Source organism: Pecten maximus, chromosome 16, assembly GCF_902652985.1.
Source record: "Pecten maximus chromosome 16, xPecMax1.1, whole genome shotgun sequence".
NCBI classification, from domain to species: domain Eukaryota; kingdom Metazoa; phylum Mollusca; class Bivalvia; order Pectinida; family Pectinidae; genus Pecten; species Pecten maximus.
This window is the reverse complement of record NC_047030.1, coordinates 6991489-7063577: the sequence shown is the minus strand read 5'-3', so window position 1 is coordinate 7063577 and position 72089 is coordinate 6991489. Positions and strand designations below refer to the sequence as shown.

General features: G+C 35.1%; 2 protein-coding genes and 2 long non-coding RNA genes across 6 annotated transcripts in view; 1 reads left to right on the top strand and 3 right to left on the bottom strand.

Annotated features, from left to right (window-relative positions):
* The window catches only part of LOC117344866, a 5409-nt gene extending 3770 nt beyond the window's left edge, over positions 1–1639 (bottom strand). Inside the window, exons 1-2 of the mRNA XM_033907718.1 lie at positions 1516–1639; positions 1322–1354 (exon numbers count right to left, since the gene is read on the bottom strand). The gene's annotated coding sequence lies outside the window, so the exon portion shown is untranslated. The remainder of the gene's footprint in view (positions 1–1321; positions 1355–1515) is intronic.
* Positions 1640–37788: 36149 nt separating this feature from the next.
* Positions 37789–49729, bottom strand: LOC117344862 (coiled-coil domain-containing protein 63-like). 2 transcript variants are annotated; one of them, XM_033907715.1, is made up of 11 exons: positions 49606–49729; positions 46060–46242; positions 44735–44865; positions 44424–44605; positions 44006–44187; positions 43010–43197; positions 42296–42510; positions 41986–42154; positions 40175–40338; positions 39277–39368; positions 37789–38443 (listed from the first exon to the last, which is right to left on the bottom strand). In XM_033907715.1, the coding sequence occupies exons 2-11, from the start codon at positions 46215–46217 to the stop codon at positions 38254–38256; spliced, it is 1671 nt and encodes a 556-aa protein (XP_033763606.1). In that variant the 5' UTR covers positions 46218–46242; positions 49606–49729; the 3' UTR covers positions 37789–38253. The 2 variants fall into 2 exon arrangements, with proteins under 2 accessions (XP_033763606.1, XP_033763607.1); XM_033907716.1 differs by having other exon boundaries at positions 46060–46238; positions 49606–49695.
* A 308-nt stretch (positions 49730–50037) lies between these two features.
* Positions 50038–58936, top strand: LOC117344864. 2 transcript variants are annotated; one of them, XR_004536272.1, is made up of 5 exons: positions 50038–50445; positions 52300–52303; positions 56136–56307; positions 56667–56798; positions 57519–58936. It is a non-coding gene; the product is annotated as an uncharacterized LOC117344864 (long non-coding RNA). The 2 variants fall into 2 exon arrangements; XR_004536271.1 differs by lacking the exon at positions 52300–52303 and having other exon boundaries at positions 50042–50445.
* LOC117344865 lies at positions 58934–61364 on the bottom strand. The gene is made up of 2 exons (XR_004536273.1): positions 60575–61364; positions 58934–59339 (listed from the first exon to the last, which is right to left on the bottom strand). It is a non-coding gene; the product is annotated as an uncharacterized LOC117344865 (long non-coding RNA).
* Between the last annotated feature and the right edge of the window lie 10725 nt (positions 61365–72089).

The window sequence follows — 72089 nt, the reverse complement described above, 5'->3', positions numbered from 1 at the left end:
ACCGCGTTGTAGTAAGTTATGATTTTGTGAAATACGATAATATTAATGATGAACTGCCAATTCACAAAAATATAAAGCAATATCTAGACATTTTAATGAATGCCATCTAGTGTTTTCCGATTAATTTGGATGTTCTATTAAGCTGACCGCTGTTCCAACAATATGTATAAGGTGATTGTTTCCATGTTACTTAAATGTCATGGTGCTCAAGTGTAAATATAAGGGTTTTTTTTCCTAGATGCATCGAGGTGTATTTACGTTGCTATGAGTACATATTTAACTTGTTGCGTTTTCGCGAAAAAAAAGCAATATGTACTTACCGCAAAAAATGAAAATAAATCCTTACTTGTATATACAAACTACAATTGATAAGCTTCGCAATACAAGTTTTCTGAAAACTTAAAACCTCACAAATCATTCAAAAGCTCAACTTATGAAAGAAGACACATCATTTAACGAAATGATAAGATATTCAATTTTTGAGACAATGTACGTTGGAATGGGGACTCATTCTATCTAGTGTTCTGTCGAACTCATAACGAGACGTGGCTCCAACCAGTAAATATCGATATGGATTGGTGTTGGTTTAATTTTGATACATAATGCCATATTCATGTTTTATGACATGTGATAATATAATCCGCAGATACAATGTACTACATTAAAGGAAACGTCCTACTGTTTAGAATATTTCCAGAACGTTTGTCATTAAAAGATATGTATGCATGTATTGTAAAGGAATTACTATATAATTAAAGATGGCTTTGTGTTCAATTATGCCAAATGATTCCAACCTGTATACCCGGGCAGTTTTCGTTTTCGCAGTTTTTCGGTGTTGTTCGTTTATGAAATAAAGTCGGACCTGGTGATTTTATATTGTTTTCAAACGAGCCTTCACAAAGACTTCCCAGGCCTGTATTAACATGTGTAGGTCCGTCAAGATATATGTTTGAAATATTACATTTAAAAACTGACGAACCGGTTTGTCCGCATAAACGAACAGGTCCCTGGTAACCACACACAGTTAGAAATTATATTGGAGTTGTCTCCCATTCCATCGCTCAGTCCATGGGAGTGATTGTTTTCCCTAATCTGTCATTGCATCGTGCTTTATTAAAAAAGATCTTAATGTCGAAAAACAATGTATTACATGTTTGTCGAGGTTGTTTCATGCCTAATCACCAGACATAATGTCCGAGATTATTTACTGGGTGTTTTGACAGATGTGGTGAGCACCTGTGGCCTTATCAAACACGAGTTATCCTCTTTAAAATTTATTCATTTAACATATTAAATTGATTCTAATATCAAAATAGCTTACCTGCAGGTAGTGCCGCTTGTGCAGTCTGCTGACCTTAAATATGAAATAGATACGTTTTCAGTCCAGGTCAAGTAGTAAAAACGAACATTAGTATTTAAATAATAACAGTTTTAATATCATAATGTTGACCAGTGATATAGACATTGTGTGCATTATATTTGATTGATAGGTATTTTTACCAATAAATGATTTACCTGTTCCTCCGTCCGTCGCAACAGTTGTTGTACTTGGTGTAGTCGTTATGGTTGTAGTTGTTGGAGTTGTGGTTGTAGTTGTCGGAGTTGTGGTTGTGGTTGTAGTTGTTGGTGTTGTGGTTGTAGTTGTTGGTGTTGTGGTTGTAGTTGTTGGTGTTGTGGTTGTAGTTGTCGGTGTTGTGGTTGTAGTTGTTGGTGTTGTGGTTGTAGTTGTTGGTGTTGTGGTTGTAGTTGTTGGTGTTGTGGTTGTAGTTGTTGGTGTTGTGGTTGTAGTTGTTGGTGTTGTGGTTGTAGTTGTTGGTGTTGTGGTTGTTGTTGTTGGTGTTGTTGTTGTAGTTGTTGGTGTTGTGGTTGTAGTTGTTGGTGTTGTGGTTGTAGTTGTTGGTGTTGTGGTTGTAGTTGTTGGTGTTGTGGTTGTAGTTGTCGGGGTGATTGTGGTGGTCGGCGTTGTTGTTGTCGTCGTTGTTGTTGTTGTTGTTGATGTCGTTGTACTTCCCATATCTGGAACAGAAAAACAAATTTATTTAAGAGATTAAAATCTATTTACGTGTATTTTTTTAATTAAAAATACGAAAGATTATATGGTTTGACAACAGTCAGATTTTCTTGTTATCGCTATTTTTTGAAAAGTTTGCCGTTTGTGCAGTATCACTAGACATACCTGAATTTATCAACAGAATGTTTTTAAACAGGTTAACTCAACTTATATATAACTACTCAGGGGAAGCTCTCGTCTGGTATCAAGCAGGCTTCATCAGCCCTAATGACAGGGGACCTGAATTTGTTAGAAAGGTTGGTTACAACCTCAATGATTGGCATGTGCAAGAAAGTTAAGATCCATTCAAGAACGGAATTATTGCCCTGATTTGAGCTATTCAAAAATATGTAACATGTTTCATCATTTAAGTGCTAAGTACCATCCTAAATACGTTTGATTGGACGGTCAAAAATACAATCCATTCCACTTACCGTACTGACAAATGTACCTCTTCACTTACCGTACTGACAGATGTACCGGACCACTTACCGTACTGACAGATGTACCGCTCCACATACCTTACTGACAGATGTACCGGACCACTTACCGTACTGACAGATGTACCGCTCCACTTACCGTACTGACAGATGTACCGGACCACTTACCGTACTGAAAGATGTACCGGACCACTTACCGTACTGACAGATGTATCTCTCCACTTACCGTACTGACAGATGTACCGCTCCACTTACCGTACTGACAGATGTACCTCTCCATTTACCGTACTGACAGATGTACCGGACCACTTACCGTACTGACAGATGTACCGGACCACTTACCGTACTGACAGATGTACCTCTCCACTTATCGTACTGACAGATGTACCGCTCCACTTACCGTACTGACAGATGTACCGCTCCACTTACCGTACTGACAGATGTACCGGACCACTTACCGTACTGACAGATATACCGCTCCACTTACCGTACTGACAAATGTACCGGACCACTTACCGTACTGACAGATGTACCGCTCCACTTACCGTACTGACAGATTTACCGCTATACTTACCGTACTGACAGATGTACCTCTCCACTTACCGTACTGACAGATGTACCTCTCCACTTACCGTACTGACAGATGTACCGGACCACTTACCGTACTGACAGATGTACCTCTCCATTTACCGTACTGACAGATGTACCGGTCCACTTACCGTACTGACAGATGTACCGCTCCATTTACCGTACTGACAGATGTACCGGACCACTTACCGTACTGACAGATGTACAGGTCCACTTACCGTACTGACAGATATACCGGGCCACTTACCGTACTGACAGATGTACCGCTCCACTTACCGTACTGACAGATGTACCGGTCCACTTACCGTACTGAGAGATGTACCGCTATACTTACCGTACTGACAGATGTACCGCTCCACTTACCGTACTGACAGATGTACCGGACCACTTACCGTACTGACAGATGTACCGGACCACTTACCGTACTGACAGATGTACCGGGCCACTTACTGTACTGACAGATGTACCGCTCCACTTACCGTACTGACAGATGTACCGGTCAACTTACCGTACTGACAGATGTACCGGACCACTTACCGTACTGACAGATGTACCGCTCCACTTACCGTACTGACAGATGTACCGCTTCACTTACCGTACTGACAGATGTACCGGACCGTACTGACAGATGTACCGCTATACTTACCGTACTGACAGATGTACCGGACCACTTACCGTACTGACAGATGTACCGCTCCACTTACCGTACTGACAGATTTACCGCTATACTTACCGTACTGACAGATATACCGCTATACTTACCGTACTGACAGATGTACCGGACCACTTACCGTACTGACAGATGTATCTCTCCACTTACCGTACTGACAGATGTACCGCTATACTTACCGTACTGACAGATGTACCGGCCCACTTACCGTACTGACAAATGTACCTCTCCACTTACCGCACTGACAGATATACCGCTATACTTACCGTACTGACAGATGTACCGTACCGTACTGACAGATGTACCGCTATACTTACCGTACTGACAGATGTACCGGCCCACTTACCGTACTGACAAATGTACCGCTCCACTTACCGTACTGACAGATGTACCGCTCCACTTACCGTACTGACAGATATACCGCTATACTTACCGTACTGACAGATATACCGCTCCACTTACCGTACTGACAGATGTACCGTACCGTACCTGACTGTACCGTACCGTACTGACAGATATACCGCTATACTTACCGTACTGACAGATATACCGGCTCCACTTACCGTACTGACAGATGTACCTCTCCACTTACCGTACTGACAGATATACCGCTATACTTACCGTACTGACAGATATACCGCTCCACTTACCGTACTGACAGATGTACCGCTCCACTTACCGTACTGACAGATATACCGCTCCACTTACCGTACTGACAGATGTACCGCTCCACTTACCGTACTGACAAATGTACCTCTCCACTTACCGTACTGACAGATGTACCGCTCCACTTACCGTACTGACAGATGTACCGGGCCACTTACCGTACTGACAAATGTACCTCTCCACTTACCGTACTGACAGATATACCGCTATACTTACCGTACTGACAGATGTACCGCTCCACTTACCGTACTGACAGATATACCGCTATACTTACCGTACTGACAGATATACCGCTCCACTTACCGTACTGACAGATGTACCGCTCCACTTACCGTACTGACAGATGTACCGCTCCACTTACCGTACTGACAGATGTATCTCTCCACTTACCGTACTGACAGATGTATCTCTCCACTTACCGTACTGACAGATGTACCGCTCCACTTACCGTACTGACAGATATACCGCTCCACTTACCGTACTGACAGATGTACCGCTCCACTTACCGTACTGACAGATGTATCTCTCCACTTACCGTACTGACAGATGTATCTCTCCACTTACTGTACTGACAGATATACCGGACCATTTACTGTACTGACAGATGTACCGCTCCACTTACCGTACTGACAGATGTACCGCTCCACTTACCGTACTGACAGATGTACCGGACCACTTACCGTACTGACAGATGTACCGGGCCACTTACCGTACTGACAGATGTACCGCTCCACTTACCGTACTGACAGATGTACCGGTCCACTTACCGTACTGACAAATGTACCGGACCACTTACCGTACTGACAGATATACCGGACCATTTACTGTACTGACAGATGTACCGCTCCACTTACCGTACTGACAGATGTACCGCTCCACTTACCGTACTGACAGATATACCGCTCCACTTACCGTACTGACAGATGTATCTCTCCACTTACCGTACTGACAGATGTACCGGACCACTTACCGTACTGACAGATATACCGCTCCACTTACCGTACTGACAGATGTACCGCTCCACTTACCGTACTGACAGATGTATCTCTCCACTTACCGTACTGACAGATGTACCGCTCCACTTACCGTACTGACAGATGTATCTCTCCACTTACCGTACTGACAGATGTACCGGGCCACTTACTGTACTGACAGATGTACCGCTCCACTTACCGTACTGACAGATATACCGCTCCACTTACCGTACTGACAGATGTACCTGTCAACTTACCGTACTGACAGATGTACCGGACCACTTACCGTACTGACAGATATACCGCTCCACTTACCGTACTGACAGATGTACCGCTCCACTTACCGTACTGACATATGTACCGGACCACTTACCGTACTGACAGATGTACCGCTATACTTACCGTACTGACAGATGTACCGGACCATTTACCGTACTGACAGATGTACCGCTCCACTTACCGTACTGACAGATTTACCGCTATACTTACCGTACTGACAGACGTACTGGTCCATTTACCGTACTGACAGATGTACCGGACCACTTACCGTACTGACAGATGTACCGGACCACTTACCGTACTGACAGATTTACCGCTTTACTTACCGTACTGACAGATGTACCGCTCTACTTACCGTACTGACAGATGTACCGCTCCACTTACCGTACTGACAGATGTACCGGACCACTTACCGTACTGACAGATATACCGCTCCACTTACCGTACTGACAGATGTACCGCTCCACTTACCGTACTGACAGATGTACCGGTCCATTTACCTTACTGACAGATGTACCGGACCACTTACCATACTGACAGATATACCGCTCCACTTACCGTACTGACAGATGTACCGGACCACTTACCGTACTGACAGATGTACCGGTCCATTTACCTTACTGACAGATGTACCGGACCACTTACCATACTGACAGATATACCGCTCCACTTACCGTACTGACAGATGTACCGGACCACTTACCGTACTGACAGATTTACCTCTATACTTACCGTACTGACAGATGTACCGCTCCACTTACCGTACTGACAGATATACCGCTCCACTTACCGTACTGACAGATGTACCGCTCCACTTACCGTACTGACAGATGTATCTCTCCACTTACCGTACTGACAGATGTATCTCTCCACTTACCGTACTGACAGATGTACCGGGCCACTTACTGTACTGACAGATGTACCGCTCCACTTACCGTACTGACAGATATACCGCTCCACTTACCGTACTGACAGATGTACCGGTCAACTTACCGTACTGACAGATGTACCGGACCACTTACCGTACTGACAGATATACCGCTCCACTTACCGTACTGACAGATGTACCGCTCCACTTACCGTACTGACATATGTACCGGACCACTTACCGTACTGACAGATGTACCGCTATACTTACCGTACTGACAGATGTACCGGACCATTTACCGTACTGACAGATGTACCGCTCCACTTACCGTACTGACAGATTTACCGCTATACTTACCGTACTGACAGACGTACCGGTCCATTTACCGTACTGACAGATGTACCGGACCACTTACCGTACTGACAGATGTACCGGACCACTTACCGTACTGACAGATTTACCGCTCTACTTACCGTACTGACAGATGTACCGCTCCACTTACCGTACTGACAGATGTACCGCTCCACTTACCGTACTGACAGATGTACCGGACCACTTACCGTACTGACAGATATACCGCTCCACTTACCGTACTGACAGATGTACCGCTCCACTTACCGTACTGACAGATGTACCGGACCACTTACCGTACTGACAGATTTACCGCTCCACTTACCGTACTGACAGATATACTGGACCACTTACCGTACTGACAGATGTACCGGACCACTTACCGTACTGACAGATTTACCGCTATACTTACCGTACTGACAGATTTACCGCTCCACTTACCGTACTGACAGATATACCGGTCCACTTACCGTACTGACAGATGTACCGCTATACTTACCGTACTGACAGATGTATCGGCCCACTTACCGTACTGACAGATGTACCGGTCCATTTACCGTTCTGACAGATGTACCGCTATACTTACCGTACTGACAGATGTACCGCTCCACTTACCGTACTGACAGATTTACCGCTATACCTACCGTACTGACATATGTACTGATATTTCACTTGAGCACTATTGCAATGTCCCTCTCGCCACTTTCCGTCATATGTCCGAATATAGGCACAATCTTCAGGACAGTGTTCATCAGTTCCGAAACAATATACAGGAAAACCCGAATCCCAGTTGTCGTAACCCCACGCATCACCTTTCAATAGACAACATAAAGTCATTGTCTTGTATGATTATAGCATTGTTTGTTATTAGGAACAAATACAGATAACAAACTTTACACTGTCTGTGTGACCAATCTTCATAAAAGTGAGACGGTATAGAAAAAAAATATCTTGAGTCATGCTAAAATGCCCCATTGGAGTTATGGTCATTAGCATCGAAAACATAGTTTCTCTTCCTTCTTGAATAAAAATTGATATCCGAAATTGGCTAAATGATGTGAAGGGAAGTAGGAGAGGGCGCCGGCATCTTGCTGTGAAAGACAATTTAGCGCGTGACAAATAATTAAGGTTTGTACAGAGATAACAGCGATAACATATATTAAATGTATACTTAAAACAGTACCTGTCACCCACTTCCACACTTGCTCCGAGTCTTTGTCGGTGAATCCTATCCACACCTGGTACGTGGTACTGGAGAATGACACCGTGCTCATAATGAAATCATTTGTCGCCTGGTCTAATACCACCGCGAGATGGCCGCCATTGCTTGAGGAACAGTCGGCAGTTGCAGCATCCCACGTGACTGCGGAGTCCACATACCGGTAACAGTGTCCACTGTATGGGTACATAGTACCCGACAAACCGGACGGACATCGATAGAGCTCGGACGAGAGGACAGGTGCTGAAAGATAAAACAAACAGTAACATATAATATTTGTTGTTTTAATGTTGTTGTTGTCGTTGTCGTTGTCGTTGTCGTTGTTGTTCTTGTTGTTGTTGCACCTTGGTTCAAGCTGAGTATGGAGTCAGCATGTTATTGTGAAGTAAAAGAGTGAGCTTTTATACATATTGAAATGTCGACAGGACAGATTAACAGCTATATGGTACAGAGTAATTGTAGAGAATCTTTGAGGTCCTGTGTTCAAACACATTTAAAGCAAACTAATTCTAACCAATCTTAGATATTACAAACGGATACAGTTGATGTCTAATGGAGAAAGCAAGGGTGGCAAGAGTATGGCAAACCAGTTACAAGGTGAAAGGAACAAAGTCGATCCTCAATGTCATAAAATAATATATTTCCGTATCAAATAGAAGACGCTTAATCTCTCGGAACACGTGGTCTTATTCCTGCTTTCAACGATCTCTATATAAATTTTTATTTCGTTCGTATTTCCCTCTCGTTTTATTTGATTTTTAGTTTAAATTATGGTTTCGTTTGCATGTCGCTTTTCTCTGGTGTTTTTCAAAGATATAAAACATGGGTACCATTTAATGTTCGATAAAGTTGGTTAAATTCTCTGGACAATTTCATGTAATTATCCCTCAGGCAAAAATAGACCAAAGTTCAAGCAAATCTTGAGACATGACACAAAATATATGTATCTTAAATGATATTGTGTATAGCTTGATGTTCTATATGAATAAACATTCATTGATATATAGCATACCAACAAAAGTGTCCATCGCGAAATTATCTAAAAAAACTATGAAATAACGTACCTACGAATATTTCATGTTATTCCTGATAAAGTTTTATAAGATACATGACGGTTTATTGAACTCAAGATAAGTTATCAGTAAGCAGTCACACTAGCAAACAAACAATATTTCATGTCATACAGTTTAAGGTTACGTTATCAAAATAAATAGTCCTGGGCGTGTTTCAACAATATTCCTTAGCTTTAAGAAAGTCATTAACCTATAGTATTTCATTGCAGAATTTAAAGTAGGCTTCTTACGAAGAGTTTCCCCTTACATTCTGTAATGTTTTCCCATGGAAAATTTTAAGTTAAGTCTTTTTCTTAATTTGCGGAATATTGACGAAACCAGACCCTGATTGAATAAAGGATATGAATTAAATGATGGATAATTTTTTTAAAAGTCATGCCTAGGTAGGGAGACACCAATGAAAGAACAAAAGACAAAATACAAATGAAACGAAACCGTTATTGCTTGTGTAATGATGGTACAAAATATACAGAAGATGGAAGCACCTTTCAGAACAAATTGAGAGTAAGGAACAGCAGAGCAAAAAGGAATTGTATCACACCATACAGCCGTCTCCCAGGAGTCATCAGTAACGACAAGGGCTCAAAGTGTTGATGACAGGAGGCGACAAGGAACAGAACTCGAATTAATTTTGAAAAATTAAAATCTGGATGGGGAGGTGCAAAACATCAATAATTCAATATGTTCAATATTGCATCTCTAAAGAACATTGTCAAAAGAACATTGGCAAAAGAACACTGGCTAAGAACACTGGCTAAAGAACACTGGCAAAGAACCGTGTCACTATTTCAGTGAATTAAAACGTGACAGACAGGCTATGGTAAACTGCTGTAAACCCGCCAGCAGTGTCTAACACCTGCAGTCTAAGCAATAAGTGTTTAGGTAACAGCATTAATCACTAGCGGAAAACTATACAAGTCTGTATTCTATCCTCATACCAAACAGAGCAGAAACCCTGACACCAATAGGCTGTATGACTCAAACGCTATATATAGTAAGGTAATCATTATGTCTTACATATTGTTTAAAAATACACCTGGTTATTTCAGTGCCATATGCTTAATGTACATGTATACGACGTATTCATCTACGGTTCTGGAAACTCCCTTGACAGTACCAAGCTACTTCCTGATCATATGACTCAACTTTAAGTATATGAACATTTCTCGAATGTGGGTAAAAAATGTACCAATAGTTTTATACAATAGACCTGTATTAGGTTGATTGTAGTATTAAACTGTGATTTTCCTCAAAATAAACTAATGTAATGTCACATGATGAGCGTTTTTGTTAAATTTTGTTCAGGTAATCTATAAACATGTTAAATGAAAATTCCAAGAACAAAATCGAACAATAATGTGACATGAGATTTTAAATAAAGCTGAATGATGTATCGACTCTGGTATGAAACACATAAACGAACAGTGTGGATCCAGATGCCGTGTGGAGGAAGGGTGTACAACGTAAAATGATAGATAGTAAATTCGAAAATACACTATTGAAGAATAATCCATTAAAATATGAAAACCTTATATTTGTATATTAAATCTGTCACTGGAGTGAACATTTGGAGACCTGTTACAAGACTATATGTTATATTGGTGTTCCGCGCGTTAGTATACACACTCGTGTACATTTATCAAGGCCATTCTATATAAACTTTTCATAGGCATGGTACACTGTACATTTAACCGAAACTTCAGGAATATATATACTGACCTAGATCTACGAGTTACAGAATATGAAATCGTGAGAAATGTTCACGAGTTACGATCGAGTGACAAGATGCAAAGTACAAGTAGTTTTTACATTATATGTACCGGGGACTATATAGATGTATGTACGTCCCTGTATGTATACATGGACTGTATAGTCCTTACCATAAAGAGCGTTAACTTACTTCACCTGCGTTAATTAAGGAACGAATGACGTTAATTAAGGAACGAACAACGTTAATTAAAGAACGAATGACGTTAATTAAGGAATGAACAACGTTAATTAAGGAACGAACAACGTTAATTAAGGAATGAACAACGTTAATTAAGGAATGAACAACGTTAATTTTAAGAACGAATGACGTTAATTAAGGAATGAACAACGTTAATTAAGGAACGAACAACGTTAATTAAGGAATGAACAACGTTAATTAAAGAACATATGACGTTAATTAAGGAATGAACAACGTTAATTAAGGAATGAACAACGTTAATTAAGGAACGAACAACGTTAATTAAGGAATGAACAACGTTAATTAAAGAACGAATGATGTTAATTAAGGAATCAACAACGTTAATTAAGGAACGAACAACGTTAATTAAGGAATGAACAACGTTAATTAAAGAACGAATGACGTTAATTAAGGAATGAACAACGTTAATTAAGGAATGAACAACGTTAATTAAGGAACGAACAACGTTAATTAATGAATGAACAACGTTAATTAAGGAACGAATGATGTTAATTAAGGAATGAACAACGTTAATTAAGGAATGAACAACGTTAATTAAAGAACGTATGACGTTAATTAAGGAATGAACAACGTTAATTAAGGAATGAACAACGTTAATTAAGGAACGAACAACGTTAATTAAGGAATGAACAACGTTAATTAAAGAACGAATGATGTTAATTAAGGAATGAACAACGTTAATTAAGGAACGAACAACGTTAATTAAGGAATGAACAACGTTAATTAAAGAACGAATGACGTTAATTAAGGAATGAACAACGTTAATTAAGGAACGAACAACGTTAATTAAGGAATGAACAACGTTAATTAAAGAACGAATGATGTTAATTAAGGAATGAACAACGTTAATTAAGGAACGAACAACGTTAATTAAGGAATGAACAACGTTAATTAAAGAACGAATGACGTTAATTAAGGAATGAACAACGTTAATTAAGGAATGAACAACGTTAATTAAAGAACGAATGACGTTAATTAAGGAATGAACAACGTTAATTAAGGAACGAACAACGTTAATTAAGGAATGAACAACGTTAATTAAAGAACATATGACGTTAATTAAGGAATGAACAACGTTAATTAAGGAATGAACAACGTTAATTAAAGAACGAATGACGTTAATTAAGGAATGAACAACGTTAATTAAGGAATGAACAACGTTAATTAAAGAACAAATGACGTTAATTAAGGAACGAATGACGTTAGTTATAGAACAAATGACGTTAATTAAGGAACAGACGACGTTAATCAAGTAACGAACAATATTAATTAAGGAACAAATGACGTTAATTAAGAAACGAACGACGTTAATCAAGGAACAGACGACACATCTGATAGTGTCGTGTACTCCCTGTATTGTATATGACTTGTGTCGCCGACATCAGTCGAGAAAAGGTCACCTACCCAATCACGTTTTCTCAGGGTACTCTGGTTTCCTCCCACATTAAGACCCTGCCACTAGCCCAACAAGTGTGACTTATATAAGCTGATATAGACTGTTTCATAATCATTGTAAAATGAATACAGTACGTACAAAATTACGATTAAAATATAAATAGTCCGTGGCATCGAAAGTCTTTTGTATGTAAAGGTACACGCGGGTGTTGTTGTATATGTGGTAATATGTATGTTTGAGTCTAAGTAATCTACCAATGTTAATAAATAAATTCATAGCGTCTAACACCTGCAGTCTAAGCAATAAGTGTTTAGGTAACAACATTAATCACTAGCGGAAAACTATACAAGTCTATATTCTATCCTCATACCCAACAGAGCAGAAACCCTGACACCAATAAGCTGTATGACTCAAACGCTATATATAGTAAAGTAATCAGTATGTCTTACATATTGCTTAAAAATACACCTGGTTATTTTAGTGCCATATGCATAAAGTACATGTATACGACGTATTCATCTACGGTTCTGGAAACTCCCTTGACAGTACCAAGCTACTTCCTGATCATACGACTCAACTTTAAGTATATGAACATTTCTCGAATGTGGGTAGAAAATGTACCAATAGTTTTATACAATAGACCTGTATTAGGTTGATTGTAGTATTAAACTGTGATTTTCCTCAAAATAAACTAATGTAATGTCACATGATGAGCGTTTTTGTTAAATTTTGTTCAGGTAATCTATAAACATGTTAAATGAAAATTCCAAGAACAAAATTGAACAATAATGTGACATGAGATTTTAAATAAAGCTGAATGATGTATCGACTCTGGTATGAAACACATAAACGAATAGTGTGGATCCAGATGCCGTGTGGAGGAAGGGTGTACAACGTAAAATGATAGATAGTAAATCAAGTAACGAACAATATTAATTAAGGAACAAATGACGTTAATTAAGAAACGAACGACGTTAATTAAGGAACAGACGACGTTAACTAAGTAACGAACAATATTAATTAAGGAACAAATGACGTTAATTAAGAAACGAACGACGTTAATCAAGGAACAGACGACACATTTGATAGTGTCGTGTACTCCCTGTCTTGTATATGACGTGTGTCGCCGACATCAGACGAGAAAAGGTCACCTACCCAATCACGTTTTCTCAGGGTACTCTGGTTTCCTCCCACATTAAGACCCTGCCACTAGCCCAACAAGTGTGACTTATATAAGCTGATATAGACTGTTTCATAATCATTGTAAAATGAATACAGTACGTACAAAATTACGATTAAAATATAAATAGTCCGTGGCATCGAAAGTGTTTTGTATGTAAAGGTACACGCGGGTGTTGTTGTATATGTGGTTATATGTATATTTGAGTCTAAGTAATCTACCAATGTTAATAAATAAATTCATATATTTGATTGTTAATATATACACATGGATGTACGATGTGTAGAAAGCAGGCCAAACTAAATTTCCCTCAAAACCCTATGGTTATTCAAGGAAATTTTCTTTTTTCGGTTTCTTTTTTATCATTTTGTTACAACTTATGTTTCTCTCTTGTGGTGAATTATGAAACTTATTTCTTGCGTATTTACATATTAGTTGTACTAGTAAACACATCTTACCGTGTTAATGAAATGCACCATTTTATATCACTTAAACCTCGCATTTTTCAAACTGGTTATTTTTGGACACGGGAGTATCCCTACTATGTGTATGATATAACATAATGCCCGTTGATTATTTTTTCCCACCGTGTCCGTACTGGTTTGTATCATGCGAGGTCAAGTCGTTTACCTTACAGTAAACAATTAGATGTACTCTGCGTCTTAGCGACCAATTTATTTTGTACATGTATACAAAATCAATGCTCTACCAATCATAGTGATTCTTTATATGCTTGTACACGACAAGCTTTCCAAAAACATACGTAATGATAAGATATTTGAGGATCATTTTGATACTGTACCTGCAATTGTAATCATGAAGTATAGCGTGTACTGTATATTACCGTCAGGCCTTTTTTTACCTACTATTACGTTGCGAATGGTACTATTACTTCATATACGTTGTTGAAAGCTTTTTACCTATAATGTATATTGCACATCTTTTTAGTCTCATAAATTTGCTTCTTCGCTGTGGAGATATTGAAAGTAACCCAGGTCCTGAAAATTCCTCCCTATGTTCTGATTTAACTATTCTTAACCAAGATTATTTATCATTAGTACATTACAACGTTCAGAGTTTATTACCAAAAACTGATTTAATTTTTAGTGAATTACACCAGTATGACATTTTATCATTTACTGAAACCTGGTTAACACCGAATACAGAAAAATGTATTTGTAAAATGACGGTCAGATAGAATTGGTGGAGGTATTGCTGTGTATGTCAATAAAGATATTACTGCGTTTCGACGCCCGGAATTTGAAGTAAATAATCTTGAATGTATTTGGGTTGAATTGCATATCAATAATAGGATAATCATGTTGGGAACATTTTATAGACCACCAAACTCTGAAAACGAAACTTGGAATTTAATTGACCACTCTTTTGATTTGGTAACAAATTGTAAATCTGATAGCATTTTAATTACAGGTGATTTTAATGAAAACACTTAGCCGTTAACCCTTGTCGAATTATTGATTTAATGTATAGATATAATCTTATCCAACTTGTTGATGAGCCTACTCATTTTACTGAACACTCATCGTCTCTTCTAGATATACTTTTGACAAATGATTTAAATGTTATTAAGAAAGTTGTTGTCGGCGAATCGTTTTTACCAGCTGATACTAGATACCACTGTCCCATCTACACATATTTAGATATTGACCGTAATACTTAGAATATTAACATCGAAAGACATATTTGGTTATATAAAAATGGTGATTATAAAAGGTTTTGTGATAGCTTGAATGATATTGACTGGAGTGGCCCACTTGAAAATTTAACCGTTGATGAATTCGCTATCTTTTTTAATTCAAAATTTTAGAAATAGCAAAAAAATGTATTCCTAATAAAACCGTTTTAATAAGACATATTGAGCCACCATGGATACATAATGAAGTAAGAAAACTAATAAGAGTTCGAAAAAGATTACATCGGAAAGCTAAAAAGACACAAACTCCATATCATTGGCAGCAATTTAAACATGCAAGAAATAAATGTATAGATGCTATAAGGAAAGCAAAAAGTGAACATGTCTTAAAGTTAACGGGTAAAATAAAAATTATGTCTACTTCGACACGAGACTGGTGGAAATTAATTAATACTTTTACAAAGTTTTCAACAAAACAATCTCGTATACCTACATTATTACATAACGATATAAAATATGGGGATGATAAACAAAAGGCAGACATTTTTAATAATTACTTTATAAGCCAGTCTACAATTGATGACTCCCATGTAACACTTCCGCGTAATATAGTTACTCCAGAAAATAAACTGGAAAACATTTTCATATCTGAACAAGATGTTAAGGATGCAATATGTATGTTAGATACTTCTAAAGCATCAGGTCCTGATAGTATCAGTCCTAAAATCATTAAAGAAGCAAAAACTAATTCAATAATTTCAATTCTTTCCAAGTTTTTTAATAAATCTATCGATTGTGGTATATATCTTTCTATATGGAAAGAAGCAAATGTCACGCCAGTCTTTAAGAAAGGCAATAAATGTATTGTATCAAATTACAGACCTATATCTTTGATAAGTATCGTAGGTAAACTAATGGAAAGGTGTATTTTTAAACATATTTATAATTTCTATAGAGATACAATTTTTTTTACAAAATGTCAGTCAGGATTTACACCAGGGGATTCTTCAAGTAACCAGTTATTAAGTATTACAGATGATATCGGGAGGGCTTTAGACACGGGTTCGGAAATTATAGCTGTATTTTGTGACATTAGTAAAGCTTTCGATAGAGTTTGGCATAGGGGTCTTATACACAAACTACAAAAATCGGGTATCTCTGGGAAACTATTGTCTTGGTGTAAAAACTATTTATCTGACAGATGTCAAAGAGTTGTACTTAATGGAATTTCTTCTGAAACTCAAAATATTACTGCAGGCGTACCTCAAGGCTCAATTTTAGGTCCTCTTTTCTTCCTTGTATATATAAACGATATAGTAAATGATATTAACTGTAAAATAAAATTGTTTGCAGATGATACTGCATTGTACATTTTAGTTGAAAATCCTACAGTTGCTATTAACACTATCAATAATGATTTATCCAGAATACATACATGGGCGAACAATTGGTTAGTAAAATTCAATCCAGACAAAACAGAATCGTTATTATTCAGCAAAAAAACTTCACAAAGAACTTATGACCCTATAACTATGAATGATATAAATGTAACTAGTGTAAAATCCCACAAACATTTAGGAGTATTGTTGTTTGATGATGGTACATGGAATAACCATATTGATTATATATTGAAGAAAGTTTCACCAAGATTGGCTGTATTAAGAAATTTAAAAAACATCCTCGATAGAAATTCTCTTGAAAAAATTTATCTCTCTTTTATAAGACCTATATTGGAGTATTCTGATTTTGTCTGGGATAATTTACCAAATTATTTAAGTCAAAACTTAGAAAACATACAGATAGAAGCTGCGAGAATAGTTACGGGTGCTACAAAATTATCAAGTGTAAGTTTATTATAAAAAGATGTTGGGTGGGAAAAGCTATCTAAAAGACGGGAAAATCATAAAATTTTACAGTTTCACAAAATGTATCATAAAAAAACTCCATCATATCTATCTGAATTAATCCCATGCCGGGTGTCAGAAAGCCAGACATAATACCAGAAATTCAAATAATTTACTTTCAATTAATTGTAGAACTCAGTATTATAAAGACTCTTTTTTATCCTCGTCAGTACATTTATGGAATCTATTACCTTTAGATATTCGCGAAAATCCTTCGGCCAATATAATTAAAGGTTTTTTTTACAAAAAGACAAAGTAATCATTCCTAAATATTTTAACATTGGAAGTAGACATCTTCAAATTTTACATACACGTTTAAGACTAAAATGTAGTAATCTAAATCAACATTTGTACATCAGAAATCTGGAAGATAGTCCATTATGTACCTGTGGATCAGTTGAAAGTACTCATCATTATTTACTCGCATGTGAAAAATACACCACGATCAGACAAAATACTTTATTACAGTTAGATATTATTCTTACTGAAAAAACACTTTTATGGGGTAATGATGTTTATACAAAGCAGAAAAACGAGGAAATATTTTTAGCAGTACAAAAATTTATTCATCTAAGTAAACGCTTTAGTTAATATTTATGTTTTGTATGGTATCGTATACATTTTTGTACTTCGTACTGTAGGGTAAATTTATATATCCATGGTCATACAATATAATGGTGTCATGAATCATCTATAATCAATTCTATTTAACACTTGTACTTTTACAAAATTATGTAAAATGTTACATTTGTACTTCGTACTAAAAGGTAACTCATTTATCTATAGTCTAACAATATAATGGCGTCATAAATCATGTCTGTCAATTCTATTCACCACATGTATATTTATATAACTATGTAAAATTTTATTTTGTTCTTAGTTATCAAAATTAAGGTGTCTTCGTTCCGAAGATGTATTTGCTTTTCTGTGTGATTGGGAAAGGAATTAATATAAGCTTTAAGCTTGTTTTCCCATCCCATTTGCAATTTTCTGTATATGTAATGTTATTGTGTCTTGTTGAATAAAATAATGTTTAAACTAAATAGTCCGTGTAAAAGAAAATCTTGAAAAAGACTTTAATTCTATTTTTATTAACCTTTTTATAAAGACCATCTGTCTATAGACGTCACTTTTCTCTGGTACATGAAGCACACCAAAATGACCGGGTCTGGCCATCAGTGATATTTTTTACAACATAGAACCTTATCACGGGCTGTATGAAATAATATAAAATCTTCACTAAAATCTGTTTAGTCATTTTGAAGTGAACAGTGTAAATCTTTACTTTAAGTAAATCAGTGCAAAAATGCATTTGGTTCGAGATTTCAGGCTGGCCAAATCTGTACCCTCACACATGAATAACTAGCTTTACAGGTAGTAGAAAACTTGATATTGAACCAAAGTTGAATTACTATTTATATTAATTTAATTTAGTTAGGTTGAATTTTCTGTCTCTCATGGTCAGTTTTGGGGTTAAACATAATTTTCTACATTTTTGTCATTATCTATGTGTTAACTATGGGTTTCATACGTTCTGAATACAGGAAAAGCATGTTTACTTTTTTTATTGCATTTGGAACTGTGACGTAGTTTATAGCACAGGGTGTTTCAAAACATCTGATACTTTATAAAGCCCGATAACTCATTTCATTTTAATCATAGGAAAATAACATATATACCACAGCAAAACAAAATTTCTAAATTGTATTCTCATATCTTACTGACCTTACTGAATAGGGTATTAAAACTTAACTATTGGTTAATAAAAGGTACCTTTTTATACCAGGTGTTACAAATGATGTCCATTTCGGTCAGCGACCAGGTCAATTCTACGTCTAAAATTCTTTATTATGAACATGTTTCAGTAGAAATAGCACGGATTTCTCCTCGGATAGCCTGCTTCAGGTCTACAGTGTTCTCAGGAAGTGGAGTATACACTTTATCCTTAAGATACCCCCTCACAAAAAGAAGTCTAAAGGGTTGAGGTCAGCTGAATGTGGCGGCCACTTTGTATGGGTCTTCAGCGATATAATCTTTCTTCCAAAAATTGAATCCAACCAATCAAAAACAGTTCCTGCTGTATGTGGTTTTGCGCCATCATATTGAAACCACACTGATCTAATGTTCTTTTAAGAAGCTGGAGGTAGCGATCAGAATTAACTGTCATGGCGTTGTCATTCGTGTCCTCATAGAAAAGTGCGCCAATAATTCCAGTTGAACTATATATGTATATAAATATTTTTACCGGTTAATATCCTACTGTATTTACATCTGTAAGACGTACCACTAATGTTACATTAACTGGCCAAACTACTGTTAACTGTTTACTCTGTTCCTTTGAGGGGATTTTATAAACTACTGTTAACTGTTTACTCTGTTCCTTTGAGGGGATTTTATAAAGAAGTTTGACTCATTATTGGGGATCTAATTATTGATTGATTTGATTTGAACATATTTTATTGTTTAGACACAGTGAGATTGGGTACAAGTTTTTAACAACTTATAAAATCTCTCTCCACAAATATATAATACAAAGATTGTGATAGCGACACAGTATACTTATTACGATGATTAAGAAAGAAAAGCAAAGAAGAATGACAGGAAGAAAGACAGACCTAGAGATCTAAGAGTAAGATGAATGTTACTACATTAGGATATACTACATATTAGGATTTATAAACGATGTACACAATATATATCTTTAAATAAACTTAATTAAAAATAATTAAAAATTAATGCATGGCACATTCTAACTACACATCCGATACACGTCACTTATCCATTGTCAAAAAAAAAAGTTTAAAACACATTCCTTTAATCCTCCATCGGGTCTCTCCTGCACCTTAATTATTGAATAATCAAGACACCCGCTTCTAATATAAATAACATACAGTTTTGTATATGACTTTACTATATGAACAATGTTGATATCAAATGTATATAAGATTAATTCTACCTAAGACGGATTCCATTCATTAAAAACTGATATCTTTATTGAAATTTAAAACAACATCGACATGTCTGCATTAAATATGCGAATCAAAGTTGAGCATGACATGTCTTTCTAGTAGGACTACATATATTCAGGTAATTGTTTACGTTTTTTAATCGAAATCAAAAGCGTTGTAACTATTCAATATATATATAAAGATATGAAAATTTATATATATATACAGTATCAATGCCTGTTATTGCTAATCTTACTTCATTATGGTCACTGTTCAATATATACATTGTATATATATCAAGTAATGAAGATTTATATAGAGTATTATTGTGTATATATATATAAATCTATGTATGCTCTATGGTTAAATTTCATTATGGTCATAAATACTGAAGATCTCACGAAGACAAATACCCGGCCCACGGTCAATAACAATTAAGTGTGGTACATATATATAAACTGTGGGTTGAGAAATCGTGTCAAGTTCATACGTATACTGTAATTGAGATGTTTCTATCCCACTTTAGTCACTGAAGAAATAATAAAATCCTACCTGGACACAGGGATCGGACACGCATACCTCGTTACCATAGAGACAGTATATTATTAAGGTTTATATATACCATACATACAGCTATTCGATCGTGTCTATACAAGGATGTGTGTGACTGACCCCTGTGGGTATTTGTTATCGTTTATTATTGAACACTTAAACCTGGAGTGTAATTACTGGATAAACATCCATGCCTAAACAGTGGACATAAACAATACATCTAGAACCCTAAAATGCTTTGTATATTATACCATATTGTTTACAGCACAAATAAAAGGACTTCAACGTTAGTTACAGAAAGAAAATCATCGCTAAACCTGTGGTAAAAATTAATGAATACAAAACACGAAAAAAAGGTAAAGAAAATCTGATGACGAAATCGAACTGAACTGACAAAATATTGGCATGAAATGACTTCACGTGTCAATCATAGCTTGTGATATTAATAACACTTTGTGTTCATGTTATCGTTATCCAAGTGATGAAAACTGAGCCTCATTTACATACATAACGCCCGGTACACTTTTATGCTATTTTAGTTGTAATTTATCACGACTTCAATCCTTTCCCAATATATACACATATGCACCATGACGTGTATCTGTGAGTTTGAATGACATTCTTAAAAGAAATAGCAATAACGAGCTGAATATCGAAGATTTCTGCCATACTGGTAAAACAAGACTGTCCACTATATTAGATATCAACAATGACGAACAATAGGCTTCTTATATACAGTAATTTTTACAACAGGTATAGATTATCTAAAATTCAGTTATAGACACATTTGAATATCTTTACAAAAAACGGCATGCATTGTGTTTGTGATAAGTCCATGTCGAGCTTCAAGGTATGAAACTTTCCAGTCACGATTACATTGCTCAGTAAGGTACATTGTATATATTATCATCAGCTGAAAATAGTGAGGAGTTTCCAGGCGATGAGCAAACTTGCCATTGGAATGTGAAATTACATGTGCACTATATGTATACGGATTCGTAAACCACACTTTTGATAGTAATAAACCAATTCAGAGATCTCCTTGGCGTTTAAATAAAAATTCATTTAAAGTAGAGTGATGATGAAAGTGGTGTTAAGCAAAAGTTTGATCGCCAGCTGATTGATATGTCTGGTAATAAAATCGGATTACCAAAGTACCGTTGTCATTAAAAAGGGGTATAATGTCAATATTGTCTTTATGTTCTTAGTATATATATGTTGCCCAACAAATCACAATTACCGCAAACATAGACTCTTGGTCACGTGTTAATTTTCGCATTATCAATATATCGAAGGTTTTAATTTTCGAGTTATCAATATATCGCAGGTGTTGAATTTCGGGTTATACTTCATAAAAGCAGAACAACATAAACAATTAAACATAGAGTGAAACAATCCGAGGCAAAAATATTGGGAATTTGTCATTTGTAAAAGCTAAACTTACGCATCTGTATATGTTTTCATAACATATAAATTATGACATTATGAAAACATATTGAAAAAAATATATATACCCTATTATGATGATATTATGTAAAAATCAATACCGCAGTGATTTTAACAATGGCAACTAAAACAAACTACTCACTAATTCCAGGGAATCTCTAATGCGATGCTCCAATCTCTATATGTAAATGAGCTGCGGAAAATATGTCATACACGCATGCGCTAACTGGTTTGCTTAGAAGAATTGGGGACTGGCGATTGAAAGCACGTATCAGAGTGTGAAGTCAATCAGACCAGAGACGTATATACCAGTATATACAAGTCTGATCAGACGTATTACTTGCAACCACGAAGACAAAGGAAGGGTTGGGTATAATCACAACATCCATGACTTATAGAGTCAACGTGAGTCTATTAGACAAAAATAACAGAAAGGGAAATGTGAAAGAATTGCCATTGAAACTTCTCGACATTTGATGAACAAACCCATGCTTTACTGTTGATCATCCGGGGTGTAATTCGGCGCGCAGGGTTGGTCCACGGTCTTATTTTATATTTTTATTTAATACTTTCCTTATGACTTGTTGAAGTAAGTGAGCATATTTGAAGGAATTCAAATGAAGATAAATCCATAGGGATCATCATCTTGGTAAAATCAATATCATTCCCGTTATAATTTATTTCCATTTTGATTTATTTCCGTTTTTCCATTTCCCTTATGTTTTATTTCCCTTTTTTTAATTATTTGTTATACACCGGTATAACAACTAATTATTAGTGTAAATGATGAACTTGGAATTTAGGTATTAAGTTTATATATATTTGAAATATCAGGAACTTATCACAATCACAATGCATGCTGTTTTTTGTAAAGATATACAAAATATTTCCGGTTAATACAGAACCTGTATGAGACAGACTATAATTGTCCTCCCTTTGATGTCTTTGCCTATTGTTCTCAATATGTAGGCGTTCGGGGAACACACCAAATATCACATCATTGAAAGTATTTCTAAATAGTTAATTTTAAACAATGAATAGAGAGAAAAAAGTGATATGATTAATATTAATGAAGTATTGCTGCAGACATATTTAATTGCCTATAGATATTTTTTTCTGAATGAAACATGTACTTTTACTGCACATAAAATAAGTGTCAGTTGTCATAGATTTTCAGTACTTGTCATAACCAAGGCATAACGATTAATTCGTAAAACATCAGGAAAATCAATCATAATGGGTATAAATCAAAATGGAAATAAAAATAGTTTTACCTTAAGGAAAAAGATCATGATGGAAATAAAAATCTGTTTCGCCTTAAGGGAAATAAAACATCATGGAAATAAAAATCTGTTTACCTATCAATATCCTATATGAATAAAGTTTCTAACATATATTAGGCAGACTTTCAGAGGAATATTTTTCCTGGTGTAATTTTATGTTTTAAAATCATGTCAAGGAGCTCGAGGTTACAAATAAATAAGGGATACTTTCATGATAACCAAAAACTATCCGAATACTTCAAGTTGTGGTTGTGGATATACAAATGTGGTATGAAATTAAAGCGGTTTGGTCCCAGGGAATGGTTCATTCCATTATACAATGGGGTGGATAGGAGGACAAAGTGTCTTTAGATTTACATTTTTGTATGTGGTAAGTTTCCTTAACTTAAAAATGAACAGAATTTCCCTTAAGGGACAAGTAGTTTGCTTTATGTCTGCACATATTGTTTTTTTCAATCAAGTGATTTTTTTTATCTTAAGGGAAATAAACATTTATTTTCATTATGTTTTATTTCATTTAGTGAATTCTTTTCACTTTGAAGATAATAAATTATTTACATGGTTTTTTTTCACTTGAATGAAATTTTTTTTTCACATAATGGGATTAAATGTTAAAACGGCTTGCCATAGATCGCCTTTTCTTTACAAGCCAATGTAACAAGCTATTGTGAACTTGTAGTAAACTAGTAATTTAGTTGTTCATGTTTATGCATTGATATCGGTATTTTAAGAACACGTTTTGTATGTACCTCCCTGTTAGTACTACATATCAACAAGGTGAAACACTTGAAAAATCTATCAACTGCATATGCATGTATATCATCCTTAAATACCAACGCATGTTATCCTTTCATCGTGTGACAATAATTTAAAGATGAGAAAATGAACCAAAGGCGGTCAAACTAGAGGACATTGCATCGACTATGGAACGGAATTCGAAGTAGACTATCTATCTTAGAGTGATTCGCAACAGGCTACCAGTAATTGGTGGGCAGTTATGTAAACAATGCTATCTATGCTTGTCAGATACAATATAAATGTCCTGTTTATAACCCTCTAAACCGAACCACTTAACGAAAAGAAAACTATTGTCATTGTCATTAGCATTAATTTATAAATGAAGTGGAGCAGGTCCTTTTTCTTGAACCCATATTCTAGGTTTAAATATGTACTATTTAGTACTTTAAAATGTAAGCATCTCATAGGAAATTGATCATCCCCATAGCATTACTTAAGTTTGAGTAACAAATTCAGTAATACTTAAGCTTAAGTGGTTTTATGAATACAACTTAAATAAACACTTGAATTTAAGGGGGGATACGACACGATCAGGAAATAATGAACCGATTGTTATGAAAATTGACACGAGCGCTCTTTGTAACACCACTTTCCTTTTTGTCATGCCGTTTTGCTCAAAAGTGTCTAAAGCACACAATAGAAGCATTGGTTTAACCAAATTTGACTTTATAATATGTATAAATATGTCAGCTTTATACTTCAACGTTATTGCCCAGCAACTAATATAAAAGTTCATCAACTTGTCCACTCTGGTGCTGGCCCCTACTTCAAAATTGGTCTTAGGCTACATTCACCGTCTCACTAAAACTATCACACATACCAATTCCTATTCTGTCCTATTCTATTAAAGTGTTTATACTACAGTTACTTTACTGTTAAACAAAATCTGTTGAGTGACCACCTGTCAGCAGGATTCAGATTTCAGATTATTTTATTCCCTTGTGTTGCAAGACACATTGGAGCGTAGACATATACATATACAATAATACAATAGTACAGATAGTGATGGACAATCATATCATTATATCAATCAAGAATATATGTATCTTGATATAGAAGAACACATAACATGGTATATCATTTAAAAATAGCACAATGCATTACATTTACTTAAATTCATATTAAATGATAATCACAGTGTTCATGCACTGATATTTTAACATTCATTACGTTGACCACAAAATTTTCAGGATTTTTTAAAAGAAATTCTTCATACAAATCCTCGATATAAGCCCCAGGATAAAATCTATATGAACGCTGACATATTTATTAAGTATAGATAATATTCATATACATTTATCATAAATGCATAATAAAGTAATATAGTATACAATATGTTTCATTGATAATACAAGCATGATAACTAGTACTATAGAAACGGTAAATAGTGCCAGTCCTTACTTTAATTATAGACATATACGATTTTACATATTAGCTTTATAAGGACCACTGATTTGTAGACAGGAAGTACACTGATATATACCTTTTATCCTATAATTATACAATCTCAACCATTCGACATGTCTTTTAAACTGATATAAAATTTAAATGAAAGTACGGCTCTGATATGTTTGTATCAACCTATCTTGAGGCAAAATTATATATAATTATTTCGACGCTTAAAACACAAAGATATATATTTGCCTAACTTGTTTATTTCTCCGATATTCCGGGTATTTAATAGAAGGATCAACTTAAAAACACTGGGACGTCTGTAATAATATGACTTAATGTGCTTTTGTCTTAAATCAGTATAACAGTTGCACCTTAGAGGAAAATGAAATTTATCCTCAATATCATTAGAATTGCATACTTCACATATCCTATGATCTCTAGGACGGTTTCTATACCGTCCTTGTTCAATATTTAAATTGTGTGAACTAAGTCTAATACGTGCTATATTCTTTTGGTAAGAACTACTAATAGGTTTAGTTAAATAAAATTGTAATGTAAAAGTATCGATAAGATGTCGGTATAGAAAACCCTTTGGAATTGCTTGTATGTTTGATAAAAGGAGGAGGGTTCACAGGTAGATCCCTGCCAACTCAATTAGGGCTGAGATCTAATTAGTATACAATTAAATAAATCTCTGATTAAGGCTAATCCAGTTTACCTGACAGACTGATCAGACACCAAAGCTTCTAACGTACAATTAGCCTCTATTGTAACTGAATGTCAAAGTAATTCAAATGTCTAATGATAAAATATAAATAACATCAATTCAGTTTAAGCAGAGACCTATATTAGTATATAGGTCTCTGGTTTAAGGTTAAAACATTTCTTCTAATTTGCTACACATGAAATATCACTAATTAACATAATGACCATTTTAGTAATATGATACATTGTATATGTAATCACTTTTACTAGGAAAGAAATAAAGACGGAGTTTGAATGATTGACCTCATTGATGGTGTTTTTTCGGCATAGCCGTCTAATTTTGTTTTGGCCCCGGATACGACACGACAGGTGGCGTTACTGGTCAAGATGAAGTATGTGATTAGTCAATGTAGCGGTCAATGCAAAATGCAGATATGCAGTTAAAAACGAAACAAAGTTAAGATTGAATGCAAGCTAAATAAGTGGATGTATCTTTTCAAATGACACATTAATAAAATCATATTCCTGATTCAAATGCAGTCTTATTATTACCAAAAATGATTCAAACTGATCTAATTTTGTTATCGGTGCGAAACGCATTAGTTCGCTGATTTATTTCACCAGTAGTATTACATTATAACCACCAGCATTAAAACTATGCCGTTTATCTTTTTTAAAGATATTTCTTGTTTATTATTATTTATTTTATTCATTTATTTATGTTTTTATTTATTGATAACTCACTCAGTGTTTATCTCATTTATAGGTGACGGCTATGATGACGCGTCTTCTCCTGCAGGCATTATGCGTGGCAGAACATAAAGACCGACTTGGATTTCTTCAGTAGATCAGGGTTTGATCTAAAGAGAAGTAACACTATGTGTGGTCATGCTTCAGTTAACATTTCTCAGTGAGCCGTTCTACATAAATCCTGAATTCACAAATTGACGTTAATTCAAACAACAATACCCCAACAAAGACATGCCATCTGGTTTGTAAAGCACAGCTATTATTTATTCGGCTAGCTAAAGGTCTCTGGCTATTTTCTTGTTCTGACGCCAACCAACACCCGCCATAAGTTTCTCGTCGTGTAATCCTCTAACGTTGTTGGAGTAAGCTATTACAATCTACATGTACAATTGTATACCCAACACTGACTTGGCCTTTTGACATGGAGGGAACCTGAAGTAGTATATCGGGGACACGATATATCAGTGTTACATACATCAGCGATCGTGATATTAATAACAATGAATGTGAATCTCTAGAGTACAGCACAAATAGTTTATATATAATGCTTTGTTTAGTTGTGGGAAAAAAATTAAACACTATCATAATACATGTACTATGTACAATAATCAACCATGAATAAAAAATATGATTATTTCAATCATAAAGATATTTCCACGGATACTTAAAATACTGGGTACACATGTTTGATTTGGTTTGGTTTATTTTGCTTAACGTCCTATTAACATCCAGGGTCATTTCTGGTACATGTACATAGATTCATGATCAGTATGAGTACAATGCGGTTCACGTACTAATGAACCACGATTTTGTATATGTGTATACAGGTAGACGTTTGCAGTACTCACCTGTGAATGTAAATGTCACTAGGGCGAACACAAGACGAGATGTTCCCCCCATCCTTGGGGCTACCGGACACTGCCCGGGGTTCCTTCCGTCACACTGATGAAAACTCGTTAAGTCGTTTCATGATAGTCCGCCACAGTTCGTGTTGACAGACATAGTGGAGTTTTCCCTCGATGTTTGTAAATATAATGAAAGTCACGTGGGATAGTTTAAAGACCCCATTCAATTTATGTATCGGTCTATTTATAAGTCTGTGTCACATAATACCATCACGAGGCCGCGAAAGTTTATTTATTCCGCATTCCTTTCTCGTCTTGATCACAGGTATTAAGGAACTAAATTATCTCGTTTGTGGAAAAAAAATTAATTAGCAATCTTTTGAAATAACTTTACCATATGAACTCTTTTAAAAGGCGTTTAAACATGTTAAAGTTTAATTACAAGTCTACTTCGTAGAACTCAATTTAAATTACGGTAGGTAAATGTAATATGTATAATGTGATCCTCGGTAGAAGTTGTTTAGGGTAACCATGTGCATGCCTAAACAAATATCTTAGTATTTCAACTTAATTCGTTGTATATTATATTAACTGATAAAACGGGGGCTAAATATAGACAAATTAAAACTAGACACACTTGTATGGAGATATTCGAAAATGTGCAAGAAGAACAGGTGCGTTCAATTTCTCTTTCAGATACATTCAAACTTCGTTATCGTAAAATCTGACAACGGGTAAATCCTGTTTATCTAGTTTCATTTTTACTTTGACTGTCCATATTATGATATACAGAGGCCTTTACTTTTTCTTAGTCTCCAAAATTCACATGCAGTTATTAACTAAGAGTTACTTCTCTATGGACATGAACATCTGCACTTTAATAATGTTGTTATAATTTGTGTCCAATGCTGTTTGCCTTGATTTACGGCAATGGAAATTTGTTTAAAGTCAAAATCCGACAGTAAAATTATATACATGTAGTACATTCGGCTGGAACTATTCGGAGCTATCATCTACTAGTATTACAACATTTACTACAATGTTTTCGAGCGATGTGTGTTACTGGTAGCTTTTATGACAACCACCATTGATGAATATCATGTTTTTTGCAATATTAATTTCGAGGTTTCTAGTGATAATCATTTACATGTTTTTATGTTTGTTTCACAAAAGATATTGCAATTTATGATATCTGGTAAAGCCAAGTTCTATAGGGAACAGTCTTTTTAGAGTCCACATAATGTTTATGAAATATCTTATTTTTTTTCCATTTGGTATTAAAACCGAGCATTGGGGGGGAATAATAACTCTCGATCGTAAATAATAGAATATAAAAGTAGCATTGTATGTCAAGGGAGACAATCGAGATCAACTAAAGTAACGCCCATTTTAGTCTACAACTCATAGAAGACGAGCTTTGTATATAATTACCACATTTCATTGCGGTTACTTTTGCAGGTAAAAGATAAGTTTGATAATGTTAGCGGTCGGTATGTATAATGATTTTGCATGCTGAATGAAATACCTGTCATAACCAATCTAATTAAAATCTAGATGGTCATTATCACTACGTTACATGAACGAAGTGAGAATGACCGTCTAGATTTTAATTAGATTGTGTCATAACATCAATAAGACTTTTAATGACGCAGACTTCACACGATTTTTATTGCTGCATGACGATCTTAAACCTCATTATTTATGGCAATTAGCTTTGCGTCATCCAAATTTTCTTTATAATATTGGATACATAATGAAATTGATTGTAACTGTTCGGGTAAGTAATGTTCAGCTTTTATGTCACCACTGTGGCCTTTTCTACACAGATTTTGTAACTCATGTTATTTTGCAGTGTTCTGTAACGGATAATATCCGTGATAATCTATGGTGTATTATAGCATCCATTTCAAGTATAGAACTAAGTACATATCTGCATTCACTACCTGATTATTCATTAATACATATTTTACTAGGTGGTCCAATGAACCATCAGGTGAATGAATCTGATCGTGAAGAATTTAGATTAGAGTCCATATATGCCATAAAACGAATGTTTGATCTGTACACATAATTAATACATGTAGTATCATATTTAAGCATTAAACTGTCTTTTTATGGATTATATGGTCTATATAGACCATATAATCCATAAAAAGACAGTTTAATGCTTATATTTACGTTTTCTATATTAGTTTCTTTTCGATTTCAACTTTAATTTTCATTATCATTTAAAATCTTACTTTTACCGACGTTTCCATTGTCAGAGGTCAACAAATTGAACAGCCTATTGTGATTCACGTGCTGATTGGCGAAAAAAAAAAAAAAAAAATAGTGCGTGGAAATAATTTAAAAAATACTGAAAACATCATCAGATATTTTAATAACAATATCAATAATATTGGTAGTCAGTATTTCAGAATATACGGATGAATTATTCAGTTTGTTAACGATTTCGGATTTAAAAAAAAAAAATTACCATCCGGAACAATTATGCGGATGGAAATTTCACCCGTCACCACGCGCACGCAAATATATATATATTTACATTTGGATGGCAAAGCCATGATATAAACAAACTAAACAAATTTGCAGTCTATGAGAGTATAACTGACACCCAAAGCGTGACACCATTCTATGCATAACTGACACCCAAATCGTGCATTCAGGTGTTATTCATACGCGACCGGATCCCCCGGAACTACTTGCAACCAATGTAAACAAATGGCATCTTATCATTGCTCATCATGCTATCGGATAGAGTAAGAGACCAGAAAACAAATTCTTAAAATGTAAAACGAAAATAAAGGTAAGAATGGTTAACAATCACGAAAATGGAATAAAACAAGATTTAATAAAAGATATTTGTTCCGGGGCCAGAGTGGAAAATCATTACACACCACATTGTTTGCGCGCCACCGCCACCCAGTGTTTGAATGACACAAATTTTGAAACCCGACACATCATGTTTATGTCAAATCATAAGAACGAGGCTTCTCTCCGGTCGTACAATAGAACAGCTTCTTCTTCACAAAAGAAAGCATCAAGTGGTGCATCATCGTGTCTAACGCATCCTAAACTTGAAACAGCCATGGTACCCGTCACAAGCAACGTTGTCGCTGAAGCTCGTCTAACTCCCTCGGCCACTGTCACTTCTCTCATTGGTCGTATCCCTGACACCGGTGCTGTTGTAGCTATTATAAACTGTAATGCTGTTTCCATGCAATCAAAGAACATGTTTACACCTGATATTTTTTGGCGAATTCCACTTTCTCCCACTGCACATTCAACTTTCATAGCTAAACTCTGTCAATGCTGTCAGCCGTTGCGTGCGCGTGGTGACGGGTGAAATTTCCATCCGCATAATTGTTCCGGATGGTAATTTTTTTTTTTTTAAATCCGAAATCGTTAACAAACTGAATAATTCATCCGTATATTCTGAAATACTGACTACCAATATTATTGATATTGTTATTAAAATATCTGATGATGTTTTCAGTATTTTTTAAATTATTTCCACGCACTATTTTTTTTTTTTTTTTTTTTGCCAATCAGCACGTGAATCACAATAGGCTGTTCAATTTGTTGACCTCTGACAATGGAAACGTCGGTAAAAGTAAGATTTTAAATGATAATGAAAATTAAAGTTGAAATCGAAAAGAAACTAATATAGAAAACGTAAATATAAGCATTAAACTGTCTTTTTATGGATTATATGGTCTATATAGATGCCAGAGCTTTGCAGACAATCATTTCATAATGCGCTAGCGCGCATTATGAAGATTGTCTGCAAAGCTCTGGCATCTATATAGACCATATAATCCATAAAAAGACAGTTTAATGCTTAAATATATATTTATGTACATGGAATATAAGACATATATATTACTCAACTTATATCTACGACTAGATTTTACATTATATTTGCAGAAACCTAAGAAACGTACCCGAAAATTGTCGTAAAACAGCATACATATCCCTAGTAAGATCAATCATGGAGTATGGAGCTACAATCTGGAACCCATACTTACAAGGGGATATCGACAAACTGGAGCGGATACAGAACAGAGCAGTCCGCTTCATCAAAAAAGACTACAAAAATAGAGAACCAGGATTCATTGCATCAATGAAACAACAACTAGAACTGGAAAACCTAGAAGACAGAAGACTAAGCTTGAGATTAATATTAATGTACAAGGTGGTTGAGGGGTTTGTGCCGTCGTTGCCACCAGCCGAATACACAAAACAGACAAGACCCACTCGCCAGATAAAACCGAGGCAGTTCAAAGACCATATCACAAAAAACGTTGTAGAAAAAAGAGTCTGTAACAACTCAAGAGGACTGGTCATTCCACCGAGTAAGACACCACAGTACCAGTTCTCCTTCTTCGTAGACACTACAATACACTGGAACCACCTACCAGACAAAGTCGTGCATGCGAAATCCGTGGAGGAATTCAAAACCGCCCTCCGGAACCAGCACCAATAAAACCCAAGGCGCTCTCTCTCTACCGTTGTATAAAAACCTATATAGGGCACTACAACGTATTCATACAGATACAGACAGAGACTTGGATTTCTTCAGTAGATCAGGGTTTGATCTAAAGAGAAGTAACACTATGTGTGGTCATGCTTCAGTTAACATTTCTCAGTGAGCCGTTCTACAGTACATCAGAGACCTATATACTAGTATATAGGTCTCTGAATACATACATTGTGAATTCACAAATTTACGTTAAAACCAAACAACAATACCCCTACAAAGACATACCATCTGGTTTGTAAAGCACAGCTATTATTTATTCGGCTAGCTAAAGGTCTCTGCATGGCTATTTTCTTGTTCTGACGCCGACCAACACCCGCCATAAGTTTCTCGTCGTGTAATCCTCTAACGTTGTTGGAGTAATATAAGCTATTATAATCTACATGTATACCCAACACTGACTTGGCCTTTTGACATGGAGGGAACCTGAAGTAGTTGACACCGATCGTGATATTAATAACAATGAATGTGAATCTCTAGAGTACAGCACAAATAGTTTATATATAATGCTTTGTTTAGTTGTGAAAAAAAATTAAACACTGTCCTAATACATGTACTATGTACAATCAACCATGAATAAAAAATAAGATTATTTCAATCATAAAGATATTTCCACAGATACTTAAAATACTGAATATAAAGAGAATAATAATAATAATAATAATGGTCATTTGTGGGTACATGTACATAGATTCATGATCAGTATGAGTACAATGCGGTTCACGTTCTAATGAACCACGATTTTGTATATGTGTATACAGGTAGACGTTTGCAGTACTCACCTGTGAATGTAAATATCACTAGGGCGAACACAAGACGAGCTGTTCCCCCCATCCTCGGGGCTATCCGGACACTGCCCGGGGTTCCTTCCGTCACACTGATGAAAACTCGTCAAGTCGTTTCATGATAGTCCGCCATAGTTCGTGTTGACAGACATAGTGGAGTTTTCCCTCGATGTTTGTAAATATAATGAAAGTCACGTGGGATAGTTTAAAGACCCCATTCAATTTATGTATCGGTCTATTTATAAGTCTGTGTCACATAATACCACCACGAGGCCACAAAAAGGACACAAATAAGGGTAACGTGTTACATTGATTTATTCCGCATTCCTTTCTCGTCTTGATCACAGGTATTAATGAACTAAATTATCTCGTTTGTGGAAAAAAAACTTCCTTAGCAATCTTTTGAAATAACTTTACCATATGAACTCTTTTAAAAGGCGTTTAAACATGTTAAAGTTTAATTACAAGTCTACTTCGTAGAACTCAATTTAAATTACGGTAGGTAAATGTAATATGTATAATGTGATCCTCAGTAGAAGTTTTTTGGGGTAACCATGTGCATGCCTAAACAAATATCTTAGTATTTCAACTTAATTCGTTGTATTTATATTAACTGATAAAACGGGGGCAAAATATAGACAAATTAAAACTAGACACACTTGTATGGAGATATTCGAAAATGTGCAAGAAGAACATACAGGTGCGTTCAATTTCTCTTTCAGATACATTCAAACTTCGTTATCGTAAAATCTGACAACGGGTAAATCCTGTTTATCCAGTTTCATTTTTACTTTGACTGTCCATATTCTGATATACAGAGGCCTTTATGTACTTTTTCTTAGTCTCCAAAATTCACATGCAGTTATTAACTAAGAGTTACTTCTCAGTGGACATGAACATCTGCACTTTAATAATGTTGTTATAATTTGTGTCCAATGCTGTTTGCCTTGATTTACGGCAATGAAAATTTGTTTAAGTCAAAATCCGAGAGTAAAATTATATAGTACATTCGGCTGGAACTACTCGGAGCTATCATCTACTAGTATTACAACATTTACTACAATGTTTCGAGCGATGTGTGTTATTGGTAGCTGACAACCACCATTGATGAATATCATGTTTTTTGCAATATTAATTTCGAGGTTTCTAGCAATAATCATTTACATGTTTTTTTATGTTTGTTTCACAAAAGATATTGCAATTTATGATATCTGGTAAAGCCAAAGTCTTTTTAGAGTTCACATAATGTTTATGAAATATCGTATACATTTTTTTTCATTTGATATTAAAGCCGAGTATTGGAAAAAAAATCATAACTCGATCGTAAATAATAGAATATAAAAGTAGCATTGTATGTCAAGGGAGACAATCGAGATCAACTTGAAATAATGTTCATGGATACTGTAAAAGTAACACCCATTTTAGTCTACAACTCATAGAAGACGAGCTATGTATATAATTACCACATGCATATAAACATTTCATTGTGGTTACTTTTGCAGGTAAAAAACAAGGTTGCTAACGTTAGCGGTCGGTATGTATAATGATTTTGCAAGTTGAATGAAATATCTGTTACAACAACAATGACTTTTACTTTTTGCATAACTTCAAATAAACTTGTGTATCCCATACCTTTGTTTGTAGTAATAACAGATCACGTGAGCCACAGGGGTATGTAGTGATATTATGTGGCAATAACTAGAAATAAGAAAATCCGTAAGAGCTTATTCCGCTTTGTATTATTTCTTTGCTTTATTCTTATTCGTATAATATCGTTGCTAGCCCCTGTGTAAGTGCCGATTCTTGTATCCTGTTTTAAGTACTTATTCAACTAAAAGTAGTGTTCTTACTAGACTTGATATAACTTTGACAAGTCACGGATGTAAGCGATATTTTGTTTTCAACTATTTATTTATTCATTTCATCTTATTTTATTTCTTATATTTTATTATAATTATTTTTTTGAGTTTTGATATTTTTTAATCTCGTGCTACACACAATTCATTTTTTGAAGATATAACTACATATAGACGGCGAGTAAATATGTTTGGTAAGTTTCGTTTTAGTAAATCTAAAATGTCTGTACGAGATAGTTTATGCGTCACTGTTACTACAACTTTTTATTGGTGTTACAGTAACTCAAAAATTACAAGGATGCATTTTAAATTAAAAAATCAGGTTAACTTTTTCACTTGTATTGTAAGAGGATCATCGATGACTAACACCATACTTCCACTTCGGGCCCATCGATTCTCAGTCAGGAAGGAAGAACACCCATGTACATCATGCAGATATGTAAGTACATTGTATATATATTTAAATCAAAATCATCCTTCCTGGTGGACTAGACTATAGGGACAGTATTTAACAATCTGTCCCCTTTCGCACCTTACAACTCTGCGCATGGATATTATTCTTTTTATTTGATGTAGATTCGGTTGACAACCTCCATGGTAAATTACAAAAAGTCCTCCTGTCTTTATATATGGAGTACTCTCAAAATTATTCTCCTTTCACTTTGATTTCGGACACTCTTTTTATTACTTTATCACTGTTGAAATAGGACAAATAATTCTCTACGTTGTTCAGGAGTAGTCTTGTTCCATCACCAACCCAAGTTACCCCCACCCCCACCACAATTTTACATCATTTCTTTCCCTTGGTCATGGACTAAGCCAAATCAAACAAAGTCAGAATCTGGTTCGATTTTCCCATTATCGTTTGGAAAATATAATGTACAGATATGAATAAAAAACCAAACACAATTTGTATGGAATTCATATTTATTAAATATATATTTTAAATATCGTGCAAATTTTCTAGAATTTTAAGAATCAATCCTTAGATATGTGTTGTTATTTTAAACAATTTCAAAAATGAATTCCAGATAGACCAATATCTAGGAATTATGGGTTATTTGTCCCTAGTATCTTCATCAAGTTCAGTTCCAATGGATCAGCAATTTTAATATACCAATTACCCTGCCAAACTATTCATATATAGATTGATGAATTTTTAAAGAAAATTTTTAGGTTATTTCAAAACTGTTACTTAAGCACTTCTTAGCAAACTTAATTTTCACAATAACCAATTTTACTGGGCATTAAATATCATGGAACTCTTGGACTTATTCAGTTCCCTATACAGATATCACAGATACGTTTGTTTCAATCACACTCATTCTCTCCCCTTCCTCACATATATTTACATAGGTCCTAACACAATAATACATGTATATCAGGATGTAGATAATTGTATAGAACCTGTACTAGATATAAACTACAATGGCAATAGTTTACAATCTAGTATATACGATGGCCGATATCGGACGGGCAAAACAGTGTTACTAGTAGTACGTTTTTGTCAACGAAAAATGTACGTACATATTGTGTGTCAAAAATATCTACTGCTATAGTAGTAGATAAATGTGTACACAAAAAGTGTACGTACAAATCCTGTGTCAAAAACCTGTTACTAGTAACACATTTTTGACACAAAATATGTACGTACATATTTTGTGTACAAATTTATCTACTACTTCTAAATATCAATTAACATTCCTTTTATTCTTGATTGATTAACATGCGGTCGTATGCTGATTTTGCCTGATAAGGTAATAAAAGCCAGAGCCAAAAGATCTGCTTGATTTTAAAGCCACATACTCCCAAATAACCTAAAACCTCTCCCGCTAAGTTCCATTGAATCATGTCCTATTCATAGGAAATACTCGGGTTTTGCCGATTACAGTCCCTTTGACGTTTCTTTTTGGCAGAATCGGTCTGTATTTTGACAGGCTTAAACATTCGGCGTTCCACCATTTTGTATAGACTGATAACACGCTCGTTGCATTATAGGACTATTTCGCTTAGAAACTTGGTCTGTCGGACCAAGTTATTATTTTTGGGAATAACCCATTTATTTTTATAAATACATATTTTCTTCCAGTTTTTAATTCGCGATAATTAGATATATACTAAGTCTGAAAACTGTTAAGATCTTGAAATGTTAACATTAAAGCATTTGGCTTTAAAGTATGACGTTAAGTAAAAACAGAATATCCAGCCAGCGGACGTAATGGAAGAATGGTATCACTCGAAACCGAACTATATCTGGTTTCCTCGTGCGAATGCGACAAAAGTTAATTATTTACTCGTATTTCTATCGGATGCAGTCAACATACTACCACAAGGCGATCAATCAAGATAGGAAAGAATGTTAATTGATATTTAGAAGTAGTAGATAAATTTGTACACAAAATATGTACGTACAAATTTTGTGTCAAAAATGTGTTACTAGTAACAGGTTTTTGACACAGGATTTGTACGTACACTTTTTGTGTACAAATTTATCTACTACTAGCAGTAGATATTTTTGACACACAATATGTACGTACATTTTTCGTTGACAAAAACGTACTACTAGTAACACTGTTTTGCCCGTCCGATATCGGCCATCGTAAGTATATATATATCTGTACAAATTTGCTAAGAAAACAAAATTGTTTTATTGGGAATTTTTACAAATTTCATGTCGTTTTCTATTTTGTCTCAAATTATTCCGTACAGGGATGTCTGTAAATATCTATTTCTAGATCAACAAAATTGTAGGACACAATAAAAAGATGTGACATGAACATACATGTATGCAAATCAAAAGGTCTTGATTAAAACTTCTTGATTGATTAAAATTTGAAGAGTTCCTATCCCTTTTTTCTCCAGAAAACGAAAGTCTGTGAACTATGTTGAAGTTTGGAGTAAAAAAAAACAACATGTTCACATTATAACAGTACTCATGCAATCATTTTAAAATTGTTAAGTGTCTGTTTCAACTGTAATCTCTTTGTCCAAAGCTAGCGTCTCGTATTTAAACACCACATAGCAGTTGTTCATTTAAATGAATATTCTCATCTGTTTTTCATCACATTTTCATTTCTTGTCTTTTTTATTCTTCGATGTTTTTTCTTTGGCGTTTGATAAGTCATATTTAAACTCTTGTTTCTTTGCAGCCGCCTCACGTTTCTTGACTGTATTCATAACACGGCGTTGTAATTCATTCCTGGTCATTGGCCTGGCCTCATCATCGCTTCCCTCACTGCCTTCACTGTCATATTCATCCCTGTGAAAAGTTAGGAAAAGTGAGTAAAATGTGATATAAAAAAGGGTCACAACATTTTCAAAACAGTTAAACTATATATATATGTTTTTATAAGTGTTGTAACATTGGAAATACACAAATACTGAAATCACTTTTTTGGTGGTAACCATACATGTGAATAAACCTCAAATTGACATTTTTTCATCTACACTAGCTGATCTAGGACAAAATATTAAAAAAAACGTGATTTATTTGGCTTGAGTCTTTTTTATTTGATACCATCCCGTGCACTTCAAACCTCAGTGTACATTTTTTAATGAAGGTGACACAGTCCCTCCAATATCGGTTGTGAATTCTGAGCTTGGTAGGTATAGTGTACAGTGTATGTTAAATCACTTGAATTACATTGTGCTGACATCATCAAATGGGTTATAGACAATAAAATCAAGAACTTAACATGGACCAAACATTTATTTTTTATCTGCTTTAATTTTCCTCTTAAAAGTGTGAAACAGTAGATAAAATTGCCATTAAATCACTGACAAAATTTGTCAACTATTACATGTATATTAAATAAGAATACGTTTGTGAAACAAGTAAACCTCCAATCCCTCTTTGATAGAATTGAAGTTTGATGCAAAATTTTGTCCAAAATTATGAAGGATAAAATGGAAAAAGTACAATTTCACTGCAGAGCATTGGTGCTATATTAATCACAACATTGTAAATAACAAACTTGTGACAGACAGATCAACGGATAGATGAATGAATTAGTGAACGTAATACTTTATGCGTTTAACAATTTCATGGCGGGAGTATAAAAATACAAATAAAAGTTAGTGCGGATAACTTACCCAACAGCTGGCGGTACGATAGGTAACTGGGGCTGGGGAGGATTGGGTCCCTCTCCTAGGAATCCTGCTGCTGTGGTCTTTTTGTCAAGGTCCTGAAAATGATTTATATTGAAATTTAATGGTTTTAGATGTGAAATATCTAAACTTTTTATATTGAAACATTTTCTGAAACTTTAAATTGCATATTTGAACATTCACAAAATATGATTAATTACATAATATTGCTGTTTAATTAGACAACAGTCTCATATGGTGGGACAGCTGATTAAAGGCATTGCAGAATCCAAAAGGTTCAAAAGTATAATTCTATATCAATTAAAATTCATACAATTCGAACTTGTGCAATTTTTAAATAAGACCAGGATGAATCATGTACAGTAAGTGAGTGTAAGGCATATCTGTAAGAGAGGTATCAGTTTCATAAATTCATTAGAAAGTATATATATATAGCTGGTGCATGATTGATAAGTGAGTATGGTATGACCCAATAAATACATGATAGCAACTAGAATCGGGTAGAGGAATATGCTTCTTTTGATCAAAGAATCCCTTCATGTGTTATAATATCATATAGAGGAATATTTAAAACGCTGTGAAAGCTTTCAACTTAAAAGCCTTTCTTGTCATCATCCAATTGTACATGTATTTTGTATCATTTAAGTATTGCTGGTTTATCGTTCTATTTACCAGGTACCTGTGTTTCATTAGTATAAAACAGAATGACATGTCAAAGTTGTCTTTCAGTATCTTAGCCCAAGACATTTCTCTACTATATCCAACATATACTATACTGTACCTTAGCTTTGCAAGAGGATGTACATGTATAAAACGGTGCATGGAGATTATGAAATGTTTTGACAACAATTTTCCTGACACAATGACAAATTTTCCGACTCACCTTTGAGTTGATGTATCCCTGTACAGCTAGCAGTTCATTGGTGCGCTGTTCTATAATTCCCAGATACTGTATCATGTTGGAGTCTGTCACCCCAGACGCTGATCCTAACATGTCATCGATCGCAGACTTGTCACAATTTATCTTGCTAAATAGGGAGGATATACCTGTGCATAAAAAATAACACATTTTGTTTTTGATACAGACATTAATTTATAAACAAAAATATTATATCCTACAAAATTTCACTGCAAAATGACCAATACACCAATATTTGAAAAACAGTTTTGATGTATTTACATAAATTACTTTTCAAAAGCAGGAACGTGTAAGGTACTGTATTTGTTTTCGAATAAACTTTCACTCACATATAAGCTTCCTGTAATATTGAGACCTGAGCCAATATCAAAAAGTAGAGTCTAACTAGAGTCATGCATGTAAATATTTTAATAAGCTGAGAAATATCCCCAGCTGTAGCTCAAAGGTGAGGGGGCATATTTAAGAACAACAGTAAACTGTAGTCGTTATATTTTATATTTAAGAACAACAGTAAACTGTAGTCGTTATATTTTATATTTAAGAACAACAGTAAACTGTAGTCGTTATATTTTATATTTAGGAACAGTAAACTGTAGTCGTTATATTTAAGAACAACAGTAAACTGTAGTCGTTATATTTTATATTTAGGAACAGTAAACTGTAGTCGTTATATTTTATTTTAAGAACAACAGTAAACTGTAGTCGTTATATTTTATATTTAAGAACAACAATAAACTGTAGTCGTTATATTTAAGAACAACAGTAAACTGTAGTCGTTATATTTTATATTTAAGAACAACAGTAAACTGTAGTCGTTATATTTTATATTTAGGAACAGTAAACTGTAGTCGTTATATTTTATATTTAAGAACAACAGTAAACTGTAGTCGTTATATTTTATATTTAAGAACAACAATAAACTATAGTCGTTATATCTAAGAACAACAGTAAACTGTAGTCGTTATATTTAAGAACAACAGTAAACTGTAGTCGTTATATTTTATATTTAAGAACAACAGTAAACTGTAGTCGTTATATTTTATTTTAAGAACAACAGTAAACTGTAGTCGTTATATTTTATATTTAAGAACAACAATAAACTGTAGTCGTTATATTTAAGAACAACAATAAACTGTAGTCGTTATATTTGAGAACAACAATAAACTGTAGTCGTTATATTTAAGAACAACAGTAAACTGTAGTCGTTATATTTTATATTTGAGAACAACAATAAACTGTAGTCGTTATATTTTATATTTAAGAACAACAATAAACTGTAGTCGTTATATTTTATATTTAAGAACAACAGTAAACTGTAGTCGTTATATTTTATATTTAAGAACAACAATAAACTGTAGTCGTTATATTTAAGAACAACAATAAACTGTAGTCGTTATATTTGAGAACAACAATAAACTGTAGTCGTTATATTTAAGAACAACAGTAAACTGTAGTCGTTATATTTTATATTTGAGAACAACAATAAACTGTAGTCGTTATATTTAAGAACAACAATAAACTGTAGTCGTTATATTTAAGAACAACAGTAAACTGTAGTCGTTATATCAAAGAACAACAGTAAACTGTAGTCGTTATATTTAAGAACAACAGTAAACTGTAGTCGTTATATTTTATATTTAAGAACAACAGTAAACTGTAGTCATTATATTTTATATTTAGAACAACAGTAAACTGTAGTCGTTATATTTAAGAACAACAGTAAACTGTAGTCGTTATATTTAGAACAACAGTAAACTGTAGTCGTTATATTTTACCTGCCCGGAGCTGATCCAGAATCTTTGTGATGCCCTTGTTCTTCCCATCAGCAGTATCCCCATTATTTGCGGCAGCGTTACTCTGCTCTTCCAATTCCTTCAAAATTTTCTTCCTCTGGTCCTCAAGCTCAATGCCTTGCAGTTTGAATTTTTCAATTTCATTATTTATCTAAAATATGCAAAAACAATAAATTTCAGTTTAAGAAGAAATTTTGTGCATTGGATATATTTTTAATTCCTATCCTTTTAATAATATGACCAAAAAATAAAAACAAAATAATTGTGATTTATGTTGCCATCTGATACCTACATCTTCAATCTGTTCCTGTAGTGTCTCAATTTCATTGTTTTGCTCATTGACGAAATTGAAGAGAGCAAAATTTCTATCCTCCACCTCAATGAATTTTGCCACCAAGAGGTCAAGGTCTGTTTCATCCGTCATCTCCTTAATTCTTTCAAAGGCAGCCTCATAAGTCTCTACAGAATCTTCCTGACTCTCCTTCTTACGATCGGCTTCTAAGGCCTCTGAGAACAGAGAATTCAAGTAACATTTTAATCCTGGGTAAGATAATTTATCAGTTTCCAGTTTCACTATACTTAGTACTCAGATTTGGTATTTAGGGGAATAGCTGAAGATGTAAATTATCATATTTTTTACAGGTAATATTGTAGTGCTGAGCATCCTAATTTATGGCAAGCAATCTTTTCTTTATTTTAAAGGTACACTAAACTTTTCCTGATAATTAAGTGATCTGTATGTATTGCCTTTTCTGGGAAAATATTAATCTGAATAATTTTCATTTATTTAGCTTTCAAAATCATACATGAAATATATTTCAGATTAGGAACGAATTATATTGTCATCAATTATCAGATTGTCTGACAAAATGCAGCCCAGATCAACCTTTACCAAACTACTTCAGCTAACTGACCTCCATTAATTTACTGATGATAATTTTATCTTATATAGTATTCAGAAGATTACTTTAGATTGCCATTTAAGACCAAAGACATGGTATCTAACCTTTGCGTTGCCGCCATGCCACCAGTTGCGGGTCCTCCTGCCTTTCTTGACCCTTAATTCCCATGAACTCGCGGAGACAGCGGTCATGGTCTATAATACGAAGGAGTTCCTTCATCTCGGCATTGTGTTGCTGCATATCCTTATCTGCCTTTTCCTTCAGCAGAATCATCTTGGCTTGAGCCTCATCCCTATCAACAGAGTGTCACTGAATATCACATGGGACCATATAACCTTCATAGCTGTAGTTTCATCAATATTCTTTAGCAAAGTAAATTCCTAAACTGACATTTTTCCATAGGAAAGCATTAGTTATTAGATTAAGTAATGGTAATGGAAAAAAAACTTAGTTCAGAAACTTTTCTTGAAATCTATAATGCTTTCCTATGGAAAAGTTTAAGCAAAGGAAGGTCCTATTAGTTAAAGACTGTTGAGTAAACTGGGGGCTGGAAGTCAAAGTTAGGGATGCATGGGCTTATCGCAGGATAATGGTACAGCAGTTTGCTAGCATTTGTACTGTCCTGCAAGCAGAATACATGAGTGGGTATATCTACTTGTATTAAACCAGGCATGGGTTTATTGGCAATTAAATATGATAATAGCTTTTTTACTTAATTGATAAGGGCTGTTCCAAAATTATCTTTGTGAGAAGGGTGAGAGGCATTTTCAAGGACCCCACCACCCACCATATAAATTAGTATAAGGAAATTAAGAAAAATGGGGCTTGATGCAATCTAAAGACTAAAGACTTCTCAAATAAAATCTAATGCAAATCTAATTAAATACAGTCAAACCTATCATGAGACTTTCCAAGGGAGACAATCAAAAGGTCACATGACAGAGGCCGGGTCTCGAAATACAGGTTTACTTAATTAGTACAGTAAATAGCATTGGGAGGGGAAAATACAGTCACATAAAAGTCACTGAATGCAGGTGGTCATTAAGGCAGGACTGTACAGGACTTTATAATTAACAAACAGTTTTTTTTAAGTATCATACCTAGAATCATAAGCTTGCGTTGAGCTTTCAATAAGCTCTCCTTTTTCTCGTCTGGCCTGAACAAGCTCCTTATCAAGCTTTTTGTAGAGACATTCAAATCTTGCCCTTTCAACACGTAAGCTTTCAATTTCCTCTCGGTATTTTGAATTCTCTGTTAAATATGAGTTGAATGTTTTTTTGGCCTGAAAAATAATAGAAAAAGTACAGATTAGGATCCTTGTTTTTAATGAAATATATTTGGTATTATTGAAGACACTGATATCTTCTATGTATTAATACCGATAGTAACAATTTGACCTCAAATTCTATAACTAATGGGAGAAATTAAAAATTTAATTGGTAAAGCACTAAATAATTTTTCCGTTTTTTTTCTTTCAGACTGAAATATTTCTCGCCTATTCGTTTTAATTGATTTTACCGTATCAAGTCGGTTCTCCAGTGTCCGGATTGTTTTCTGTGTTTGAACAGTATGGTGCGAACTCATGTGAATTCCTCCCATATTCTTGTGTTGGTGATGGATTTTTTTGTCCCACTCTTTGATTTTGGCATCTAATTCTACACACTTTCGTTTTTCCTCTTCCATTTCTCCATCATAATCCTCTGAAATGATCAAAGTTACATCATTATTCCAATTATTTCAGAAAAAAATGGTCTTAAACACATAAAGGGTCTTTTTGCATCAATAACATGTCAACAATGTGGATTTTCCAAAGATGATAAAATTCATACCTTTAGCCTCTGCCAGAGTGACGAGTGTATCAGTGTGATCCTCGTCCATAATTTGGTTACTGCGACTCTCTGCCAGACGGAGCTCTTTGAGAAGTTCCTGCTTCTCACATTCCAAATGTGAAATCTCATTTCTGTAATGAAATATACATATATTAACAACTTAATTTGGAAAAAACAACTGTACATTCAATAAGTGGCTGCATTGACCAATATGATCTATTTGAAGGTAGAATTGGGTATGAGGGATGTGTGTGTGTTGGGGGGTGGGGGAGAACCTGATGTTACTCGTAATTCGGTAGACTTCGCCCCAGTAGAGTGTGACCCTGTGTGAATTTTCAATTATTTATCATGAAAATACTGGCAACTAAGTATTTCTTAATTTGATAACTTGCCTGCAGGCTTGGTTTTGTGACTAGTGAGTCAACATAGTACTTCACTAAGCTTAAGCATAATATAAGCCCAGGGCTTTTTTTAGGGCCGATTTGGGGCCGAAATTCGGCCCCATTTCCCACTGCAAAATTAGATATTTTTCCCAATCCGACCAGTTAAAATTCCCAATCAAATTATCTATAAAAAAATTATGTCTTTAAAAATCCAGATGGTGCCGTCCCGTCTACGTTTTATTGGTTATTCTGGCCTGATAAAGGGAGATAATGCTCTAGAGTCTAAATAAATATAGCATAGATCCATATTTGTGTCTACTTGTTATTTTTACCATTATGTCCATTTTTGCCAATTTACTCATTTTTTCCCAATCCCAAAGCCATAGGCCCCATTCCCAAAGTAGTGAAAAAAGCCAGGAAGCCACTGTCATACCTTAATTTAGGTTTGTCTTTCTAAACATAAAAAATATGTCCAGACTCTGGACATTTTTCTCCCTAGATACGAATGGAGCATATGTTGTCGTCAGATGTTACATACTATCCGCCATTCTGAGTTTTATGTATTTTGTATGCATAAATTTGCTACAGTATTTCTGTATTTTTTAATGCTGAACACAAACAAAGCATTTAACAGTTGTTAATATATAAAAATCTCCTTAATCGCTAATGAAAAACCCATGAATATATATTGTTAAAAAATTTGATTAACTACTTTTTGGTTAGGAAACATTATGAAAATTTGATGACACAAAGCCAAAGATTTACAAACACTTTCAGAAAATTCTGATTGATTGCCTTTTCAAAATTTTCATAAATGATCGTTTTTGTTTGTTTGACTCGTTGTCATTTTTTTTCAATCATCAACCCTCCACAACTTTATGATTAATTGACTAAGTGATGAATGAAATGTAATCATTTGACAAGAGGGAAGTTAGTTCTTACTTTTGTTTACGGATCAAATTTTGGGATTCTTCTGTATAGGCAGCTCGATCACCCTCCATGATTCGGAACTGCCTCTGCAGTTTTTGCAGTTCCAGCTCCACCAATACCTCCATATCTCCATCACTGCCATCTGATCGGGCTGATCGTGGACGCGGCATCTTCACGTTTGGTTGTGCACCCTATCTACAATACATCAGAAATAGTTTGATAAGGCTGAGGCTCTCAATAATTTTTTTACTTCCATATCTAATGCAGTTGATGAAGATCCTGATGATATTGTTGATGAATTACCTCCCCTTAGTCACTTGGATTTTAATAATATAGAAATCACTGAACAAGATATCATAGACCAAATTAAAATAATCAAGGAGAATAAACCACCAGGACCTGATAATTTATCACCTAAAATTGTAAAGAATCTTTTACCCTCACTTGTCAAACCTTTAAAAATTCTTTTTCAAAAAACTATAGACCTTGGTAAGATTCTACTTGCATGGAAATCTTCAAATGTAAATGCCTTATATAAAGGTAAAGGAAACACTGATGATCCTAGTAACTATAGACCCATTGCAATTACACCTTGTTTTATTAAAATACTTGAAAAAATTATTTTCAAATATGTGTAAAATCATGTAAACAAACATCATATAATTAGTGTTCACCAATCTGGCTTCCAGAAAAATGATTCTACTATTAATCAGTTACTCACAGTATATAATACAATTTCAAAAACTTTAGATGAAGGGAAAGATATAAGACTTGTTTTCTGTGACATTAGCAAAGCCTTTGACAGAGTCTGGCATAAAGGATTATTATATAAATTAAAAAAATATGGCATAAAAGGTAATCTCTATAACTGGTTTGAAAATTATCTCTCAAATAGAAGACAACGAGTTGTATATGATGGTTATTCATCTAGTTTTAAAAATGTAAATTCTGGAGTCCCTCAAGGATCAATTCTTGGACCTTTTCTGTTTTTACTCTTTATTAATGATCTAACTAATGAAGTATGTACCAATATAAAGCTATTTGCTGATGACACTTCTTTATATGTTATTGTAGATGATGACTTGGTAACTCCATGTATGGAATTAAATGAGGATTTAGAATCTATCAACAACTGGGCTAGCCAATGGAAAATAATCTTCAACCCAAATAAAACTATAGCATTAACCGTAACAAAAAAAAACAGAAATCATCCAACACTTATTTTTGATAATCAGCCTCTGAATGAGAAAGATATACATAAACATCTAGGAGTCACATTAAATTCTAAAGGCACATGGAGCAATCATATTCAAGATATTTATGAAAAAGGTTATAAAAGATTAAACATTTTAAGAATGCTCAAACATAAAATTGATAGGAACTCATTAATTACACTATATTGTTCATATGTTAGACCAATTTTAGAATATTCAGATACTGTTTGGGATAATTGTACTACTGCAGAGTCGAAATTACTTGAATCAATTCAAATTGAAGCAATGAAAATAATAACTGGGTTAAGAAGTGGAACATCTCATCATAAACTTTACAATGAAACTAATTTAGAACCACTTATTGAAAGACGTCGCAAACATAAACTTATCCTAATGTATAAAATATTGAACAAAATGACTCCTGAATATTTATTTGATATTGTTAGACCCTATATTAATAATAATGCTCCACATCATAACCTTAGAAATCATAGATTCTTTAATATTCCTCGATGCAGAACAAACTTGTATGATAACAGCTACTTCATTGATGTCATGAAAATTTGGAACTCCCTTGAAACAGACTTAACTAGTGCTCCTTCACTGAATATTTTTAAATCTAAATTGAATAGAAATAGGCCTTTAAACACTGATACTACTCACTTATTTAAACTTTGCTCACCTAGAAAATTAAATATCACTCTTTGCCAATTAAGAAACTCTGCTAGCAACTTAAATTATCACAGATTAATAGATCATCTACATGTAATTCCAAATTCAGCCTGTTCCTGTGGTTATTACTCTGAGGATCTAGACCATTACTTCTTCTATTGTCCAAATTACAACCATATAAGGCACTTTATACATGACATATTTATACAAGTTGGTTTTATAGATATTAACTTACTAACATGTGGTAACTATGAACTTTCACTTGATCTTAACAAATTTGTTTTAAATAATGTAGAAAGATTTATAACTAATTCGAGAAGGTTTTAATTCTCATTGAATCAATTAATTATATAATATTTCATTAATATGTATGTATATTATTATCATTGTTCAATAAAATACTCATCTTTCTCAATGTCAGGTAGGTGAAGCGCTTTTGCTCTACAAAATTTTGTATAATTATCTATTTTTTATATATATATATATAATGTTTACGTATATAAATAAAAATATTTCCTGAACTTTTGATACTTTTCAACTAGAAATTATTCCATTAAACTATGAAAAACTACTTAAACTATTACAATGATGTGTGTATGAGTGTATGTTCAAATGTTATAAATAACCCTAATTATATAGCTCTATTGTTCAAGTTGTCTAGAAAAATGCTATCAATATTATATTATCAAAATGTCATTTACATATGTATGTGGGAGAAGACTGATATAGGCTAAGCCTGTTGTCAAATCCCTTTGTATTATAAGATCTTGTACAATAAAATTTGTTGAAATTGAAATAGTAGATTCAGACATCAGGGGTTCACAATGTTACGCATATATGTTATGATATTTATATATATCTGACATATATCATATAAACTGTAATGAACCCCTGTGTCCAGACTAAGTCTAGTGAGAGTTTGGAAAGTGGAGCTTGTGTCATTGTATTTCAGTTACAAGTAGCTATAGTGTGAGGTCTCTGCATAGGAGATTCAACTCCTGTGGTCTCCAGCTAAAAATTATTTCTTATGATGGCAACTGATGAGGTTACAAGGCGATATATATTTGTTGTCATATAATATCATCTAACAGTGTTGGAGCAGTGTCAATGTGATTAGAGAATAATGATGTTGAAAGAGTAGAAAGAGTAATGTGTGTGGGAAGTGTGTGTGTGTGTGTGTGGGGGGGGGGGGGGGGGGGGGGGGGGAGCTAAATGTGTTGATGTATACCGGTATAGATACAACTTAACTCATACAGTGTTTGCTAAATTGCAAATTGAGAAATTGATAATATGAATTGAAATATCCGATAACTCGTATGGTGTAATACAGGCAGTAGGAGGCATGTAACCATGTATCAGTATATAGCTAGTTATATATATTGTAAATCGGCTACGTTTAGACTATTGTTACTATTAAAGGCATAGACATATTCATGCAGTATTATACAGTCTTAACAAGAATGAGGTCGGGTAGGACAGCACGGACAGTTTCGAAGACAGACTTAACTCATAAACAAATGTGGTACTGGCTCATGATCAGTACTGTACTGGTAGGCCTAATGTGTTGTTGCCGCATTGCTACTTCAGATCAGATTTCGGGGTTTTACAAGTAAAAACGCGTCCTCTGATAAAGCTTTTCCCTAAAAAATCGACAAATAAACGAAAATTTTACCTGTTTGTGGAAAAAAAGATGAGTCCGAAACCTTATTTACGTGGATATCCAACGGGAACCTGCTACTATGGCTGCCTTGTATGGTTGTTGTCAAGGGAAACATACCGCGGACAAGGGAGGCTACTCAGTATATACAATCTGTATTTAGGTAGCGCAATACCAATGAAATTTAATGGACTCCAGCTTAATGCCTCTATGTCCATATCAGTTAATATTTCATAAAATTATAATATATAAACATAATCATATATCAATTATCAATAATCATATATTACATTCTTGAAATGATCACCTCAATTTCAAATTGAACAATTGATTGGGAATTTACAACATGTATCAACCACTCTATAGGCCTACTTGTGAAAAATATACGCCCAGTCATTGTTTCAGTGGTGTTTGTACATCTTAAAGCGACTATTCGGGGAAGAAATAGGTCAAAGTTGAAAAAACGGCAAATCCATAAAGAAAATACACTCTTATGAAAAATTCTTATTGAAGTTTTGGCGATATGTAACCCCTAGAATTAAAAAATAATAATTTTCTGGGGAATCCTCTCACTGTCGAATGACGAGATAAAATGCAAATTTCCCGCTTTGGGCGCATGCGCAAGAATCTAGGCAAGTAGAACGTAAACATAAGCGGCAGAAACATGGCTTCCGAAGCTAAGAGATGTCGGCCTAGAATTGTAACGAGTTCGGCAACATAGCGACGTAAATAGAAATGGTCACAGGTCAACCCGATTATACGACTGGGGAAACAACACACTAGGTGGAAGACATTCAATGAAGAAAATAGTTTCTCTACAAACGAGCATGCAGCACGGATTCTTCTGGATAAGTGGTAAGCCCGTAGCCTGCGTAGGGTCAGTTCTATTCTATTGCCGCACATTTTATATCGTAATCAGAATGTAACTCGTAAATGTCCTTAATTTTGTTGACAAACAATGCATAAAGTATGTTGCTTAAGTGTAATGGTTATTAGTTTCAAGCAACATAAATGAAAAATGATGTGTAGAATGCAATCGGAACCCCTCGTCATTTTCTCCGAAACTAGACTCGGACCAAAGTAGTAACCATTTTGGACTACTTTCGATCACATGACACAAAAAATGGCGGCGCCCATGTTTCATTAAACGGCGAGATTCAGCGATCATCATAAATCGACATGATGTGAAAACGGTAGTTAATGGGATGTCAAAAGTTTTCCACATCACGATTGTAGTATTTCGTTATATTTCTCATATTTCGATCATTAGGAAGTCGCTGATTTACCTCCAAGTAAATATTTGTCTAACAATCTCAAATGGTAATGTTTTGTTTTGTCAGCGAGTGTTCGATTGTCAAGTAGGGTATTTCTGTTACTCAATACATATTAGTTCTCTAATTTTCTGAAATGATTTCGACAGATCTCACCCTTGATTCTTTTATCTTTTAATATATATATATATATATATTTGTCATGACAGGTCTGATATAATTAATATATATGTACATCAATATATACAATATATACATTTGTATATGCCAAGATATCTATAAACATCATCATTCCTGCCATCTCATTATGACAGCCACATTTTTATCAATTGCAAGATTTGCAGAACATCGTGATCACCTTCAAATATGATATTTTTGTAGATATATTTATATGTAAAAACACTGAAATTTAAGACTCATAATTTGGAGGAATTAGCATACCTGAATGTTATGATTATGATATTTCAAGTACAATTGTATTTCTTATTGATATACATCCAAATTATCACTAGCATATAAAGACTTCTACAATATCTGAATTACATGTATGCAGGAATGTTGATGTTATAAATGCATATAAATTATAATATGAAATCTAGACAAAAGTAAAATACAGAAAACTTGTAAACACGGCCGAGATAAGTTTTCATGAAAGATGTGTTCTCCTTTCTCTAACTTGAAAATCATAAAAAAAGAAGTGACAGCAGATATAGGTCTAGTCTGATTCATATTACACCAGACCCAGAATATCTGTACTGTTCCTCCACAGCTAGATTATAGTCTGATTTATATTATACCAGACCCAGAATATCTGTACTGTTCCTCCACAGCTGGATTATGCACTCATACATTATATACAGGGTAATGATCATACCTGCACTTTGATAAAGTCTATTTTTGTTCAATATTAACAAACCTTTGCCAATATTATATATATATGTATATACTTTTATATTATTTTCATCAGCATTATACAGAACACAACCATGTGTCATCCACAAAGGCAAATGAACCAGGATGTTTTCTTTAGGAAAGTGGTTAACATGGAGAGTTTTTTTTCCAAAAAGCAAATAAAATTCCTATTAGAACATTATTTCAAATAATACAAAACCCGTTAAAGAATGGTGAAATAAAATATTTTTATGTTTATTAGGTATAAAAATACATAGTTAACCCTGAAGCATATCAATTTGGTATGATTCTATTAATATATTATGATAGAGGATAAAGTTTACTAATGGTAAAATCATTATCCGGTTCTCCAACTTTTCTTCTATCATGTATGTCTCCACATATATGTCTCCAGAAATGTGTTTTTTCTTATCTTGTTGTGTTCTTTTTGTTTAAAGTTAAGGGATTTGATTTTTCTATATGATTACATCTATATACACTGTACATACCAGAAAAAATATTGATGTGATGGAAAATTGCCTCCTAGGCCGGTGAAGGAAAGCTTGGAATAGCCCTTTATGAAAACCTGAACATTGACAAGTCAACTTTTGTTGCTTCATGCTACAGCTAAAACAAAATGTGTACCAGTGTAAAAAAAACACCAGCTAAAAGTGACTTGACATTTTAACAGTGACATTGACTGTTGACACAGTGATAATTATCTCTGGTCAGCTGAACCAAGACTGAATTTTGTTAAAAAAATAAACTTAAATCATTCATTAAAACCTGGAGTAGAAGGTCATTAACTGTTGTTGACAGATATCATATGTAATTAAATCACTGATGATATCGCAGTTCAATCACCTTTTTATTTCACTCCACAATCCAAGTGAAATATATTCTGAAGAAGTTGAATTCTAGTCTTATTTACTTTTTAATTAAAATTAAATTGAATTAGAAGATTGTTTCAAACTACACTTACTGTACTTAAAGATTTCTGTTAAGTATTCACCTATAAATAGAATTGATAATGAAATTATCATTATTATTGAGCAGTATCTATACCGAATGAGGTGTTTTCACAACTCAATACATATAAACTCTTTAATCAACACAAAAAAGGACATTTATTATAAAGTTCAGCAATCTATTGCTTCTGGTAGGAGTGACTGTTAAGGAAAAGTTTGAAGTACAATGGAGTAAATGGTAAAAAAAAGTTACAGTAGTTAATTCATAAGTTGGGTATTTGGTTTGAATTGCCAAGTATGATTAAACTATTACTATTACAACTATTATTGATATCATTTTTACATTTCACAAGAAGCACCCTTTTGTACTTACTCCCAGCCCTTGACAAAGCCAAACATACTAGTATTTATTTGTCTTTTTTTCCACTACCTTTCCTAACTTCTTCTCTTTTTTCACACTTTCCTGTCCATCTTGACAATTAAGTGAAATATTTATCATAATTAATACATTAGGAATACCATTTTGATATACAATAGGCAATTCATTAGTTCATATGTGAATGATATCTTGCTATGAAAGGTTGTGGGTCATATTATGTGATGTGGAGGAATGAGGCTGTAAGATCTACCCCCCCCCCCCCCCCCCCCCCCCCCCCCCCCCATCTTTTTTGTTTTGGATTGGAAGTTCAATATATGTATGCCATATATACATGGTAAAAAAAATGCTGATGTGTATTTTGATGAATATGCACTTAACAGTATATGTCAAGATAGTACATTCACATGAAGATGATGATGATGAGATTGTAAAAATGAAAATAAAGAAAATAAATTATATACATGTACAAGTAATAAATCTCTGGTCAGCTGATGTCTTATTCAATTAAAAACTTTGCTCAATAAATTAGATTCATAGTATTTTTAACAAAATGCTCAACACATTGATTTTGATGTCAAAAGATGCATGACATTTTTTAAACTTTGATGGCATGTCACTATTCATCCATTAGAATACATGTACTGCAAGTGCGTTTGTTCCTAAGCTGATTTTACTTAGGTTTGTTTGTTTGCTAGTTTTATCACCACACATATGATTCAGTCATGTAGGATCATTTTGAGGCTGGGTCTCCTTGTAGTCGTTAGTAACTACATCATTGAACAACGCACAAGAGGCCCTGAACTTATACTTGGATAGATGCCAATTGATGTCTCATAATCAATTAAAGTGTCATATTCCAGAAAACTGTAGAATTGTGAGAATTATTACACTGGTAACCCCAAAACTTTCAATTTCCTCGTGCCAGTGTTAATTTTTAAACATAATTGAGGGTTTAAATGTCACACCAGTGAATGAAGTGCATGTGTGGTATTAAGTGAAAGTGAGGAAATTAAGTGCAAGGTATTAATGTTAAAGGAAAGGAATTTATTTTTATCCGTCTTTCGTGCTCCAACAGAGTTATCGGCCCTCACTACACATACCCAAGCATATTGACAAATGAGTGAAAAGTACAAATTAGATCCAAGCTATTATTGTTGAATCTCTTAGATAACCTCACAATCTTCAAAGTAAATGGTTCAACTGACCACTCACAACAGTTATTAATTGCCAACAGACAACATACAAGTGCCATGAACAAATCAAACATAAAAACTGCCAGGAAAAAACTGAGACTTGACAATACACCATAGAAATTGTAACTAACTCAGATAGAATATACCATTACATGATACAGAAGAAAAAGAACGGATATGATTTAAACATTCAGAATAATCAAGGGAATAGACAACCTTGAAAAAGAAGATTTCTTCGAAATAGAGACAAACAGGAGGACTAGAGGACACAAATACAAAAGTATGAAGCCCCAAACCAGACTGAACATCAGAACAAACTCCTTTAGTATAAGAGTAATCAATGACTGGAATAACTTGTCAGGGGAAGTGGTAGAAAGTGAGACAATTAACCAATTCAAAAATAGACTCAACAAGCATTGGAAAGACCTGCTGATAAAATTTCACCCAACTTGTGTTTAAATATCTACAAGCCAGTATATAAAAGGAAAAAGAGGACTGTGAGACAATTTTTACAAATTTAAAATGATCTTTTTTTTGGGAAACTGTACATAAACTTTAAGAGGTGGTGAAATTGTATATAATCATAAAGAAATCCAAGGAACCACAACAATGATATATTGATGAAAAACTTTTAATCAAGGACAAGGCGCAACAAAACGTATTGATGACTTGAAATCTATCAAGGTGGTCAAGAGGTACAGTATTTTTTTATAAAGTTATATATATAGGTTTCAGAATCAAGGTTGCTACCTGTGAATTAATGTAAAATTTAAAATCATATATAAAATGTATTTCAAATACATGTCTAATGTTGAAGAGTGTATTTTATTCTTACGATTATCATACTCATGCCACTTATTTTTTTACTCAAGCATCTACCAGAATTAAATCAGTCTAGCTATTATTAATGTGTATTCTCGGTGAGTTAACTAACATTTATGACATTTGGCAGACAAGAGGACTTTTTAGGGATACTTTTGTTGATATAAGGAACGCATCGCTGTCGTTAAAAAAAAAATGGATTTAATAAAAACAATAAGGGAATAACCTGGCTGTAGATGTTACATGTACCGGTACACACATAGTAGATCTTTACAAATACGGTTGGATCATAAATATAACACAAAACTAAAATGAAAAACATGTCAATAACATTGATATAACGCTTACTCTTCACATATACAGTGAAATACTTAAAAACCGCATGGAATAGACTGGGCGCAGCCATGTTGTTTACCCTATCGCCAGCTATAGTTCGCGGTAATTTGGTCATCGTCTGGCGAATCACCTGGACCCATCATTTTCATGTGTATTCATACACTTACCTCCGAGCCTACGTTCGCAGACGGAGGCGAGGTGTTCCGATTGGTGTAGAATGAAGAGATAGACACATTCCACCTCCGTTTTATGGGGCCCCGTAAGGGGTAATTTATACGTTTTTTTTTATTGTTCGCATATCACAGCTATATATATATATATAGGCTATATTTATGCCACTATCATTTTAATTATGAAAAATTATAAATTGATGTATGACTGATGATTAATGTCAGACCTATCAAGCTTACTGTTTTCTTTATTAAATACAAAATGGTGTATGTGTAAAGTTCAGTAGGACTTTCAGGACGACTATCATATTACATGTAGGCATATAGGCCTATATGTTTCAGATATACAGTTGACTCATAATATAAACGATTTGCAAATAATATTGGTGTATGGCTTCAAATACAAGTGCTGTTTTGTTCCATTCTTTGAAATGTGGTAAAAATTACGATTTGTGGGGAAAAGATTATCATTATAACTTAGCATGCAGTACATAATTATTTTTATATTTTTCAAGTGCACTTCATTGACACAAGAAGTTCATGCAGGTGAAGACATCCCGACACCAGCTGAAACGTCTATGGGACCGCCATCACATGTGTGCACCCCTACACCAGTAACATCTACGCCTGCACATGCCCATAAAGAACCTATAGCTATAGATAGACCTCCGATGTCTCAGATATAGAGTAAGTTCTTGGATCTAACTATGTTGGATTTATAACCCCTCAAAATATACATCGATGTATCTTAATTTTTTTATTCAGTGTTCATCGTTCCGTGTTGAAGTAAACTGTAGCAGGTCACACATATATGACATTGTAATTCCATAAATGTTTTTACTATTTTGTTTTTTACAACATATTTTAACTGTTAGACCCAGCACCATATTGTATGGTAGGGTGAGCAGTCAAACATACTAAATTTATATTCTGTAATTATAAACATGCTCTGCTACTGCATGTCATGAATAAATAATACACCATTTCGGGCATATATATTTGTTTTTAAAAGAATTGTGTAATTTTTCATAATTTTAATATTTCAGAGCTCAGTCATCACACTCGTCTGATTTATCTTGTGTGGAAGCATTACAATCAGACTCCCAGAGTAACATTAATGCCAGCTTGCTTTCCCATTACCAACAGAAGGCTAAAGAGGATGACACCTCATTTATTGAGTAAGTATGTTGTGTTATTTTTGATGGTGTGTTCTTATTGCTATAATAATACATTTACTTGTATATATAGTAAAGAGGTATTGGTACGCCCAATTTCCCCGCAGGACATTATGTTCTGTCACCTGTCATCCTGCACACAGTCTGTAAATGGATGACCTTGCTGTCAATGTCATTCAAGGTCACACAGGTCTAACATCCTCAATAGTAAACTAAAAGGACATTTTTGTCAATAACCAAGAAACATATAATTATAACTGTAATATGCTGCTGTGGAGGAGTACTGGGGCGGCATCCGACGTCTGTCCCGCTGTCTTTCTGTCTGGCCATCCGGTGTCCACGTTTTACTTTAAACAACTTTTTCTCAATAACCAAGAGGCACAGGTACTTGATATTAGGCCCGTAGCATGCTGGTGTAAAAGGCTACCAAGTTTGTTCAAAATGAATGACATTCATTCTATGTAATTTGGGTTAAATATAGGCTTAATCTTTAAAAAAAATGGTTTCTCACTAGCAGAGGCTCTGAAACCTAATTGTATGCTGGAAGTTAATTGTTATTGATAAACCTAGCCTACTGTGATTTTGATAAAGCGGTAATCTTCATAGTATCTTCAGAAATAACTGAGATAACTTCAAAGTTGCTGTATAGCCAAGTGAGCGATACAGGTTCATTGGGCCTCTTGTTTAAATGAATTACATTGTACATTATCTTTTACTATCCAGTATACCTCAGACACATCAACCTGAACACTTGCCAATGGCTGAAGATCCCATAGAAATGGAAGAGGTTGATGTTGATGATGAGCTTGCAGAGGATGAAGGACAAAGTGCCCTGTTGTAACTCACGTCAGTTCGAATACCCACAACTTGTCAAAGAAAAGCATGTGGTGCAAATATCATTCTCCAATGGAGATATGTTGGATGTGCAGTACAGTTGAAATGAATTGGAGGAGCAGCATTTGGTTCTAGTCCTGGATCCTCTGGTTCACCTACATTTTCGCAAAGGTCAAAAACTAGGCCTGGCTGACGATACACTAGCTGAAGAACTAAATTTATCAGTGGCTTTGGGTCCATCCTTCTGATTATATCCTAATACATAAAACAATTATTATAGAACAAATCCATGTGGGTGGGAGTACTGTAGCATTCTAATGTATAAAAATAACTGTTTTTCCTTATTTTTGGTTTTTGAGTTGATAAATTTAAATGCACTTATATAACTTATCTATTCTCCCTCAAATTTCATTCCAAATTTTTCTACTAAGGTTTTATTTAAGGTATGTATGCGTTTTTTGATAATTGTTTGTGGAAGTAAGTATTGTGTAAATGTGGTGTTCAATTTCAGAACATGTAGGAGGTAGGTGTTCACTTAATGGTGTATTGCAGGTGTTTACATTTCAGTACTAGTGTGTGTTTGAGAGTGTTCACTTGACAGTAAATGCAGGTGTTCTTTCAACATTGTGTGTAGGAAGTGTTCAATTATCAGTTTGCAGGAAGTGTTCACTTATCAGTGTGTGTAGGAAGTGTTCAATTATCAGTGTGTGTAGGAATTATTCACTATCAGTTTGTAGGAAGTGTTCAATTATCAGTGTGTGTAGGAAGTGTTCACTATCAGTTTGTAGGAAGTGTTCAATTATCAGTGTGTGTAGGAAGTGTTCACTATCAGTTTGTAGGAAGTGTTCAATTATATCAGTGTGTATACGAAGTGTTCACTTGTGAGAATGTGTTTGAGGTGCACGTGTGTACTAACATTGTGTGTAGTTGTTATTAACTTATAATAACATTGTGTTCATAGATGGTTCATTCTGATAAATGTGTTAATCAAGTGTCTAGTTGCATATTTTTTCAATATTCTGTGAACTAAAATGAAATACCCCCATGTGTAATGTAAATACCTACCTAGAGAAACAGGTCTTATAACCATACCATTCACTTGGTTGGTTAAAAATTAGGTGTTCATACACATATGGGAAGTATGTTTGATGTGTGAGAGGGTCTGTGCATTTTTGGTAAAATTTAACACTTTCAGTGAGTAATAGTATAAATTGTCTCCTGAATGCTTTGGTAAAATGTCTACTGTTCTTTTTGTCTGTGTACATGCCAAAGAAATATCAAAATAAAAAAGATATGAAAAGAAATAATACAGTACTTTGTAATTGATTATCAACTAGTCAAAATAATTTGAATGATGAAGTAAATTGTGGATAACATTCATAAAACAGTAGCATACAGAAAGTCACACTACTAATATTACAAAAATATGATTATTAGCTTTGTATGATAGGAGCGCAAGGTTCATGTAGATCCCTTCTCCTTTGCTGTTGCAATGTCAGTACCCTGGCCCGATCCTCCTGCTGCAGCACAGCAACTGTACCATGTGCACCCCTTGGCCCCCTTCCTCTACCTCGCCCTCTCCATCCTTGGACTGCTGTCTGCCCCGAGACTCCTTCCTCGACCCCTTAGCCGTCCACAGGTTCCTCCCCTCCTCCTTAATCCCCTCCCCCTCCTTGGGGATGTATGGACTTGTGCATATTCATAATCTATCTGATGAGAAAGCAAGAAATTATTGTAAGAGCAAAACTGAAGGAAAAAGTTTACAATGCAATGCAACAGAAAAGTTTACTGATGAATTTTATATTGCTATGCATATCGAAGACAAAATATAAATACATTTGTATATACATGTATATTTGTATACATGTACATACTAATTCATTTATATATGTGTAACAATAGAAAACTAAAGAAATTTGCATGTTCAGCAACCAAAAGTAGGTATTCTAATACACTTCAGTTAACAAGATCACATAAGCCTGGTATGAAAATATGATTAGTCTATAGCTATATAGGTATGCTCTATTTGGTATATTGATTATGTTTGGTGATCAATGACAGCAGCATTCCTTTAAATGGTAATGATGGGGGTAAGACTTTGGTATCAAAAGAATTCTTCAAGTGCAAAATTTAAATAATGTTATACATACAGCAGTACTATGCAAACTATTACAACTTTCCATGGGGGAACTCATTATTCAAAATTAAACATAATTGAAATTTATTCAATATATAGAGACAAATAAAATAACAATATAAAACAGCATATTTTGAGTATTTCTTTTATAAAGAATCAATAGATCTTTAAATATACAAATAGTTTAGCTTTATTAATTGATAATAGTAAATTGAGCTGTCCAAAATTGGAAACTCCGTCCTAAACAGGGAGCTCGAGGTTGAATTGGCAATTCATTACATGAAGTTCTTCAAACTGATGAGAAAACAAAACACATATCGTCATGGAAGTAAGAATCTTGGAGCTAAGAGGCTTTGTCAATAGCCGTTATGTGCATGTGCATGTATACATGTATAACATATTGGTAATTGAAACGTTTCCCGAAGCTTCACTTCTGTCGAGAAATACATGTAGGTCTACATGCATGATATTTGATTGTTTAAATTACTGTAAGCATTCACCTCATCTACTCATATCCTGTTAAATCAATAACACTATGTCTTGATTGTTTTCTAATATATATATATATATATATATATGCCTACACGATTATTGATTTAGTGTAAATGAATTGATCACGATATCACCGGTAACGATGACATACATTAGATTACCCCACATTGGGCCCCATCTCTGCATCGGATGCCGATTCACACCGATTTCAGTTTTTATTGTTATTATTGCATGTATTAAGTCATATGAAAACAATCTTTAGGCATAAGTCCCACACATGCATCATATATGACATGTTTATTAAGTGTTTACGTACCGTGTTACTGCTTTGACTGCTTGATGAATCGGACATCTCTAAAAATTCACGTGTTTCTGTTGACGTTTTCTCACTGCCTCGTTTTCGAAATACCACGTGACTTATAAAAATAGATATGTGTTATATTAGGACAGGGCTTTTCCCGAATTAAAGTGGTCAAAACTGGACAATGCAAGCAGAACTTGACCATCGCATTGCTGTGATAGAACTTTTGGAAGACCAGATAATGCATCTAGACTAAGTTTGTTTCCCCGAATAGTCGCTTTAAAATTGTGGCCACTAGTTTGCTGGTCGACGTCAAAATTAAATGAATATGAGGTTACTCTGTTATCGAAAAAGTTTTTGATTATTTTATTTTTTTTATCAAGTCCCCTCACATCCTCCTGTATTTCAGTGTAGGGAGTTTTAACTTCTGTAATCGTTTTCTATCGGATAGTTCCTTTAGCTCTGGTACGTGTTTTGTAGCTCTACGTTGTACACTTTCTAGCATGTCGATATCCTTCTGTTTATATAGGGGTTCCATACACACGCCGGGTAATCCAAATTATGTCATGACTGCCCTCAACAGTTGTTTAAACATGCATTTCGTCATTGAACATAAAAGCTGTCATGATGATGCCCAGAAAAGAATTTACTTTATCAATAAAGTTTTGTATATCCGTTCGAAAGTCTAATTGATCATCTACTGATATGCCCAAATCTTTTTCCAACGAAATATTTTCTAGCGTGATGTGTTCTCCGTTTTGTCATTTAAAATTTTATTCCCAATTGCCAGATCCTTTTTAATGTGTAGTACCTTACATTTGTTGCAATGAAACTGTAATAACCAATTATCCGACCATTTTGATTGAAGAGTGCTAACGTGTCATCTCTGATTTTGCGGTGTAATTTTGTGTCATCTGCGAATGACGGACACGGTACCGGTGATATTGTGTCCCCTGGCATATCGTTAATATACAGAACAAAACGAGTTGGCCCTAACACACTTCATTGAGGAATTCCGCTGAGCACGCCGTTGGATTTCGATGTGAATCCATCAACTACGACTCGTTGGTGTTTATTGTCCAGGGAATTTTCTATCCACTTTACAGCTTTATGTCTGATTCCATATTTGTACAACTTAGGTATCAGGTGACGATGGGGTACCTTGTCAAAAGCCTTCATAAAGTCCATGTAAATTACACTGATTTCTCCTCCCGTGTCTAACATCTGTGTCCATTCGTCCAGAACTGTTAACATTTGGAGTGTTGTTGATCTTTCCGACAGAAGTCCAAATTGATTGCATTTCAATTCTTTATTAATCTTGAGAGTATACATCTCATCGACATAATACAATTACAAGAATACAAAAATAATTCAAGTTACCTCGGGTAGAGCAATGTACATATGTATAGCATGCACATATTTGTATATATATGTGTGTGTGTGTGTGTGTGTGTGTGCGTGTGCGTGTGTGTGTGTGTGTGTGTACAGTACTGTACTCGCATTTACCCGTTTCAGAGGTCCACTTTTAGTTTACACACCCTTTCTCCGAGGTCCGATCATTACTCCGAGGTCCAGACCTGGACCTCTCACTACCCCGTTACTTTAGCATTACTTAACACCCCTCAGAATTGTCTTTTTTGTGTGTTTTAGTTCCTAAAGATGACACCACGTGGCGTATTGAAGATGAACAGAACACACACTATGGTTCCCAACCAATCATCATTCGGTCCTCATTCAAACAATCACATTGTTTTACTTCTCGAGGTCCATTTGTGTATCATACTGAGGCTTAGTATCGTGTATAGGTCTGAGAACCTTAAAATAATTAGTTTATATCTGTTTCATATGGTGGCTGATTCGGGACATCGTAATATCGCTTTGTTTAATACTAAGCTACGATATTACGATACGATATCACGATATTACAATAAGATACAATGACAGTACGATACGATATCACGATACTACGATACTACGACACGATATCACGACACTACGATACGATACTACGATACTAAGACAAGATATCACGACACTACGATACGATATCACGACAGTACGATACAATATCACGACAGTACAATACGATATCACGACAGTACGATACAATATCACGACAGTACAATACGATATCACGACAGTACGATACGATACCACGAAACTACGATACAATATCACGATACTACGATACGATTCCACGAGAGTACGATACGATATCACGACACTACGATACGATATAACGACAGTACGATACGATATCATGACAGCACGATACCATATCACGACAGTACGATGAAATTTTAAATTTTTTTTTTTTTGGGTTTTTTGGGGTTTTTGGGTGGGTGAATAGTACCCCTTTGTTTAAGGGCCCCTTTGTTTCCCCCCCCTTTTCCCCCTCCCCTTTTTTGGGGGCCGCCCCGGATCCATCCCCCCCTTTTTAAACATTATTCACCCCCTTAAATTTTTTTTTTTTTAGGGTTTTTCCAAAAGAACCCCCCCGGGGCTAGAATAACAAACCCCCCAAAAAATTTTTTTTCCAAAATCAAAATTTTTTTTTAAAAAAAACACCTTGTTTCCCGGGCCCTTTTTATCTCTACAATCCTGTTATCTAGCCTTTTAAAAAAAATTTTTTTTAAGGGTTTGGGGGGGGGAAAAAAAAAAGTTATCCCGGGGGGGGGGGGGTTTTAAATTTTTTTTTTTAAGTACAATTAAAAAATTTTAAAAAACAAAAAAGAGATACGATAAAAAATACTCCCTAAGAAACGATAAAACCAATACATAACAAAAAACAAAACCAAAACGACCCATATCACGAAATACATACAAAACCCAACAATACAAACACGACAGTACGAACAAGCCTACAAAAAATACACAATACGAAAAAACTAAGAACATAAAAACCAAAACAACCCCGATCAAACGATACCAAAAAAAACCCCCTAATATAAAGACAGTAAAGAACGATATCCCTACTCACGATACCCCGACCTACGATACGTTAAAGCAGAAGTACTTCACGAAAAGTACGATACAAGACAGAAAAAACCCCCAAGCAATTAAGACAGTACGAAATCCACCAGGTCTTTTCTTCCCCAAAAACGGGGGAAGAAAAACACAAAAAATTTTTCCACGAAAAAAAAAACAAGAAAACAAAAGAGAAAAATCCACGAAACCCCTACATATCACGACTAAAAACCATACCACAGGAAAAAATTTACGACGACGTACATATCAGACATAGATACCCTACAACGACAAACGATACCCAAACAGAAACGGGGGGGGAAAAAAAAAAAATAAAATAAAAGGGTACCCTATCCGACAAAATACCTATCAGACAACCGAAAAATTTTTTAAAACGAACCAAAAAATAACAAACGAATAAAAACCCCCACAAAGATCCTTTAAGACAGCGATAACATATCCCCACACCGATACTTTTTCAAGACAACGCCATTCCCAACCCCCATACCCAGGGAAAAAAAAATAATACAACCCCAAAAAAAAAGTTTTCGAACGATATCACGTACTACGGATATCTACAGACACGATATCGAATACAAAGAAACGAATTACGAACTCCCAATCATACCCGGGTCACGACAACAACGACCCAAGATTAAAAATACGTACAAAACAGAAGACATCATATAGAAATAAAACAATACGATCAATCAAACACGATACATTCCCCGGAGTACGATACGATAACCCGAAAACGATCAAAACACATTTCCGATATCAAACACACATAATCCCAAAAACTATAACGCATAAAATAAAACAAATCCCAAAAACCCATTACAAACATAAAGTATCACACAGAAAAGGCCCATATCACACAGACAAAACCATTAAAAAGGAAAAAAATACGAACCAAAAACAGAAAACCCCATACACATGACAGTAGATAAACCCAAACAACCTCACAAAAGACGTACCATATCCCACGTAAAATACATATCACGAACCATATAAAGCTAAGATACATATCACAATCATACCATTAAAAAAAACAACCATTCACCATCGATACCATACACGAAACCAAAAATATCCGACAACAAAATCCCAAGTACGTAATTCACCACAGTAATACCATATACACAGGAAAAATACACAAAAGTACTCCATACCCCGACCAACGCTTTTTTTAAACCCCGAACCAATCAAAACGATACATAAACCCCCACTAAAGATCCATAAACCCCGTACGACCATATACGAATAAACCAAACACAACCAGCGAACTTTTTCCCCAAGGGTCCCTATTACAGAGATACCATATACGACCTACATTCACGAAAATACATTCTACGACGTACATACAATACACGAATTTTCAACAAAATCCGACAGGAAAAAAACCCAAAACGCCAAAAACAACCAAAACTTCCCAAAAAACAACAACCTCCGCAGACGATTCCATATCCCACGTACGATACCAATCACGACACAAAATTTAAACACGACATCGATACAACCACGACGTACGAAATAACGACGATCCATTCACCCGCGATACCTTTAAACAACGATACCAACCCACAACGATCCCCCAAACAGACATAAAAATCACGACGGATATTTGACAATACGATCCTATCACGACATACGATACAAAAAACTAATACCATTCACGACGGGTACCATATCACAACATACGATCTACCAACCAACGATCGAACAAAACTAAATCCAAAAAGCGTTTTTCGACATCGATAATTCACGGGAAAAAAAATTTTTCACGACACGAAACCCTATCCACTACGTACCCCTTCCCCAACCATACCAGAATACAAATAATTCAGACAGTACCATATCCGAAAAAAAAGTACTTTCCTATCCGACAGTACGTTTTCCATATCACCCGTAGATACCTATCAGACCCCCGATACTTTTTCCAAACCCCCCCATATTAAAAACATAATTCGAACACCCTCACACATACATACGATTCTACACGTACGATCAAAATCACGAAAATACATTCACGACATACTACATATCCGACATACGATACCATATCAACAAAAGATACCATATCACAAGAACCCATATCACGACGTACGATTCCCATATCCCATAATACATTCCGACATACGATCAATCACAACTCGATACATATCACCATACGAACAATCCGACAGACGATCCTTCCACAAAAAAACCAAAAAGGATACCTTCACGACACCATACCATACACCACAAACTACCACACCCCCAACGAGATCCCTATCACGACGACGATACCATATCACCCCCGATACCAAACAGACAAAAAAACCTACCGACATACGATCCATATCACAAAATACGTACCATACACCCAAAACCAATCGACAGCAAAGTTCCAAAAAAACACAGACGTTTCCCTATCACGACCCCATAATTTTTCCAACGAACCTACCCCCAATACAAAATATACGAATACGATCCCCCATACGAAGTACGATACCATACACGAGACATACCATTCACACCCATCTTTTTTTTGAACCCCCGATACCTACCCACTACGATACCATTCCCCCGACAACCCCATACCAATCCGACATACATCCATATCCCACAGTACCTTTACGTACCCTGATATTAACAGACGATACATAATGATAAAAACCCCAAAAATACAAAAAAAAACCCCTACACGAAAAAACCCTTTTGATAAAAGAAGGAAACCATACAACACGAAAAACGAATTAACAAATACGCCACGATACTACAATAATTTTCCACAAACGATTCCCCCCAAAAACCCCCATATCCACATTTAAAATAAAAAAATAAAATTAAAAAAATTTCGAAAAGAACAAAACGAAACCTAAAAAATACATAAACCCAAAAAATACAAAAACCCCAAAATTTAAAAGAATACAACAATTTCCACAGAAAGGTACCTATCCCCACAGCCCCCTTATCACGACGAAAATAATACAGACACACGATATTTTTTTAACTACGATCAACAAAACGAACCCCCAAAAGCGTACCAAAACCCACGTCTTTCCATATCACGCCCCCACGATATACCCGCAGTAAGTCCCTACGGGAAAACGATACGAAACAACAGAACGATACCATATCCACATTTCATCCATTCCAAAGCCAACCTATCCGACGTACGATTAAAATCCCAGCGATAAATTTCCACAAACATACCAAAAAAAAACAACATAATTTCACGCCAAACGATATAAAACCTAAACATTCCCAAACCCGGGGAAAAACAAAACCCAAAAAAACGACCGTACGGTACAATCAACGTACAAACAATCACACGTACATAATACCGAAGAATACAACAAACCCCCAGAGTCCATAAAAAACCCAAAAACATTTACAAAAAATACCCCCCATTTAAATACCATTAAAACCCCTTTATACCATATCCAAAAATACCCATATCAGACTACTACCCTATCCGACAACGTTAAAATCCAAATACAACATAACCCGTACGATACTACACGAAAACCCGGGAAAATTCCCCTACATCGAATTTCGAAACCCACATATACACACACGATCATATCCCCAGTAATACAAAACACACCAAAAATAAAGCAGGGAAAGATACCCAAACACAAACCATAAAACTACAATTTCAGTACGATACCATATCCGACAGTACGATACCATATCACGACACAGCGATACTTTATCACGACACTACGATACGATATCACGACAGTACGATACCATATCACGACAGTACGATACCATATCACGACAGTGCGATACTTTATCACGACACAGCGATACCATATCCCGACAGTACGATACCATATCACGACAGTACGATACCATATCACGACACTACGATACCATATCCGACAGTACGATACGATATCACGATACTACGATACGATATCATACAGTACGATACTACGATACTACGACACGATATCACGACACTACGATACGATACTACGACACGATATCACGACACTACGATACGATATCACGACAGTACGATACAATATCACGACAGAACAATACGATATCACGACAGTACGATACGATACCACGATACTACGATACGATATCACGATACTACGATACGATTCCACAAGAGTACGATACGATATCACGACAGTACGATACGATATAACGACAGTACGATACGATATCATGACAGCACGATACCATATCACGACAGTACGATACGATATAACGGCAGTAAGATACGATATCACGATACTACGATACGATATCACGACACTACGATACGATATCACGACAGAACGGTACCATATCACGACAGTACGATACCATATCGACAGTATAACACCATATCAGGACACAGTGATACGATATCACGACAGTAAGATACGATATCACGATACTACGATCCGATATCACGACACAACGATACCATATCACGACAGTACGATACGATATCACGACAGTACGATACCATATCACAACAGTACGATACCATACCACGACACGATACGGAATCATGACAGTACGATACCATATCCGACAGTACGACACCATATCACGACATAGCGATACTTTATCACGACACTACAATACGATATCACGACAGTACGATACGATATCACGACAGTACGATACCATATCACGACAGTATGATACGATACCACGATACTACGATACCATATCACGATACAACAATACCATATCACGACAGTACGATACGATATCACGACAGTACGATACCATATCACGACAGTACGTTACCATATCAGGACAGTACGATACCATATCACGACACAGCGATACTTTATCACGACACAGCGATACCATATCTCGACAGTACGATACCGTATCACGACACGATACCATATCACGACAGTACGATACCATATCACAACAGTACGATACGATTCTACGACAGTACGATACCATATCACGATACTACGATACTATATCACGACAGTACGATACGATATCACGACAGTACAATACCATATCATACAGTACGATACCATATCACGACAGTACGATACCATACCACGACACAACGATACGGAATCATGACAGTACGATACCATATCCGACAGTACGATACCATATCACGACACAGCGATACTTTATCACGACACTACGATACGATATCACGACAGTACGATACCATATCACGACAGTACGATACCATATCACGACAGTACGATACCATATCCGACAGTACGATACCATATCACGATACTACGATACGATATCATACAGTACGATACGATACTACGATACTACGACACGATATCACGACACTACGATACGATACTACGAAACTACGACACGATATCACGACACTACGATACGATATCACATACCTGCCAAGTTTCCCGCATTGGGCGGGAGACTCCCGAATATTCAATTTAAAAATCAAATTCTCCAGTTTGAAATTAATGACCTGCGCGGGTCCCGAATTTTATCAAATTCTCCAGTTTTCTCCCGCTTGGCCCAAGTACCTCTCCCTCCCTGACGTGCGCCAATTTGACGCTCAAATTCGGACTAAAATTAGTGTGTATATCAGTCTTAAAACGTTGTCCAATATACAGAATCATCAAAGGGCATACTAGCTATGGTCAGTGACACTAATTGACCCCTAGGGGTTAATTAAAAGAGTCGGTCAACTGTGACAAACCCGGCCGACTGTCTCAGGTGAAGTTTCCAATAATCCACTTACCTGTAGTAAAATAAGCTATTAGCAACGTAGATTTTTCCAAAGAAGTTATACAAACCCTAAAATAGCCATATTTGCCAACAAATCAGTATATTTTTATTGATTTAAGAATGTTGGCAAAGAACTGCAGTCAGACTTCTAAAAAAGTCGCCACCATGCTGTTGACGGCGGCCATGTTTGTTGTGATGAATATCCTAAAAATGGACCCGGAATCCGGAAATGGACAATTTTTTTCAGTATTTTTTTCTTTCTCTCTCCTGATTTTAGACAATTGTTTTTGTGGAAAATAATGTCATTAACAAAGAAAGATACTTACTTTTTATTTATTTCTCCAATGAAACTTATACTCATGGATTTGATTTAAAAAGAAGAGCCTTTAATTTCTATATTTAGATTATTAAAAAAAATAAATATATTGAAACTATATATGGAATTATTTGAAGGTAAATTCAATTAAACTAATGCTTTTGAATATGCTACATTTAATTCAATCCAAAATTGACCTATATCAATATCAGTATACATTTGAAAACAATTCATCTCAGGATTTTTATTTGACTCTAAGGATTTTACAACTGAGAGTCACTGACTCCTGAGATTTTGATCCAACTTTTGTTTACAATTCAGTAGTTTCATTCACTATTCAGAACAAGTTATAATAACTTTAATTTACTTGTTATAAAATTGAATACTATTATTCAATTAATTTGTGTTGTTTTTTTGTTGATGAATTCAACATGTTTAGTAAAAATGTCGCCGCGCGCAATCTCCAGTTTGAGGACAGTCCTCAAACTGGAGATCTCCAGTTTGTCAACATTTGACCCTTGGCAGGTATGATATCACGACAGTACGATACAATATCACGACAGTACAATACGATATCATGACAGTACGATACGATACCACGATACTACGATACGATATCACGATACTACGATACGATTCCACGAGAGTACGATACGATATCACGACAGTACGATACGATATAACGACAGTACGATACGATATCATGACAGCACGATACCATATCACGACCATACGATACGATATAACGGCAGTAAGATACGATATCACGATACTACGATACGATATCACGACAATACGATACGATATCACGACAGAACGGTACCATATCACGAAAGTATGATACCATATCACGACAGTACGTTACCATATCACGACACAACGATACCATATCACGACACAGCGATACTTTATCACGACACAGCGATACCATATCCTGACAGTACGATACCATATCACGACAGTACGATACGATTCTACGACAGTACGATACGATATCACGATACTACGATACTATATCACGACAGTACGATACGATATCCGACAGTACGATACCATATCATACAGTACGATACCATATCACGACAGTACGATACCATATCACGACAGTACGATACCATATCACGATAGTACGATACCATATCCGACAGTACGATACGATTCTACGACAGTACGATACGATATCACGATACTACGATACTATATCACGACAGTACGATACGATATCCGACAGTACGATACCATATCACGACAGTACGATACCATATCACGACAGTACACGATACCATATCACGACAGTACGATACCATATCACGACAGTACGATACCATATCACGACACAACGATACCATATCACGACAGTACGATACGATATCACGACACTACGATACGATATCACGACACAACGATACCATATCACGACAGTACGATACGATATCACGACAGTACGATACCATATCCGACAGTACGATACCATATCACGACAGTACGATACGATATCACGATACTACGACACGATATCACGACAGTACGATACCATATCCGACAGTACGATACCATATCACGACACAACGATACCATATCACGACAGTACGATACGATATCACGACACAACGATACCATATCACGACAGTACGATACCATATCACGACACAGCGATACTTTATCACGACACAACGAAACGATATCACGACAGTGCGATACCATATCACGACAGTATGATACGATACCACGATACTACAATGCGATATCACGATACTACGATACCATATCACGACACAACGATACCATATCACGACAGTACGATACCATATCACGACTGTACGATACCATATCACGACAGTACGATACCATATCACGACAGTACGATACCATATCACGACAGTACGATACCATATCACGACACAGCGATACTTTATCACGACACAACGATACCATATCACGACAGTACGATACCATATCACGACACAACGATACCATATCACGACAGTACGAAACCATTTCCGACAGTACGATACCATATCACGACAGTACGATACATATCACGAGAGAACGATACGATATCACGACAGTACGATACCATATCACGACAGTACGATACCATATCACGACACAGCGATACTTTATCACGACACAGCGATACCATATCCCGACAGTACGATACCATATCACGACAGTACGATACCATATCACGACACAACGATACGATATCACGACAGTACGATACGATATCACGACAGTATGATACGATACCACGATACTACGATGCGATATCACGATACTACGATACGATATCACGACACAACGATACGATATCACGACACAACGATACGATATCATGACAGTGCGATACGATATGATGATATTGCGATACGATATCACGATATTAAGATACGATAAGACTATATATATATATATATTACGATAAGACACCTTTCGTCAACCATATTTTGACCTTTTGTATAACTTATCACTATGATAGGATATCACGACAGTACGATTCATATAACACGTACACGATATTGATCGACACTGATTAACAATTTGACCTGTGACCTTTGGTGACAC

Excerpts from the sequence above, each read along its gene's own strand:
- LOC117344862 (XM_033907715.1), bottom strand. The coding sequence starts at position 46,217 with ATGCCGCGTCCACGATCAGCCCGATCAGATGGCAGTGATGGAGATATG. Across the intron at positions 44,866-46,059 it reads AATTTGATCCGTAAACAAAA|AAATGAGATTTCACATTTGG; the intron begins GTAAGAACTAAC and ends ATTTCATTACAG. Across the intron at positions 44,606-44,734 it reads CACTCTGGCAGAGGCTAAAG|AGGATTATGATGGAGAAATG; the intron begins GTATGAATTTTA and ends TGATCATTTCAG.